The sequence below is a fragment of the Stegostoma tigrinum genome, chromosome 13 (assembly GCF_030684315.1).
Source record: "Stegostoma tigrinum isolate sSteTig4 chromosome 13, sSteTig4.hap1, whole genome shotgun sequence".
Classification (NCBI taxonomy): Eukaryota; Metazoa; Chordata; class Chondrichthyes; order Orectolobiformes; family Stegostomatidae; genus Stegostoma; species Stegostoma tigrinum.
This window is the reverse complement of record NC_081366.1, coordinates 77,152,553-77,213,500: the sequence shown is the minus strand read 5'-3', so window position 1 is coordinate 77,213,500 and position 60,948 is coordinate 77,152,553. Positions and strand designations below refer to the sequence as shown.

Here is a 60,948-nt window from a genome sequence, read left to right as displayed (position 1 = left end):
AGTATAGGTGGGGAGGTAGGGAGGGGATAGGTCAGTCCAGGGAAGACGGACAGGTCAAGGAGGTGGGATGAGGTTAGTAGGTAGGAGATGGAGGTGCGGCTTGGGGTGGGAGTAAGGGATGGGTGAGAGGAAGAACCGGTTAGGGAGGCAGAGACAGGTTGGACTGGTTTTGGGATGCAGTGGGTGGGGGGGAAGAGCTGGGCTGGTTGTGCGGTGCAGTGGGGGGAGGGTACGAACTGGGCTGGTTTAGGGATGCAGTAGGGGAAGGGGAGATTTTGAAACTGGTGAAGTCCACATTGATACCATTAGGCTGCAGGGTTCCCAGGTGGAATATGAGTTGCTGTTCCTGCAACCTTCGGGTGGCATCATTGTGGCACTGCAGGAGGCCCATGATGGACATGTCATCTAGAGAATGGGAGGGGGAGTGGAAATGGTTTGCGACTGGGAGGTGCAGTTGTTTGTTGCGAACTGAGCGGGTACAGTGGATGCAGTATACCACATTGGCAGATGTGGAGGTGAACCTCTGCTTAATGTGGAATGTCATCTTGGGGCCTGGGATAGGGGTGAGGGAGGAGGTGTGCGGAGGCTTGGGGACCGCTTTGCAGAACATCTGCCAATGTGGTATACTGCATCCACTGTACCCGGTGCGGCTTCCTCTACATTGGGGAAACCAAGCGGAGGCTTGGGGACCGCTTTGCAGAACACCTCCGCTCAGTTCGCAACAAACAACTGCACCTCCCAGTCGCAAACCATTTCCACTCCCCCTCCCATTCTCTTGATGACATGTCCATCATGGGCCTCCTGCAGTGCCACAATGATGCCACCCGAAGGTTGCAGGAACAGCAACTCATATTCCACCTGGGAACCCTGCAGCCCAATGGTATCAATGTGGACTTCACCAGTTTCAAAATCTCCACTTCCCCTACTGCATCCCTAAACCAGCCCAGTTCGTCCCCTCCCCCCACTGCACCACACAACCAGCCCAGCTCTTTCCCCCCACCCACTGCATCCCAAAACCAGTCCAACCTGTCTCTGCCTCCCTAACTTGTTCTTCCTCTCACCCATCCCTTCCTCCCACCCCCATCTACCTACTAACCTCATCCCACCTCCTTGACCTGTCCGTCTTCCCTGGACTAACCTATCCCCTCCCTACCTCCCCACCTATACTCTTCTCTCCACCTATCTTCTTTACTCTCCATCTTCGGTCCGCCTCCCCCTCTCTCCCTATTTATTCCAGTTCCCTCCCCCCATCCCCCTCTCTGATGAAGGGTCTAGGCCCGAAACGTCAGCTTTTGTGCTCCTGAGATGCTGCTTGGCCTGCTGTGTTCATCCAGCCTCACATTTTATTATCTTGGAATTCTCCAGCATCTGCAGTTCCCATTATCTCTGATCCGATAGTTTTGCATCAGTTCGAAGGATCCTCATGGTGAGGTAGTAGTGTTCCTACCTTTGAGCTAATGGGAGAGGCCTGAGTTTATGTTTCACCTGCTCCAGAGGTGCGAATTAACATTCTGAGCAGGTTGTTTAGAAATATATCTTCTCTCCTGTTAAATTTGAAAGGGCTCAGAAAAGATTTACAAGCATATTGCCAGGGTTGGAGAGTTTGAGCTATAGGGACAGGCCGAATAGGCTGGTCTATTTTCCCTGGAAGATCAGAGGCTGAGGATGACCTTGCAGAGGTTTACAAAATCATGAGGAGCATGGACAGAGTGAATTGACAAGCTCTTTTTCCCAGGGTACAGGAGTCCCAAACGAGAGGACGTAGGCTTAAGGTGACAGAGGAAAGATTTAAATGGGATCTGAGGGGCAATTTTTTTCAGGAAGAGGGTGGTGCATGTATAGAATGAGCTGCCAGAGGAAGTGGTGGAGGCTGGTACAATTACAACATTTAACAGGCATCTCGATGTGTATATGAATACGAGGGTTTAGAGGGATATGGGCCAAATGCTGGCAAACGGGACTAGATCAGTTTAGGATATCTAGTCAGCATGGACGGATTGGTCTGAAGGTTCTGTTTCCATGCTGTAGAACTCATAAAGTTAACTTCATCAGAATAATTAAAAACATTAGTAATGTTGTGGTGATTATAAACAATTATATTTTCAAAAATACCAGTAAATGTACGAGCTGGGTAACAAACTGTGAAGCTGGACGAACACAACAGGCCCAGCAGCATCTCAGGAGCACAAAAGCTGACGTTTCGGGCCTCGACCCTTCATCAGAGAGGGGGATGGGGGAGAGGGTTCTGGAATAAATAGGGAGAGAGGGGGAGGCGGACCAAAGATGGATAGAGGAGAAGATAGGTGGAGAGGAGAGTATAGATTGGGAGGTAGGGAGGGGATAGGTCAGTCCAGGGAAGACAGACAGGTCAAGGAGGCGGGATGAGGTTAGTAAGTAGGGAATGGAGGTGCAGCTTGAGGTGGGAGGAAGAACAGGTTAGGCAGGCGGGGACAGGCTGGGCTGGTTTTGGGACGCAGTCGGGGGAGGGGATGAACTGGGCTGGTTTTGGAATGCAGTGGAGGAAGGGGAGATTTTGAAGCTAGTGAAGTCCACATTGATACCATTGGGCTGCAGGGTTCCCAGGCGGAATATGAGTTGCTGTTCCTGCAACCTTCGGGTGGCATCATTGTGGCAGTGCAGGAGGCCCATGATGGACATGTCATCTAGAGAATGGGAGGGGGAGTGGAAATGGTTTGCGACTGGGAGGTGCAGTTGTTTATTGAAAACCGAGTGGAGGTGTTCTGCAAAGCGGTCCCCAAGCCTCCGCTTGGTTTCCCCAATGTAGAGGAAACCACACCGGGTACAGTGGATGCAGTATACCACATTGGCAGATGTGCAGGTGAACCTCTGCTTAATGTGGAATGTCATCTTGGGGCTTGGGATAGGGGTGAGGGAGGAGGTGTGGGGGCAAGTGTAGCATTTCCTGCGGTTGCAGGGGAAGGTGCCGGGGGTGGTGGGGTTGGAGGGCAGTGTGGAGCGAACAAGGGAGTCATGGAGAGAGTGGTCTCTCCGGAAAGCAGACAGGGGTGGGGATGGAAAAATGTCTTGGGTGCTGGGGTCGGATTGCAGATGGCGGAAGTGTAGGAGGATGATGCGTTGTATTCTTGGGTGAGTAATCCTGCTTTGAAACCTGCAAATTCCAAATGTGTCAAAAAAGGCCACAGTGACACGGATGACATCCAAACGCTGGAATGTTGGCGAGGGCCGGGAAGACGCATGCTCAGTTCGCTCGGTCTCGGCAGGCAGGTGAGAGCGCATGCGCATAGTCGTGAGCGCCGGGAGCCAAGCGCGCGGAGTGCGGTGACCTGTTGTTCTGGGCGGGGAGGGACGGAGGGGGCTGCGCGTGCGCAGTGTTGTGATCGTGCTTGGGAGAAGCAGCCTTGCGCGCGTGCGCAGTGTTGTGGTCTCTTGGCGATGGGGGAAGGGAGTGGAAGCGGTGTGAGCGTGCGCACTATGGTGGTTTCGGGCGTGTCGGAGGGGGCTGCGCCTGCGCACACCGTTTAGTCAGGAGGACGGGTTGCTCGAGGTAAGAAAGCGGGACGCGAATGGCGAAGTGAAATGGTGCAGAAAGCCTAGGGGAAACGGGCTGTTGGGCGTATCCGGCGGGCACGGGATGGAGGGAGGAAGGGGAGAGATGTTTCGGGTCGGCCCACTGCCATGGACTGGGGAGTCACCGTGTCCGTCTTCCTCTGGACCTGGGGTTTGGCGGGTTGGGGGCTTTGTCATTTTCTCACTGGTCGAGCCGGCGCCATTTTGTTTGTGTCGCTGGAAAGAAAGGAGGACAAAATGCCGCAAATGAAAACAAATACCGCCGTTAAACTAACCACTGAAACATAACACTGGGCTGTTAGCGAAATTTATGGGGAGCGGAGAAGATCAGGGATATCAGTAATCCCCGCCCCCGGGGGAAACTCGAAGAAAGTGGGTAGCCAGCGAAATGGACAGTGAAGGAATTAATGGTGGAAGGGAGAGACTGGACTTGGGGAAAACCTCAGGACTAGAATGATTACATCCTGAGCGAGACCCAGCGGCGGGAGGCAAAAACGTGATGACAACGTGTGTTTAAGAGGCAGCGCGATCTGGGGAAGGGATGGAAATTGAGAAATCAAAGTGAAAATCGGAAATGTTTTGGGGAGAGACGGCTGACTGAAACAGGAAAGAGGTCTTTCACCCCTAACCATATTGATTGAGATCTTGGCCAATCTTTTTTAACTCCATCCACTTGTTCATGATTTGATTGTTTGCTAGCGGAATAAAATACCTAACTATTTAGTGTAGAGTCTACTGTTTGTGGAAGAGAGTTCTATAGCACTTAACACTTGTATGCAACGGTCTTTTCCTCAGAGGTTAGGTTTTGATTTTAATTCTTTGTCCCTTTGCCTTGGACACTGTTTTACGACTTTTTGAAATGTCTTCCAAAAACTCAAATCAGCCTTAACCTCTCGAGACCGCATCAATCATCTAAAGATCTGAGGCATGCTTGCATCCCACAAGATCTGCATTCCTTTCAAGGCTATGTAAGATGGGATGTGCAGAACAGTTTGTTTTCTTATCAAATCATATTAATCCTGGATTTAATGCATTTCTTTTTCTTGCCACATGCCTTGCTGCAACTGATCCTTTCTATTCAGGGCAGTTAGGGGTTAGCACGAATACACTGGTGGCAGCATTCTTTCATATCTAAGTCTTGAAGTAGTTCTTGAACCTGAGCCTTCTGGTTCAGACACTGGGCAGCCAGCGATTTCCTGTCCCCTCTAATGACTCCAGATAAGGCTTGATCTCGAGCCTATCATTCCATTTACCTTTTTGATCACTTTTTAGTGGTCTGTACCCGTGAAACCCTTGATCTTTGGATGAATGCCGTATTGTATTGTCAAGTCATTAATAAATTTAGTCAATAGTTGAGATCCCAACGCCAATCCTTGTAAAACACCCCAAGCCACTTCCTCCAATTTGAGTACTCGCCTACTGTTTTGTCTTCTGCCTAAGTAGTCGTCTTTTCAGATCGTTAATTTGGGTTTGTGAGGTTAGGTGAAGGATGGGGTGGGGAATTTGATTGGGAGGTGGATAGGATGTAGAAAAGAGGAAAAAGGCAACAAAGTGCTCATTTTTTTTTGGAGAATAAAGGTACTTGGAGTACACCAAATGGAGAATGCGTTCATAGAATGCATTTAAAATAATATCTGGAAAATACATTCTGGGACCAAACAGGTGACAGACTGATAATATGTAACAAGACAAGATTAAATATGGCCTCATACTGAAGGATCCTTTTCGTGAAAAATGAACATAAAAATTTCACATTCAGTTTAAGGATGAGAAATTTGGTCCTAAAGCTACCATCCTAATGAAGACATACAAAGATATGAAAGGTGATCAGAGATAATGGGAACTGCAGATGCTGGAGAATCCAAGATAACAAAGTATGAAGCTGGATGAATGAGATGCTGCTTGGCCGGCTGTGTATGAAGTTACCTTTAGCTGAATTTGGGTGGAAAAAAGGGTAGAAAACTAGTGGCAGATATTTAAGCGCATGTTTCCTAACTGAACAAAGGTATCTAAATTGAGAAAGGAAGATGATGCAAGGAGGATGCGGATAACTGAGAAACTTAAAGGATAGTTTCAAACTAAAAGATCATGTTGACATTGCTGTAAAAATTGGTGTTGGTCAGAGGATTGGGATATTTTTTGACTAATGTAATAATAGAGTAATTAGAATGAGACAGTAATATGTTTCTATTGTAAATAAAAAGCAAACAAGTATTTTGTATCTGTCTTCACAGTGAAAGATACAAAAGGTATCCCAAGAACAGTCGAGGGCGGAAGTTGGGTGGGAGGGAACTTCATCACTGGAGGAAATAGTACTAGTGAAACAAATGAGACCAATGGCTGATAAATCCCCCTTTGACCTGATGGCCTGTATTCTAGGTTTTTAGAGAAAGTGATTGTAGAGATGACAGATATTAGTTGTAATTTTGCAAAATTTCATCCCACTGCATGTAACACATCCATTCATGAAAGAAGATAACAGGAAACTCTTATGCCATTAGGTGTAAATCTGTCGATGCTTAAATGCAAGAATTGACTCGTAAAGAAATAGGATAATTTTGCATAGGAATATAGGTTATTTGACGATATAATAAGCAGCTTGAATAAAGGGGAACCAGCAGATGTAATGTAGTTGGATATCCAGAACGCATTTGATGATGTTCTACATAAAAGTTTATATGTAACATAAGAGCTGATGGTGTTGGGATATTAGCCAACTGACAGGGAACAAGTTCAGGATGAATTGATTATTTTCAGTATGGCAAACAGTAACCAGTTGGGTGTTGCAGGGAACAGTGCTTGGGTCTGAACTATTTACAATCTACAATAATGACTTGGATGAACGACCAGACTGTTTTATAAGCCACATTTACTAATGGTACAAAGATAGGTAGGTAGACAGGTGAACAGCAGACAAAGAAACCGAAAAGGATCGAAACCAAGCGGAGACTCGGAGACCACTTTATATAGCACTTATGCTTGGTTTGTGACAAACAACACCACCACCCAGACGTGAACCACTTCAGTTCCTCACTCACTCCCTGAACGACATGTCCATCCTGGGCTGCCTCCAGTTTCATAACGACGCCACACGGAAACTGGAGGAGCAGCACCTCATATTCCGCATTGGAAGCCCACAATCCAATTGTCTCAATGTGGACTCTACTAGCTTCAAAATCTCCCCACCCCGGCCTCATCCCAAGACCAACCCTTCCTCTCATTCCCTGCCTCCTTGGCCTGCCCGTCTTCTCTCCCACCTATTCGCTCCTCCCACCCACTGACCAATCCCCACCACTACCTACCTGCTATCACCATTCCACCTATCTTCCACAGTCCAACGCCCTCCCCACTTTTTTTTTCTTTCAGAGCCCCTTCCCCTCCCCCATCTCTGAAGAAGGGGCCTGACTGGAAATGTCAGCTTTGCTGCACCTCTGATGCTGCCTGGCCTGCTGTGTTCCTCCAGCTCCATACTGTGTTATCTCAGACTCCAGCATCAGCAGTTCTTATTATCTCTGAAAAAGAATATAGATTAATTAAGTGAATGGACAAAGCAAAATGACGTGGAATTATAATGTGGCTCAGTGAGATTGCCAACTTTGGTAGGAAGACGAGAAACAACATTATTTAAATGGAAACTGTCTTTAAAATATTGTGGTCTGTAGGGAACTGAGTGTCCTTCTCCATGAAGAACAAGTTAGTGTGGGGTGCAGCACATAATTAAGTAGGCAGTTAGAATGCTGACCAACATTAGAAGGATGTGGAGCACATTGGGAAGTTTTGGTACAAATGTATCGTGTGTGGTGTGATCACTTGTAGTACTGTGTACAGAACTGATTTTGGTTTCTTTTGAGGATATACCTGTATTCAAAGCAGCTCAGAAAAGGTTTGTTAAGCTTCTTGGGATAATGGAGTTGTCATGTGAGGAAAGATTGAGCAGATTCAGTCGATACTCATCAAAGTTTTAAAGAATGAAAGGTGTTTTTATTGAAACGTTTGATATTCTTAGAGCCTTGACGAGATAGATATTAGTAGATTTTGCATCTAGAATTAGGGAGCATTGTATAAAAGTAAGGGGGCTCCCATTTAAAATTCTGGGTCAAGAAAAGATCTGTTCTTGAAGCTATCAGATTATGTGTTGACACACAACGTTCTTACAAGAATGATGCATCCATTGGATGAGGTGCTGAAGTGCATCTTGGGAACGAATCCAGGCAAGTTGGCACTGTCCAGAGTTGAGAGGAGAAATAGGCCAAGTTGAGGGAGAAAGATTCAGATGTTGTTCATGATTTCCAGATTTGTTTAGTTCTGCACTCTCCTCCATTCTCACTCATGCTTAACAATTTTGCCACATCAAAATGATGGGGTTATACTTTTATTATCACTCATAAATTTCCTGCTTCATTACATTGTGGTGTCCCTCAGACTGGTTTAACAAAAAGTCATTTGGATATAAATTCTGGTAACTAAGTGTAATCACATTTACGAATGAAAACTGCATTTTAGTAAAATTTGGATTTAAACACAATTATTTACCAATGTTGATAATTTGACTTTAGTGATCAGTAACTTTGATAAATGGCCTTTGGTGTATACAGGTGACTTCAATATTCTTACCTTGCATTCAGATGCTCCCCATAATAATGTTAGTTATCCAAACTGTATATTGTTCATGTGTAAAAACCCGAAAGAACTGCCGATGCTGTAAATCAGGAACAAAAACTAAGTTGCTGAAAAAGCTCAGCATGTCTGGCAGCATCTGTGAAGGAGAAAACAAAGTTAATGTTTTGGGTCCATGTCACTGGACCCGAAACATTAACTCTGGTTTCTGTTTCACAGATTGTTCATGTATATTTGGGAATATTTCAAATTAAACTAAAGAAGGCAATAAAGGTAAACCTAGTTAAAATAAAATCTAGGTAGGTGAAAAGTGTGAAACATTAAAGCATAGAGTTTTGAAAGTGATCAGCCTAACTTCATAGAATCAACTGGCACCAGAAGAGGCCATTGAGTCCCATGAACCTTTGGCTGAAAAAGTTAATCAATTAATCTAATTTCCCTGGTCTTTCTGTGTAATTTTGTGATTATTTCCCCTTATTTGTTCAATCCCGTTTTGGAATTTGCTTTCCCCACCATTTCAGGTAATGCATTCCATTTTGTAACTTGCTGCATATAGCACTTGTCAGCTCCTCTCTGGTCTTTTTACTAAATGCCGTAAATCAGTGCCGGCAAGTTTGCTGACTTGCACATCAGTGAATTACTTTTCCTTATCAAATTTGAACGCCTTTGTCAAATCTCATCTTAATTTTCTTTCTGAAATGACAGTCCCTTTAAAATTGCCCTAGATTTTTCATCTACCTGAAATCCCGCATTCAGCCTGACAATCTATTAAGTCACTTCTGGGCCTGAGCTGTTTTCCAGCAACATGATTAGGCCTTTTAGCTACTTGAACTTGTTCTGGCACTCCATACCTGATCCATACTATTCAGAATCAAACCTCCATCGACCTACCAGAATCTTACAAATTTCTACGTTTTTAATTGATCTAGCCTCAGGAACATCTTGACAAAGACCCCAGCCTATTTGAAGTGATATAAAAACAGAAAATTCTGGAGAATCTCATCAGATCTGGCAGCATCTACCGGTTGAAGTTCTCCAGTGAAGTTTCTGTTGTGGTCGCCAGCAACTGCAGTACTCTGCTTTTAATTTGTCTGAGGTAGTGTTTGTTATCGCCCCTGAATGGCCTAGCTGTAATTTTGAGTGTGATGGTTTATTGGTCAAGATCCCCCACTGAAGAAAATTGTTCTGTATGGGATCATTTTTAAAACTTCAATTAAACTACATTTTAATTATGTTTATTAAAAGCAACACAAACCGAGTTTTGTAATTCACTTGTTTTAATCCGGTATCATTCTGAATTTATGTTGCTCCCACTTTGTGACCTTCCATATGTTGCCTGGAATTGAGAAAAAAGTCATCAGAGGCAAAATCAATAATTTATTAAGAGTTTAGCGTGACTTGATTTCTGTACACTACCGTTTTTATAAAGGAATGGATCCAATATAATTTTTAACAGCCTAATTGATTTGTTCCTTTGCATATTAAACCTCAGGATCCAGAACCCCATTTAAAATGGTATCATTTAGTTTCTGTTGCCACCTGTCATTTGGTCAACATTATGGCATAAAAATGTGTAGTTTTTCGACAGCCTGTTAAAATAGTTAGTTCTGAATTGGGTGTTAAAAACAGTAAAATTTTGATTAAATAACCTTATGGGAATTGGATTTCTCTGCCTGAGTACCTCAGGTAAAGAGTTTGTAACCTTTGTGCCTTCCACGTTCAATCGTATGAAAGTGGAAACAACCAACTTTTCTTTGGTTGGCAAGGAAATTGGCATGTCTGAAAACAAATCTGTTTAAAACCTGGGAATTTTACTTTGCTTTACATATGTCACGTTGACCCAGTTATTCATAGTTGACCATGCACCTGAATATGTGAAACCATGTCAAATATTCTCACTACATATGAAATTGAAGAGAAATTCTGTATTCCAACTTCATAGAACTCTTACAGTGTGGAAGCAGGCCATTCAGCCCAAATTCATACCAACCCTCTGAAGAGCACTCTGTACCCTATCGCTGTAACCCTGCATTCCCATGGCCAGTCCACCTAACCTGCACATCTTTGGACTGTGGAAGAAAACTGGAGCTCCCGGTGAAAACCTGGACAGGCCCGGGGAGAATGTGTAAACCCCACACAGAGCATGGACAGAGGCTGGAATTGAAACCGGGTCCCTGGCACTATGAGGCAGCACTGCTAACCACCCTGCTGTCCCCAACTGGGAAACGTTATTCCAGTTTTACTCATTGCATCCTTTTATAATTCGACTTCCAGTATTCGGAGATTTTTGATTTTCTAAATTGTTTGCTTGCATTTGTCATTACAATTTTAAAACATTGTAGGTGTCTGTTGACTGGAAAGTGGTCTGGAACTGAATTTGTGTAATGTTAGCAAGCAACATTTCTGTTATGGTGAATGCTGGTTTCTCAGTGGGTAAAAAGAAATTGGCTTCTTGAAAAAGGAAAACAAATAACGTGTAGGTTTAGAATGATGTGACCAAAAGATCTCTGAATAAACATACAATTTAGTACCCAGATTTGTTTCTGTAGTTTCAACTGCTCTAATGGAGTGTTTGAAGATGATACAAGTGTAAGATGCTGTCTCAATTGATAGTTATGGGTTTCTCTGGATTTTTAAACTCCTTACCTCAATTTTTTTTTAGTAAAAGAGAATAGCAAATGCTGATGGAGACAGGAAACGCATGGGATTTTAAGCTTATAGTTAATGTAAGCTAGTTTAAAGAAGTGCAACAAATAATTGAATAAGAGGGGGAAAAAAAATCACATTCCAATTACAAGATATTTTCACCTTCACTCAGTGGTACCATTCTCAACTCTAATAAAAATGCAGGTGCAAGATCACCTACAATATGAAAGTGTCTCATGATGGGACCTGTCCAAATGTAAGTTTTCTTTCTGTTGATCTTTTTGGGCCCATATTATTTATCTTGCGTTTGCTCAAGAACACTGGATAAAATGTGAAGTCTGATTGATGTATTGCAGGTTTGAAGAATCATTGTAGCTATGTCTTTTTTTTTGGTGCTACTGGAGATTTAATATCCACTGCTGTGTCAGACAAGAGTTTGAAAAATTCCTATGCTGTCATTCCCAGCTTTCTGCATGGTGTTGAACAAAACAAGATTTTCAGATCAGTGATCAACCATTTGTGTGTAGGCAATGGAAAGCCTGCCCTTTTGTGTCAAACGATCTGCATGTTTAATAAATCCCATCCATTTTATCAATCATAGAAACCTGCTGGAGATCTTTACTGACTTGAAGATAGCAACTGTGCTAAAATGGGCAGTGCCTTTAAGAAGTAGGTACTTCGCTTGGTTTTGTATACTAGTAGTCTCTCCTAGTTACCAATCCCAGCTCCTGTAGTTGGAGACACTAGATAGATTCATCCTCAGATGAATTTCTTTGTAGATTTGCCTTCCAAAATAATGGACTGGTAGGGGTCGGGAATGGTTGAGCAGTTGAGAAATATTGCTGAAATTCCTCAAGTGCAGTTAACTGCACAATAGCTTGTTTTTATGTATTGATGAAGAATTGCATTAAAATGCTACCTTCCTCCCCCAAAAATGTTCTTAATGAAGAAAAAAGAAAAAGCTGCTTTGAATTGAGACATTGTTGCCCACAATAACTGAAATGTTTTCATTGATTGCATTCATCACATAATAAAGATAGTGTAGTCCTTATTCAGCAAGCGTATGAAATAAATTTAAATACAGTTGGGGTGCATGAGTAATTTTTTGCATTTTAGAAAAATACTTTAATAATAAGCCTAATTAGCTGTTAATTTTGGTGTGACTATTCCAGAACATTGTTGAATTTTCTAACTGAGGATTTCACACATTTTTATCAAACAAAATACTTGACATGGGAATTGCTCAATTTGTAGCTTGCTTATCTATCTGAATAAAATTTTGCTTTGAAAATATGTCTGTTAACTTAATGTTTTGAATTGAAATTACACAATTTTGATTTTTGTGCATCCAGTAGAATTCCCTGTATATACTTCGTCAAACTTCCACCACATTTAAAATGTGTTTTCCCGCTAGCTTGACTTTTTAAAAATCAGTCTGACTCTCTGTTGATCTTGTGACTGCTTGATAGGTGTTCCAGAGCTGATTTCAGTCACATGTTGATCTTGGTTAGAAAATGATCGAATCTCAGTTTTTCTTAATTATCTAGCAATAAAATGTGTTTTGCAGCAGGTAAGTCTTGTTGCAACAATCACAAAAGCTCTTTAAGTTGCATATGCTGGCCAACCTTGCTGTAACATGTTTGAAAAACAGAATGGAATTGATGCCATTATTGTGCCAAGTTGTAGAAAAAGCCATTGAACAGATTTGAAGTGTAGTGTTTGATGTGCAAAGAGTTTAATTTTATGAAAGTTCAAACTCTGAATTTTTCTTTTTTAAGAAAGCATTTTTCACGCCGCACAGTATGCCACTACAACCAAAGATTTCCACTTCAATTCACATATTTCCCCCATCATATCAAGGTGCCTTGCTCAGAAGAATAGTGCCACTAAAGCCATGCTGTTACTTTGTTTCGATGGTGTTTGGATTCATATCTTTTGATGTTTTGGCAGTAGTCCAAAAATATACAATGCTGGTAATTTCTCAATGCTTTATCTACCATCTTTTTAGTGCCTGTGCACTTGGTGCTTAAAAGCATGAATCAACAAGGTAGGACGTGTTGTTCAGTCTTGAAATTTTGGGTTGATTTTAAACCCATGCAGAGGTAAGGTTTTCATTTCAGACGACCTGTAGGATGAAAATGTTTATAATTACCTTTCCATGTATAACTTTCAACTTGTGCAAGAAATTCATGGAAAAACACTTCCTTGTAAGCAATTTGGTCATGAAGACAACATGTGCTGACCATCAGCAGTGTTGTAAATGTAATTATCCAACAAACAATTCTAATTTGGGTTGGATGCACAGTAGTTACATTTCAGCATTGCAGCTATTCCTTGCAAGTTAGTTGCTGTTTTAATGGTCCTTGTTGACTTTATTCCTTTATTGCAAATACCTTGAATTCTGTGCACACTTTTATTTACCAGTTAATTTAGATTGCAGGCTACTTATTGAACACCATGTTCAAGAGACATGTCCTTACAGAATGAGTTGTTAAATCATTGTTAGGTCCTTTTTTAAAACAAAATCATTTTATCGAGTCTGAAATGAGTGCTGTAATATGCACACAACCTCTTCTTTTTCAGTGGCTTACAACACATCCAATTCATGTGTTACTTCCCTTTCTAGGAATGGTTATAATATCTTGAAATTTACAAAGGTATTTTTCTAAAATGTTGCTATAAATTTATTTGTGATCTTCAAAATGCCTTAGATATCCTATAAGAGTGGGTTGGAAAATCTTGTTTACTTGAAACAGTTTGTTGGCCAGTTTACCATTTTTGATGTTGGCACTGGCCATGTTTTCCCACTGATATGCCTTTTGACATTCTTACCATTTCTTGTTAAGAGGTTGTATAAGAGTACAAAGAAATGATCCCACTGCATTGGATTTTGCATGCAACTATGAAATGTTGCATTCGATCTTGTTTAAACTGTCTTTCTGCAGACCAGTTTTGAACTTCTAACTTTGAAGATGGATCGAGATGCATGGTCCTTTTTGAGGCCTTGAGATCCCTGACCTAACATTTTTGTTTTAACTTTTCAGCCTGGCAAAGTTCTCTGAGGAATCTGTGCCATTACTCGCATCAGCCATCTATTAGACGAAGTTAGATAGTGAAACCGCTTTCTACAGAGCCAACAAAGGCTATCTACTAACCACTGAAGACTTACTTTATCCTGCTCTTGCCAGTTTTGAACTAGACTCTCTCTTGTGCCAGAATGTCATTGGGTAGAGCCCAACAGGATCATGGTCGTGGCATGAAGAAAGATGGTCATAATATTGGATTCTTTCCTGCAGCGCAGTCTGCAAATGTCCATGTGAATCTTGGGAGAATGAACCAGGGTGCACGAATGGGTGGCTATATGAATTTTGGACAGGGTCAGGCAGTGAACATGCAAGGTGTGGGACAAGGACATCAAAGTATGTCTTCAGGTGGAGGGCCCTCTCGCTTCAGCAGTGCTTTGCCTTCCTTGTTTGATGTAGGCAGTCGCAATCAAACATCAGTTGCCGTTCAAAAACAGATTGATGCAGACAGGGCCAGTAATATTTTAGCTACCTTTGGCCTTTCATCCAGGGACTTGGATGAACTGAGCCGCTATCCTGAAGACAAACTTACTCCTGAATCCTTGCCAGACATTCTTATGCAACTTAAAAGAAAAAGAAATGATGAAGGAACGTCTTTGAATTACGGCAGAGGTGACAGTTCTCCTCGGGATGATCGTTCTTTCAGAACCTCCCGCAATGAATGGGAGGAAGAGAGGCGCTTTCGAAGTAATTTTGAAGGTCGTGATCCTGACGCTGATCCAGTGGTCAATTATGACCATGGTTCTTCTCGAGAGTCGAGTTCTAGATATTATGACAGGAAGGACTATGATACTGAACGATTGAGAGGTGATGACTTCCGTAGAGATGATATGCGTATGTCTGAGTCAATATATGATTCCGATTATGGAAAAATGGGGCCCTCTCCTTCACGTGGGCAAGAAAGGCCTCTTTTTGAGAGAAAGCGAGGATCTCCTTCACTGAGCAACATAAACGATTACCATGGTTTCTTGCCAACAATGTTCCCTCATTTGTGTTCGCTGTGTGATGTAACTGTTCATTCTGTGAAGGTGAGTGACCTCTAATTTAAAAATTGCTTTTTAAAGTATAATTCTGACAAACACCAGCTCTTGTTGGACTTGTGGAAGAATCATTTGAGTCTTAATTTGTTCCAGATACTCATTGGAACATCTTAGCAACATGAAATACTGCACAGGATCTCTTTGTTATTGTCAGATTAATGACAAGTAACACCCGTTTAAAAGCAAGTTGTCATTTATAGTATGCATCTCAAATTCATTCACAGAGTGCTGGTGGAAACTTATTTTTGTTTGGACTTGGTGAAATCAAAGGAGTGTGCAGTACTTGTAACCCATTGGCATTACTTGTCAATTAAAAGAAGAGGGGAAGTGACTTTTCACCTTCAGAAATTATGTGCCCGCCTTGGCATTTAGAGCATATGTTATGAAGTTACCGGGCCTTGGGTCTCGATTGTTTTTCTATGTTAATATTTTGGTGCACCTTGGTGCATGCAGAATGCCTTTCTCCAAAGGACAGTGTTCAAGAGAGGATGGTGTGTAATGCACACCTGAATGCAAGACTGGTTTCCTTTCACCATTCAACACTTCGGCTTATATTTTCCTGTTTACCTTGTGACAATGTCCTCTCTTTTCCCACAGAAACAAAAGTTGGAACTTTCTGAAATGTTACCAGTGAAGCTATATTTGTATAAATGAAAGTTAAGTTGATGCTGTGTGAGGCCCAGCATCCAGTTTAGCTATATTATGATCTATTTCCAACATCTGTTTGGGATTCTTTCTTAACCAGGTGGTTGGAGTCCACTTTGGCTCTGATGCTTTTAGGTGATTTAAAACAAAACCTACAGTGTCGATTAATGTAGATGGAAATGTTCATTGACATAAGTGGTACAGTACTGTGCACACATTTGATTTTGTTTTTTGCAAAGTGTTGGCTGAAAATTTTAATTGTGATTTAAATTTCTTTGAAAGGGTTTGGAATTCTATTAATCAGGAAGGTTTACTATTTATTTTACAGATTATTAATTATATAAGTTTTTATAAGAAAACAATTCCATATTTTAAATGTTGTTTATGGATAATATTTGGAAACTGCTGCCTCAGAGTAACATTAGAAATACTCGCTTGATCCAGGCAAATGTATACAATCATTTTAATTCAAGCCAGAATTCATTATGGTCTAAATGTGCACCAAGGTATGACTCATTTACTCTTGTGATAATTTGGGGTTTTCCCCTCTGAAAACATGGCACATCTCATTAAGTGACTTTCCGTACTTGGGGCAGTTGTATACCAATGCCAATGTTGTTGCTTTTCAATTTGGTATCTGTTGGCTGGTCCTTTGGTGAGGTTTCTGTCCGAGTGAAAAATTTGGTGTATAATGTTTTGTAGTTTCTCAGTGCAGAGTCAAATGTCTTATAGTTCTTCCTTTCCACATTGCCCTGTGTTACAGACATGTTTCCTAGTCTTATTGGTCTAAATTGGTACCTTGCAAAAGTTCAAAGCACTTGTTTTTACTTCAAAAAACTACGTTTTGGATTTGATCATTTATACCAAATCTGGGAACATGCAGTTGATATTACATAGATTTGCCTTCTTTCACTTTCTCACTAGGAGCTGAAGCAAATCTTTTAAACAGTGTATGGTAGTGCAGTCATTTATTCTGTATGTAAAGGTAAGACTAAAGCATTAACTATAATGATTCATCTTTTTAATCAAACTCTTAACAAATAACCAGATTGTTAATATCAAGAAAGAGCTTGAAGTTGCTTTCGGTGGTGTTGCCTAATTGAAATATAGATAACGCCCGTATTGTGCTCAAAAGGCCCTGGAACCAAACCATTACTTGAGCAGAAAGCTGACAGACTTTTTGGTCCGAATTAGACAGGAATAAAATCAATAAAATCTGTTAGAATGGAACTTTTTTTGTGTTTTTCCCATAATAACTTGATTCAGATGTAGACACCTGCAACTAATGCAGGCAAAGTTTAGTACCACCAATAGGTGCTCACCACTCTTGTCTACATTGAAGATATTACCTCAGGTTGTGTGAATTTGTTTTCTCTCTCCCTTTTGCTGTTTTGCTGCTGCTCCTGCCCCTGCCCCGACACTTCGTCTGCCACACTTCTCTTGTGTACACCTTTCTCTGTGCCTTCTTCCCTTCTCCTTCTCAACCTATGTCTTCACTGATGTATGAAATTTGGGAATATCTCTTCTCAAATAATGAGAAGCCTGTATTTTTATGTTACTGCCCTCACTGTCAATTGTCTATCTGACTCCCCGTTATCCTTCTGCTTTAGCTGTAGCTTAGCTTGCTTTTATTGAACTTCCGTTACACGCATCTTCTGTGGTAGCAGATTTGTTTTGTAATGTGGACTTAAATTTGTTAAAACTTGTTTAATTTTTGGTTAACTTGTCATTCAACATAAACATGGAAAATATGAAAGATGAAACGTAATGAAATGCAAGTCTAGAGAGATAAATAACACAAGTAGATAAACATTTAAGGATAAAATTACCGAAGTGAAGAACGGTCATAACTGATTAACGTGCATGAGGAGAAGAACAGCAAAAGATAGGAATATTCCTCTAAATTGTGGTTACGATTTTGTTTCAAGAAAAAAACTATCAGTTCATGATGATGTATAGAACTGGCATTAAAAACTTAGAATCTAGTGGCTAAAGGTAGTCTTACCATTTTCCAATCTGATGGTTTTAAACAGAAGTGCTTGTATGTTGAGATGTAAACCTGTTGGACAATTTAAGCAGAATCTGTGTTTTTCTTCAAAATCAGTTTGTTTCTGCCCTGTCTGAATAAATAGGCATTCTTCCCACTTCTTTCCCAAGCTAGAAATGGTCCCGTTCTATGTATAATTCAGGCCTTGGAGAAGTTAGGTTTTTCACTCAAATTTTTTTTCTGTTGTGTGTTGAGTTCTCTATCCTCGTCATTTTCCTGCTTATCAATGTGGTCTTCACAAACCCAATCACTTGTCACTTACTGGCATACTACAATTTGAAAATAACAGACAAGTGACTTAGTAGTTCAAACTAAGGAAGACCTACCACTTCCTTAAATCTCAAATCTTTCAGTGCAAGGTTGTGGATGTGCATTAGAATACGTAAGAGAATACACTGAATTTCAATGGTCAAGTATCAAGTTTCCACAACCCTTATTTTCAACTGAGTTGATCTTAATATTAAGCAAATATCTTTTCAAGAATATTGAGCATGATCATCCTTCTTGTTCTCTTAAGGATCCCTAGTATGGTAGAGCTTTGTCTTTATTTTTTCAGGGGGTTTGGGAATTACTGACTAGGACAGTATTTATTTCCTGTTCCCAATTGCACTTGAATGGTTTTGAATCCCTGGCATGGGTAAAGAGGTGAGCGCACTCATTCTCTCCACTCCGTTTTGGGACTTACTATACCCGTGAACCATCGTGGAATATGTGAAAGGTAGAAAACTTGGAATTAGTATATTTTTCTCAATCTGCACAGTATTTCTTTTTCTTTTTTAACATGAATTGAACATTTTACTATCCCATTCCCTTCCCCAAAGATAGTGGTTCTGAGCATTTTTGTATATGCTTGAGTTATCGTCAGTCATTATATGGGAAAACAGTGGAAGAGTTTGCATTTGGGTGGTCTACAAACATGGAAGTCCCTTAATGAGATGCTGTGAATGGTAAAATAAATCTGTCATGTGCGATATCACATGGATAAACATTCACGAAGGGAAAGCTTAATTTGAAGAATGAATTTGACTATATTTGGGTGAGTAATAACTTTGCACGAGCTAACTTACAAACTTTATAAAATTACCCAACTTTATACCTAATTTGTTTTAAAAACAAATCTACTTGTATCAGAAAAGGCAATGCTTAGGATAGTGATTATTTCTTTTGTTATTATTTCACCAATTACAGAAAAATCTTGTTATTCACATAATATATACTGTGTATGTAATTTTCCTTTAGTACAGGGATTAAAATGTGACCAGGTTTTGTTTGAGGGGCAAATAAACTTTACATCAGAAGTAACTATGATGCTAAAATTTGTTGAAAAATGGCAGCTTGGTTGGTGAGGAATTGAGCATGGAAGCAGAATTAGAAAGCATTTCAGATACAAATAGAACAACGAGGATCATTCATTGAAACGTACATTGATTGGTTTCAGTTTTCAAAAAAAGGAAACAGCCTTTAGTTGCTTTTCCCCAGTTAGTTACATTTATTTTCCCAACTCTACAAGTTGACTTCTGAATAGCAGCTTCACTGGTACCAAAGGAGTACGTTGTATAGCAGCTTCCACAAAGCACACAATGATAAATTCATTCATGTTGAACAGTGGATTAGGGGTAAGTTCTATAAATCCCTCCAGTGTGGAAACAGGCTATTCAGCCCAACAAGCCCAACCCTTCTGAAGACCATCCTACCCAGATCCATTCCCCATACCCCTGTGTTTCCCTTGCTGAACTCACCTCATCTAAACATCCCTGGGCACTGTGAGCAATTTAGCATAGCCAGTCCGCCTATCCTGCACATCTTTGGCCTGTGGGAGGAAACCAGAGCCCCCAGAGGAAACCTACGCAGACATGGGGCAAATGTGCAAACTCCACGCAGTCAGTCGCCTGAGGCTGGAATTGAACCCGGGTTCCTGGCATTGAGAGGCAGCAGTGCTAACCACTGAGCCGCTGTGCCGCCCATGATTATGCAAAATGATACAAATGAGTTGGTAGTCATCAAACGCTGAACAATTTGCTCAGATGTGTTAGGAATTTGTTGTCCCCTTCCAGTGCTTGCTCCTTTCCTCCTTGCTACATACTTGTATTCACTTGGAAGGATAATATGGTTTCTTTTCCCCCTCTATCTGGAGCAAAAAGATCATCTTGTCCAGCTTGCATGTTGATCTTACTTCACTCAACATTTCATTCAACATTAATTCATTTCACTGAACAATTCAGGTCTTGTTGAAATTGTATGGCTGTTCTGTGCAAGATTATTCAGTTTTGATATCCGTACCCAGGAAGATCTAAACTGTGATTATAGAAGTAATCTTTCAATAAGTTCTAGACTTAATTGTCACCTAGTGTGGTACTGAGCCACATTGATCAAGGAAGTAGGTGTTTCATCTGCTATGCTAATAATAGATAGGGCTGCAGTAATATTGACTGGATTGGAATGTAGAAAAGATCAAGCAGCCTATTAACGTTCCATGAATAAGGTCAGGAACTATGGAAGAGCAAAGGTTGTCTTGGAGAACAGACAAATAAAAGCAACCATATAGGTGCAACAGGTAATTAAAGTTAAATGGAACTGTAATTTTTTTTCTGAAGAAATTGAACTTTACGTTCTGAACAAGGAAGCACAGCATACAGGTAGCTAAGCATTCAAATTACATGCATACACAGCATATGTTATTAAATAACAGGATATGGCTTAATCCTGTGATTTAAAATGGCATTTGTTAACAAAGATTTCCTCCAGCATTTTTGTTGGGCAGCTGTTTTGTATTTGTGTATTTACTGTTGGATCAGTTTTTTTTGCTTGTATCGGCTCCAGAAGATTAGTAAATTGTTTATATATTAACCATATATAGTCATAGTTTAAATTTCACTTTTGTGCTAAAACTATTGTGATTTTGTTTTCCTATTCAGGATTGGAACCAGCATAAGAACGAACCAGCACATAAACGGCGTTGCTTGCTGCTTTTGGAAATGTATGCAGTTCTTCTTTAGTATGAAAAGACTAACTTCCACTTTTTTAAACTGGAGCCCATTGCTTTTGTAGGGTACATGAGTTACATGTGCATTATTGGTCATATAAGATTATTTTACGTTTTGATTTTGTTTGGGAAGTCTAGTCTCAATTTATTTTAATAACAGATTACATGAATATAACAGCACTTCCACTATGTGGTGCATTGATTGGATAGATTGATGGAGAATTTGAGTTGTTGGTAGTGGATAACTGAAGAGGACTTGAAAACGTTTGTGATATTATTTTCAACATATTACACAGGTGTCAAGAGAAAGAATAATTGCCATATTATTTTGAAAGAGGAGAGTCCATTCCTGCCTTTTTAGCTGTCTCTCTCGTTGACTGCCTTGGCTAGACTTTTATTGGTGTTTTTTGGAAACAGTTTAGTTTTGAGTTGTATACATTCAATTCAGTTTACCGTTGAGCGCTCTCAGTATGAGATAATTTTGCCAGGAAGCCAAGTTTATTTAATTTAGCACCTGAAATCAACCCCTTAAGGAACATAGTGGAACTAGGCCATTCAGCTGCTCATGTCTGCTCTGCCATTCTACGTCATGGCTGATTATCTTCTTTAATGCCATATTTCTGTGCTATTCCCCATATCCCTTGATGTCATCAGTAACTAAAAAGCTATAAATCTCTGTCTTGAATATACTTAATGACGGAGGTTTAGTGACCTTTGAATTAGAGAATTCCATAGATTCACCACCAGCTGAGTGAAGACATTTTGATCTCACTCTTAAATCCTTTGCCATTTATTCTGAGTCTCTGGTCCATGGTTCTTCATCCCATAAGACATAGGAGTGGAAGTAAGGCCATTCAGCCCATCAAGTCCACTCTGCCATTTAAATCATGGCTGATGTGCATTTCAACTCCACTTCCCTGCACTCTCCCTGTAGCCCTTGATTCCTTGTGAGATAAGAATATATTGATCTCTGCCTTGAAGGCATTTAACGTCCCAGCCTCCACTGCATTCCATGGCAATGAATTCCACAGGCTCACCACTCTCTGGCTGAAGAAATGTCTCCTCATTTCCATTCTAAATTTACCCCCGCTAATTCTAAGGCTGTGCCCACAGGTCCTAGTCTCCCCGCCTAACGGAAACAACTTCCCAGCGTCCACCCTTTCCAAGCCATACATTATCTTGTAAGTTTCTATTAGATCTCCCCTCAACCTTCTAAACTCTAATGAATACGATCCTAGGATCCTTAGCCGTTCATCCTACGACAAACCTACCATTTCCAGGATAATCCGTGTGAATCTCTGCTGGACACGCTCCAGCGCCAGTATGTCCTTGCTCAGGTGAGGGGCCCAAAATTGGACACAGTATTCTAAATGGGGCCTAACTAGTGCTTTATAACGTCTGAAACGCACATCGCTGCTTTTATATTCCAACCCTCTTGAGATAAACGACAACATTACATTCGCTTTCTTAATCACAGACTCTACCTGCAAGTTAACTTTTAGAAAATCCTGGACCAACATTCCCAGATCCCTTTACTTTCTGCTTTACAAATTTTCTTACCGCTTAGAAAATAGTCCATGCCTGTATTCTTTTTTCCAAAGTTCAAAACCTCACTTTTGCTCACATTGAATTTCATTAGCCTTTTCCTGGACCACTCTACTAAACTGTCTAAATCTTTCTGCAGCTTCCCCACCTCAGTACTACCTGCCTGTCCACCTATCTTTGTATCATCGGCAAACTTGGCCAAACTGCCCCCGGTTCCGTCATCCAGTTCATTAGTATATAAAGTGAACAGCTGTGGCCCCAACACTGAACCCTGTGGAACACCACTTGTCATCGGCTGCCATTCTGAAGAAGAGCCTTTTATCCCAACTTTCTGCCTTCTGTCAGACAGCCAATCCTCAATCCAAGCCAGTAGCTCACCTCGAACACCATGGCCCCTCCCCTTGCTCAGCAGCCTCCCGTGAGGCACTGTATCAAAGGCCTTTTGGAAGCCTAGATAGATAACATCCACTGGGTTTCCCTGGTCTAACCTACTTGTTACCTCTTCAAAGAATTCTAACAGGTTTGTCAAGCACGACCTCCCCTTACTAAATCCATGCTGACTTGTTCTAACCTGACCCTGCACTTATAAGAATTTAGAAATCTCATCCTTAACAATGGATTCTAGAATTTTACCAACAACCAAGGTTAGGCTAATCGGCCTATAATTTTCCATCTTTTGCCTTGATCCTTTCTTAAACAAGGGGGTTACATCAGCAATTTTCCAATCATCTGGGACTTTCCCAGACCCCAGGGATCCCACAGTGAGGGCATTCATCTTTCTGTACCAACTCTGTCTATCGCATTAAGAATTCTAAATTCGGAGGCCACAGTCCCAATATAGTCAATATCTTCTCATAGGCCAGTCCCACTGACCTAGGAATCAGTCTGGTGGACTTCTGCTCTACTCCATCTCCAGCAAGTAGATCTGTCCTTAAGCAAGTGCACCAGTATTCGACACAAGACTCCCAAGTGCAGCCTCACCAGTGTTCTACATAATTGAAGCTTCGTTTGCCCAAATCCTCAGACAGTAAAGGCTAACATGACACTTGCTAACAAATTGCTTGCTGCACTTAAGTGCTAGCACCCAGTGACTTTGAGCAGGAGCACTTAGGTCCTTTTGGGCATTTGCAATTTTCAATCTCTCACCTGTTACGAAACGCCATGCTCAGTTGTTCTGCCATAATGGATAACCTTATGTTCATACAGTAGTCTGTTTGCCATGGTCTTGTCCATTCTCTCTATCTGATTCTCTTGAAACCTCTTTGCTGTTTGCTCACATTTTACCCACCTGTCAATTCATACCGTTTGCAAATGTGTCAATATTATAATTGACTCCCACATCCAAATCATTGATGTAGATAGGGAGCAGTTATTTCTGGCCATGGCCTGCTGTGGTGTTTTATGGAAGTCAAAATGTGAAACTGGTTGCTTCCTTGACATTTTCTCACCTATAAGTGTAATTGTATAATTTTTTATTCACTCATGGAATGTGGACTTTTCTGGCTGGTCAAACATTTATTGCATATCCCTCCTTGCCCTTGAGAAAATGGTGGTGAGCTGCCTTCTTGAACTAGCATAGCCCCATTAAGGAGGGATTTTGAAACTGAAGAAACGGCAATAGATTTCCAAGTCAGGATGGTATTTGTCTTGGAGGGGAACTTGCAGCTGGCGGTCTTCCTGTGTATTTGCTGCAATTCTTCTAGGTGGTAGTGATCATGGGTTTGGAGTGTGCTGCCTATAAAACTTTGAATTTCTGCAGTGCATCCTGTAGAAGGTGCACACGTTTGCTATTGAATGTCAGTGGTGGAGTAAGTCAGCGTTTATAGTTCTGGTGCCAGTCAAACGTGTTGTTTATTTTGGCTGGTGTCAAGTTTCTTGAATGCTGGAGCTGCACTCATCCAGGCATCTCCTGACTTGCACTTTTTAGATGACAGACAGGCTTTGGGGAGTCAGAAGGTGAGTTATTCACTGCAAGATTTCTAGCCTACCTTTATAGCCACATATACTTATGCTTAGCTGATTTATGTGACTAATCCAGGTCAACGCACTCCCCCAAGATGTTGGTAGTGGAAGTTCTAGTGACGGTTTTACAATTAAATGTCAAGGTGTGGTTTGATGTAGGCCGATGGATAATGTTTTCAGATTTTGCTCCAAGTACAATAACTTAACAGTTAAAGTAACATTCAGTTTCAAATTGATTATGTGTGTACAGTGCTATAATGCAGATCAATATGTCGGAAATTTGCTTATGGTCTGAGAATCTGCTGACACCAAAAAGCCCCTGCCCTGGTCTAGATCAATGAACATATATCTGTTTTAATTTGATGAGATAAAGTAGAAGCAGTTTTTAAAATTGGTGTAAAGCATATAATGGTCTGTTTTTATTCTAATCCATCTGGCTGCAGTTCTGACTGGCAATTCTAGTTGTAATACAAGTCGCATTGCTTGTATAAGCACTACACAGTGACTTCCTATTATGCCATGTGATACCTGTAGTTGGAAAAATCAGACTTCATAAGTGATTTCTAAAACAGAAATGGCTGGAAAAGGTCTACAGGTCTGGCATCATCTGTGGAGAAAAATTAGAGTTAACATTTTGGATCCAGTGACCCTTTTTCAGAACTCATAAAAGATTTTTCCTACTGTCTGCCAAAAGTTTTTTGAAATCCTGCAGAACCCATCAACACTTTTTATGTATGAAGGAAATCAGCTCCTTTCGTTCACCCTGATCATCTATATCTTCTCCGTAGTGCACACAAGGCACAAATCTGTTTCATATGCAAAATTTTATAATGCCTTTGCTTTAAAGTCTCTCACTCAATCTCGGGATCCAGACACTGCTAACAGCTGATGGCAGAAAGCACTTCCCATTTCTTGTACTGACTTGCATTGACTGTAGCACCCTCTGTTATATGAGCATTGCAGTGAATAACTGGAAGAAAACGTCTGCCATGTGATATGATCAGCAAGTGATTTTGATTATTCAGCTATAACGTAGTCTTGCTTCTTGGAATCCGATCTCCGTGTTGTATCGCTTTCACTGTTATTTCATTCAGTGATATGGTGGTTGGAATAGAGTAGCAGAAGGGAAGAAATGAGAAGTGATTGGTAATGTATGCTTAACAAATTCTTGTTTTCATTTCCAGCTACCCACAATGGGTTCCAGAAGATGTACCATCGACAAGGTAATTCAGACTGCTTTCTGTGATTATCAGTCTGATGTTTGAGGACCTCCTTCCATGAAGTATTACTAGAATGTAAAAGTGCCCGTTGTTTTTTCTGTGTCACAGAAGCATGTCTCATTCAAAAGTAGCAAAATTTAGAAGCTCTTCTCCAACGTCTGGAATGTGCATATGGAATGTACAGCACAGAAACAGCTAACTTGGCTTAACCAGCCCATGTCAGTACTTATACTCCACTTGAGCCTCCTCAAATATTACGATTCTGCTGCGCAGGTCGTTGGAGGGTCTTCATGTGCCGATAGCCTGCTTCCAGTTCTAGAAGTTGCTGTCATGTATGGACCTTGGAGATCTGCACAGTGGCAGGAAAACCTGGTGGGGATGTAGGCCTCCTCCTGTCTGTGCTGATTTAAATATTTTGGTGTCACACAGTCTTGTATTCTCCTGCAAACTTGGTTAGCCTGTCCTGTACTCCATCAACAGTATTTGCTTCAACCATTCCATAGGAGTGAGTTATACTTCCTCTTCACTTTTTCTTCTGAATTCACTGTTGGACCTTGTGAATGGCTATCTTCTATTAATGGTGTCTAACTATGCTCTTCCCTACAGGTAGTAATTTCCTATCTCCTCATGTTTAAAGTTCTGTATTATTAAGTTGCTCTTTGGTATAGAGCTTATATATTACTATTAAGAATCAAAAGAATGCTAAACTAAAATCTGCTTCTGCCATACGACTGCATCTCAGATCTTGTTGCTTTGGGCATTGTTATGCATTCATTCTTTTAAGTCTTAATTTGTATTACTTTCCCATTAATTTTCTTAAAAGTGTTGGCTGTATCTATTGATAGTTAATTTGCACCTACTTGAATTTTAATGCTGATCTTCCTATGGTTTAAATGTAGGAGCAATCCATCTGCACAGCAGACCAATATTGCACCGGATGCTGCTTCTGCACTCCTTGCAGCTATCAGACAGCTGGATGCAATGGACCCTCATGGAGGTTAGGATAAAATGATTTTGTTGCTGAGTAAATTAATAAGTAAGAATTTTTGTTTCTAGTTACCTTCTTGCTTACGGTTATATCACAGTTTTATCCACAAACTTAGATATCTGTCAGTAATAGGGAATAGTCTGCCATCATGTCCATAAAAATTGGTCTGGTGGTGACTGCTGTCACAATTAAGTTTGAATACCTACCTAGGCATTTTCTCTTTTTTTCCCACAAAATGGTTAAAAAAAGTTCATACATCATGAACTTGGATGAAATTGTAAGGTTTACTGTGAAATTTTTTTTTGCTCGTCTCATGTTAAATGTAAATGTATAAATGAAGATTCAATCGGCCAGAACAATATTCAGTAGAAATTAGGCTTCAAATTGGGTGACATTTTTAGTAGATTTCCACTTCGAGCAGCCATGTGATTTGTGCAGGAATCAAGAGTTACTGATAGTTGATTTTATGCCGACTTTTGGTAACATTGGATTTATAGCTTTTATTATGGACAGTAAATAATTGATATACTCGCATTTTTCACGCTGTTCACTTTGTAGGTCATATAATTTTATCAGCCTTTCTTTGTTCTTCTAAGTGCTGGAAGTTGAGTCACCTTATGAGAGATTGTTTTTCAACCAGTTCAGGCATGTTATGGAACAGGTGGGACTTGAACAGGGCCTTTGGGCCCCGAAGTAGTCATCATTACAAAAACATATTTAGACACATATGCAAGTCATGTGTAAATGTTATTGGAATGATCCTGCTGAACCATTGAACCTGACTAGAATGAGTATTATTAATTTCCTGATTGTAGGTCGTGTTATTGCATAAAGTTTTGCCCTTTTTAAAAGAAAAGTTGAAGAATCCTCTTCGATATATCATTTTTTTAATGGGTGTTTCCGGTATGATTATAAATGAATTGATTTCACACTTTAAATTTGGGACTCAGATTTGTGCGGTATCAGAATTTGATCATCACCAAGCTCCCGCCAAACAGGAAATCATGACTGTTTGAGGACTTAATTTAATAAGTTGTTGGCGATGGAGACTGTTTGAGGCAGTCATTCCTCCTTTATTATTATGCAGTTGCTGACCATAAATGCAACCTTGGTTGTAACTCGTTTAATAGCTGAATTGTTCTGTTTGCAGCTGTCATTGGCAGAGGTAATGTTTTGCCCTGTCGGTCTGTAAACAGTGTGTTTCAAATATTAATACACAATTTCAGTGATCCCTGGTTCATGGGCTATGGCCCAAGGAAGAACTGATTAGTTTTCGATGAAGGTCTGCATTTTTGTTTTTGAAAAAGTCTTTTAATATTTGAACATGAGGCATATCAACTTGTTTAAAATGTTGTGGATTGTCCAAGTTATTGTGGTTGAATTAGTCACAGCTGTCAAAATATAACCAGAGATTTTTCAGAACAGCTTGTTGAATGTGGATTCGCTTGAAGGCTCCTCATTGAGAAGAACATTCTTAATAAAAAGATTTCTCAACTCAATTCAAAGAAAATGAACCAGGTTTTTGGTGGGGAGGGGGAAGCCTCAAGAAAGAGCTGTCTGATTGTCATGAATAACAATAAAATTACTTTAAAAAATCCTGCAGTTCGGAGAAACTGAGAATGTTTCAGGTTGATGATTTTCATTTAGAAAGGAGCAATGAAGTGAGATTAAATAACAAAAGATCTAATAATGCAGCAACCAAAGAGAATGGAGATGGTAAAGAATAAAATATATCCGAATGAGGTATGAACTGCTACATTTTGGAAAATAAAGTAAATGCAACCTGAATAGATAAAGAAAGGTAACAAAGTGTGGGGCTGGATGAACACAGCAGGCCAAGCAGCATCTTCGGAGCACAAAAGCTGACTTTTTTTCTGATGAAGGGTCCAGGCCCGAAACGTCAGCTTTTGTGCTCCGAAGATGCTGCTTGGCCTGCTGTGTTCATCCAGCCCCACACTTTGTTATCTTAGATTCTCCAGCATCTGCAGTTCCCATTGTCTCTAGATAAAGAAAGAAACCACCACCAATAAAACATGGAAGAAAAATGCTAGAGCAAGTCGGAGGCAGAGGTTATGATCAAAAGTTATTGAATTCAGTGTTGAGTCCAGAAGGCTGTAGAGTGCCATTTTAAAGATACAGTCCTTTTCCTCAAGCTTCAATGAATACAGTATATGAAATTGAAAGAAGTATAAGTAAATTTTTCTTTCTTTTGGAAAGAGCATTTGGGCCTTGAACAATGGGAAAGGAGAGGCAAAAGGTGTTGCTGAGAGCTGTGTTAACATAACATGAAGTGGCAATGCCAGTGTTGGACTAAGGTGGACAAAATCAGAAGTCACACGACACCAGGTTATAGTCCAACAGGGTTATTTAAAATCACAGGCTTTTGTGATGCTGCTCAGTTCACTTGATGGAGAAATGCTCCGAAAGCTTGTGATTTTAAATAAACCTGGTATTGTGTGACTTGTGATTTTAACATAGCATAGTGGAGGATTGCACTCCACTAGCGCTGTTTTCGCTTATTGAGAATTGAATACCTGGTTTTAACATCTGAACTGCATTATACAGCATTGTTTGAAATTGGGAGATGCAAGCTAGTCCCACCAAAAAATAAAAGTTAATTATTACTATGCAAATAGAAGTAATTGAGTATTATTCCAAAATCATATGTTTTGGTTTGTTTTTCAGGAAACCGCAAAGGTGATATGCAGAACAAACGAAACTTGGTCAGTTTTTACTTTATTACAGTATGAATAATATCAGAGATATAAAAAAATTGCATCAGTTCGAGGTGATATAGGTTATTTCAATCAGATTGGGAGAAATTGTTCCTTTAGTTTTGGATCAGCTGATGCATTCAATGAAATTTAAATCAGCATTGAAAAGGGTATGAAACATTCTTAATGTTAAATGTGGAAGTAATAAGAGCAAGAATCATGACTTCAAATATATTGTATTGCATTGATCTTAGACGAGTGATGTTAACAGTTTTGTCATTCGTTTTGATAAGGTTGAAATCTCTTTGATCAGTACAGTCTTGTATGACTTCTCCTGCCATGTTTTAGCTAGAACCCGAGGAAGTTAACTGCATACCTTACAATTACATTTTACAGCAAACATTTTATTAACCAGCACCTATAGAACCAGGATAACAAAGTGTGGAGCTGGATGAATACAGCAGGCCAAGCAGCATCTTAGGAGCACAAAAGCTGATGTTTCGGGCCTAGACCCTTCCCGAAATGTCAGCTTTTGTGCTCCTAAGATGCTGCTTGGCCTGCTGTGTTCATCCAGCTCCACACTTTGTTATCTTGGATTCTCCAGCATCTGCAGTTCCCATTATCTCTGATCCCTATGGAACCAGGACTGTGCTAGTTGATAGAATATTCTGGTTGATCAAGAGGTCCATGTAATCAATGTAAAAACACACACTACGCAATAGAAACATAATGCGGGGTATACACATCACCGTTATACTTTATTTACAGCGTAAAGCACTTAATAATACAACTTTACCTTAAATAAGACTTACCGGCAGACAGCCTTCTCATTCGTGCCAGTAACTGATTACTTAGCCATTGAGGAGATCACAATAATGCAGTAAATTTGTGGTATTTTGATATATAATTTCTGCAGGTTTATTGAGAGTGCCAGTTTATAAGGTGCTAGTTATAATAGTTTGCTGTAATTCCATTTGTCCAGCAGTTCTATAGCAGTGTTAATGCTACAACAACCTCCCATCCACTCAATTTCATTTAACGCCATTAAAGCCACCTTCTGTTACTTTCTACATTATGTATTTATCAATCTGCTCCTTAAGTGCATCTATCTATGCAATGCGCCTTTCAGTAGTGAGTTTCAGTCTCTAGAGAGGGAAAAAAAATCTCCTAAATGCTCCAATGGAATTACCAGCAATTCTTTCATATTTATAGCCTCTAGTCTGGCCTCCCTGGAAGTGGAAAGTCCCAGTGTCTGTCTAATTGATCCATTCCATAATCTTAAATATCATAATCCCATGATCTCTAACGAATTTGCCTCAGTCTGTTTTCTAGAGAAAAGAATCCCAGTAATATTCAGTTATTTTGAATAAATAAACCCCCTTGGTCAAGATATCATTGTAATAAATCTCTTTTGAACTTCTTCAAATCTAGCTTGTCCTTTTTTTAATAATTTGGAGACCCAGATTGTATCTTAGAAAGTGCATTCTATGCTGGCTTCTGTGCAAATTTAATATGACTTCCATGGTTTTCAATTCTACCTCATGGGTAATTGCAGTGGTGTTTTCTTTTTAATGGCCTAGTTCATCTTTTATATTGGCAAAAGGAATAGGTATAGCCAGGTAACTAAGGTGCAGATTTGTAAGTTGGTGAAACCAAGGAAAATATTTAAACTTTATTTGGTAACATTTTATATAAACCTGTCCAACGGTGATCGACTTATTATTTTGTTCATGATCCATCTGAAAAGTCAAAGTTCAACAAGTTAATAGTACATTTACCAACTGAGGTAGTTCACATTCTTAAGCCTTAAAACTCTTGCATGGAGGAAGTGAATAATAGCTGCATTGAGGAAATTGGGCTGAACTTCCATCATGTGGCGAGTTTTATGCTGAGAAATGTAAAAATATCAGTGCAGAAGTACCCTCGTCTCTAATATTGAATTTACTCACCTATTTTGTGGGTGAAAGCCAAATTTCTCCCAGTTGAACTTCGTGATATTAGTAATTATTACCAAGTGCCAATATTTAAAATAAAACTGCATTTCATGACAACTTTTAACATTCATCATTCTTTCTAATAATCTCCGGGGAAATTCTTCTACTGCCAAATGAAGTTAAAGCAGCATTTTTTTCCCTTTTGTGTGATGTGAAGAATTGAGGGAACGGGAAGTATAGTTTTGAATATTACTTTCCAGTGGAATACTCTGTACTCGAATAAACAATTATGTTATTCCTTTGCAAAGCAAATGGATGAACCTGGTCGAGTGCTTCACATAACAGAATTACCAAAAGGAAAATGCAAAGTGAAAGATATCCTACAACTTGCGCAACCTTTTGGAATCATTACAAAATACTTGCTTTTAAATACTAAGAGCGAGGTGAGTAAAATAAATTTGTCTTCTGTAAAGAGAAATTAGCAAGCTACGTTCAGTCTAATAATGCTTAAAACTGAGGCATTGGTGACAAGATAATAAAATGTGAGGCTGGATGAACACAGCAGGCCAAGCAGCATCTCAGGTGACAAGTTTGCTTCTCAAAGGTGTATTGAAGCTGAACTTTTAATTTGCATATCAGATCTATTAGCTCATTGTCAATAAAATTGCGATATTCACAAAACAAAAATTATTGTCTTCTGTGGATTTTTTGTTAATTTCTGGTCACACTTGTAGAACATGACTGATCTGATAGTACATTTATTTTTATCGTAAGTATTACTTTGAATTTTGTCTTTCAAATCATAATTTAGGGATTTGTGGAAATGGCTACAAATGGCCAAGCACAAACAGCAGTTGCATTTTACAGTATGAAGCCAGCAATCCTTTATGGTAAAAGGGTTCGAGTGGGCATGTCTCACAAATACAAGGAAATAGATTTGAAGGTAATAAAACTCAATCATTGGTCTGTGAATATTTCAGAAATGTTTTGGCCACTGCATTTTTTTTCTTGCTATTATGTCAATACAGTAAAATTGTACGTTTAGTTCTGTCTTTCATGTTGCCTGTGTACTGATGCTGATTCTTCCCACTGTCATCTGAACAATGATTAAATGAAAAATGGGGGAAAAAAACTTTAATGCGTCACAAAATACACTGAAATTGAAGCCTTTACAAATTCTTTCAATTGCCTTTTAAATTGCGTTTGAAATTTGAGACTCCCTACGTTGTTTGACTTTGTTACATAGTTGCAGTCTTATCTGGGCTTGCCTAGAAAGTTGAAAGCTCTGTCCAGCTATATACAACAAAGACGAAGGAAATCCGGTTCTTGACCTGTTAGTGCACACCTATCAGATTGAATACTTCAGCTTTGATCTGTCATCAGGAGACTGTGATTGTAAGCAAGATGAAGGATTCTTAGTTCATGCACTTGTCCAATAAGGTGAACCGCTGCAGGCAAGATGAGCAAACTGATCACACGAATGTTATCTTTCAATATGGGTGACAAAAAGGTAATGTATTTACACTAGGTGGCACCATAGTTGAGGTGTGAGTTTGTTCACTGCAGGCTTTAAAGTGAGATTCCCAAATGCTGTTCATGTTCAGTGCAGTAGTTAAGGGCATTTATTTGAACCGGTGAGTGATTTAAAGTGGGAGGTTAAGTATCCAGTTGTGGTCCACATCAATACCAATGAGTTACAAAGCTGAGATTAAGAAAGAGGTCCTTTTGCAGGATTATAAGCAACTGAGACTGAAATATAAAGCAAAACCATTAAGCAAATTTTACATTATGACCTGAGCCATGAGCAAATTGGGATCGGGTGTAGAGAGTTGAATACGTGGCTGTAGGACAGATGAGGAAGAATTAGATTTCAATTCATGTGGCACTGGCACTCTTGAAAGTGGGAGCAATGTTGTTGGAGATAATGGGAACTGCAGATGCTGGAGAATTCCAAGATAATAAAATGTGAGGCTGGACGAACACAGCAGGCCAAGCAGCATCTCAGGAGCACAAAAGCTGACGTTTCGGGCCTAGACCCTTCATCAGAGAGGGGGATGGGGAGAGGGAACTGGAATAAATAGGGAGAGAGGGGGAGGCGGACCGAAGATGGAGAGTAAAGAAGATAGGTGGAGAGAGTATAGGTGGGGAGGTAGGGAGGGGATAGGTCAGTCCAGGGAAGACGGACAGGTCAAGGAGGTGGGATGAGGTTAGTAGGTAGATGGGGGTGCGGCTTGGGGTGGGAGTAAGGGATGGGTGAGAGGAAGAACCGGTTAGGGAGGCAGAGACAGGTTGGACTGGTTTTGGGATGCAGTGGGTGGGGGGTGGGGGGCGGGGTGGAGAGCTGGGCTGGTTGTGTGGTGCACTGGGGGGAGGGGACGAACTGGACGATCGAGGGGGCGGTAGGAGGTGGTGTCGTAGAGTTGGCGTCTAGTATGGCGCACTGACCTCTACATCGCCGAGGCCAGACGCCAACTCTCCGACACCACCTCCTACCGCCCCCTCGATCGTGACTCCACACCCGAGCACCAAACCATCATCTCCAACACCATTCACGACCTCATCACCTCAGGGGACCTCCCACCTACAGCCTCCAACCTCATTGTTTCCCAACCCCGCACGGCCCGTTTTCTATCTCCTTCCCAAAATCCACAAACCTGCCTGCCCTGGTCGACCCATCGTCTCAGCCTGCTCCTCCCCCACCGAACTCATCTCCACCTATCTGGATTCCATTTTATCCCCTTTGGTCCAGGAACTCCCCACCTACGTCCGTGACACCACCCACGCCCCCCACCTCCTCCAGGACTTCCAATTCCATGGCCCCCAACACCTCATATTCACCATGGACGTCCATTCCCTATACACCTGCATTCCGCATACAGATGGCATCAAGGCCCTCCGCTTCTTCCTGTCCCGCAGGCCCGACCAGTCCCCCTTCACCGACACTCTCATCCGCCTAGCTGAACTCGTCCTCACCCTCAACAACTTCTCTTTTGACTCCTCCCACTTCCTACAGACTAAGAGGGTGGCCATGGGCACCCGCATGGGCCCCAGCTATGCCTGCCTCTTTGTAGGTTACGTAGAACAGTCCCTCTTCCGCACCTACACAGGCCCCAAACCCCACCTCTTCCTCCGGTACATTGATGACTGTATCGGCGCCGCCTCTTGCTCCCCAGAGGAGCTCGAACAGTTCATCCACTTCACCAACACCTTCCACCCCAACCTTCAGTTCACCTGGGCCATCTCCAGCACATCCCTCACCTTCCTGGACCTCTCAGTCTCCATCTCAGGCAACCAGCTTGTAACTGATGTCCATTTCAAGCCCACCGACTCCCACAGCTACCTAGAATACACCTCCTCCCACCCACCCTCCTGCAAAAATTCCATCCCCTATTCCCAATTCCTCCGCCGCATCTGCTCCCACGATAAGACATTCCACTCCCGCACATCCCAGATGTCCAAGTTCCTTAAGGACCACAACTTTCCCCCCACAGTGATCGAGAACGCCCTTGACCGCGTCTCCCGTATTTCCCGCAACACATCCCTCACACCCCGCCCCCGCCACAACCGCCCTAAGAGGATCCCCCTCGTTCTCACACACCACCCTACCAACCTCCGGATACAACGCATCATCCTCCGACACTTCCGCCATTTACAATCCGACCCCACCACCCAAGACATTTTTCCATCCCCACCCCTGTCGGCTTTCCGGAGAGACCACTCTCTCCGTGACTCCCTTGTTCGCTCCACACTGCCCTCCAACCCCACCACACCCGGCACCTTCCCCTGCAACCGCAGGAAATGCTACACTTGCCCCCACACCTCCTCACTCACCCCTATCCCAGGCCCCAAGATGACATTCCACATTAAGCAGAGGTTCACCTCCACATCTGCCAATGTTGTATACTGCATCCACTGTACCTGGTGCGGCTTCCTCTACATTGGGGAAACCAAGCGGAGGCTTTGAGACCGCTTTGCAGAACACCTCCGCTCAGCTCGCAACAAACAACTGCACCTCCCAGTCGCAAACCAATTCCACTCCCCCTCCCATTCTTTAGATGACATGTCCATCATGGGCCTCCTGCAGTGCCACAATGATGCCACCCGAAGGTTGCAGGAACAGCAACTCATATTCCGCCTGGGAAACCTGCAGCCTAATGGTATCACTGTGGACTTCACCAGTTTCAAAATCTCCCCTTCCCCTACTGCATCCCTAAACCAGCCCAGTTTGTCCCCTCCCCCCACTGTACCACACAACCAGCCCAGCTCTCCCCCCCCCACCCACTGCATCCCAAAACCAGTCCAACCTGTCTCTGCCTCCCTAACCGGTTCTTCCTCTCACCCATCCCTTACTCCCACCCCAAGCTGCACCCCCATCTACCTACTAACCTCATCCCACCTCCTTGACCTGTCCGTCTTCCCTGGACTGACCTATCCCCTCCCTACCTCCCCACCTACACTCTCTCCACCTATCTTCTTTACTCTCCATCTTCGGTCCGCCTCCCCCTCTCTCCCTATTTATTCCAGTTCCCTCTCCCCATCCCCCTCTCTGATGAAGGGTCTAGGCCCGAAACGTCAGCTTTTGTGCTCCTGAGATGCTGCTTGGCCTGCTGTGTTCATCCAGCCTCACATTTTATTATCTTGCAATGTTGTTGGGATGGCTTTCACTTGCACTATGCTGGCACATGGTATAATTTAGGCTGTTGAGAGGGCTTTAAATTAAGTAGTTGGGGGTGAGTTTGTGTAAATGGAGATTTGGAAAGTTAAAGCATACCAACAATGCATTAATGCATGACAATAAGAGTCTGATGGGAAGAAATAGCGCATACAATCATAAGGAGGTGCCCTGAGGTGTGGAAGATATGGTAGATTGCATGAGCCACATTGGCAAAGGTAGCCTGAAAGGACGCTGGTCTTTGGGATTCCCCTCTCCAGTGAACAGTGAGGGGTTGACTATATTTAAGGCCGAGACAGGATAGACATTTGCTTGACAGTGGCAAGAATGTGGAGTTGGGCGTACAAGCTTGACAAGTCAAATGGCTTACTTCTCCCACTTGCAATCTTCTGACCTGACCTCTTGATTGCTTCAACTGAGAAATTCGGTCCATGTAATTAGAGTGCAAATGTTTGGCATCTGGGGATATTTTATGGTTAAGAACTTACATAAATATTTCTGAGGCACTGATAGTTTAGAGAGTACTTGACATTACCTTAAAAGAAAAATTGTATTTTTTGAACTGAAAATTCATAAGTTAATTGTAATGTGTTTGTAATGCATTTTTATTATCTCTACAGAAGCAAAAGCAAGAAAGGAGTGGTGGCAGGGTGGCACTCCTCCAGAACCTCCCTCCTTCTGGTTACTCGGATGCCGATATTGTGAAAATTGGTACTAGCTTTGGGAAAGTGCTTAATTACATTGTGATGAGACTCCGGAATCAGGTACTGTCAAAGTATTTCTTTTTTAAGGGAGATGGAGGGATCGATTATATATTGGGAATTTCTCAAAAGAAAATTTACTGTGTCACTCATAACTTGACTCAATGATTTAAGTGCATTGTGCATCATGGAAAAAACACGCTAGCAATGAAGAAAATGCCAGTGCGCCTATTGAATTCCTTCTGTTTGGAGTGCTATCCTTTCGTCCAGATTTCTTTTAGGAGCCTTTAAGTTTTTTTTTTACTTGTTTTGGTCCCCTGTGTACCTCTGGATTAATGTAGGTATGGTTTGGGAATTTAAGTTTAACTTTGCCATTGCCTTTCTATATATATATATTAAGAAAAACCTTGACAAATTGTGAAGGGGATTATCTGTAAACAGGACATTTAGATTATTAACTGAGTTTAGTTTCTCAGTGCTTTTGTAACCACTGCTCCTCAGGAGTTATCCAGTCTTGTACCAGTCATGGGTAGGAAAAATGTGGTGGAGAAGGTAATTCTTCACCTGGAAGGCTAAATATGACGAGGGCCAGGCACTGTTTACAAGCTTGTCTTTTATGTAGTTAGTTTATATGTTAAAGATATGACTGATTGTGGCCAATCTCGTGTAGAATGTCTCCTGACATATCAATATTGTAACTCAGGCATTTCTGGAAATGGAGTCAAAGAAATGTATGGTAGACATGGTTAAACATTACAAGAAAACACCTTTAATATTTCATGGCCGAAAAGTAACTGTGGATGCATCTCAGAAATATAAGACACTTGTATTAAAGGTAAGTAATGTTTTGCTTAAATTGTCTTTGAGCATAATATTATTTGAGTAGTACCAAATGACTTTGCTAAAATGTTAAAGTAGTGAAACTAAAGTGGTGGCCTTTTTAACAAAGCAGCTATCTGTTCAGTATGGCCACTTCTGTGGCGCTAAATACATTTTAATATAATTCGGTGGTGAATCTCCATGAGCTCCATGTGGTATAGTGCAGAAGAGGTGTGAGTCATTCAACTGACTATACCTGGCTCAGCTCTTTGAAACACTTATTTAATTAGTCTGGCTCCCTATCTCTTGCTTTGTAGCCCTCTTTTCTTTTGTAAACATAAAGAGTAAGAACAGGACCATGCCACTCAGCCCTTTGAGCCGATGTTTATAGTTGATCATCCAACTTAGAACCCAGTTCCTCCTTTAGCCTCATACTTTTGGATCCTTTTAGCCTTAAGAACGATATATAACTCCTTGAAAACATTGAATGTTTTGGCCTCGATCACCTTGCAGTGAGAGAGAATCGCACAGGCTGGCGGACAGTTCCCTAGGCAAGTGTGTATTCAGTTCCCTTGTAGTACTTACCACATAATGAGCTCCCATCATTCTTTCAAATTATGAACTGGCTCCTTAAATGTCTTAATAATTGCCTTGTGGTTCTTGGTCAATGATCTTTATTACTGATCCTGCTGTCAGTGCAAATTCTTTTTATTATTTACTCTACCAAACCTATACAATTGAACAGGTCTACCACATCTCACTGTAACATGTTTCTACTTTAAAGCAGTGATTCTTAAAATCTTGGTCTGATCCAAAAAGCAAGTTGCTGTGTGCAGTGTTAGGGTTGAGGCTGTATGAGAGAATAGGCCAGAATTCAGGTGGCACCATGCAGTAACCTAGTTTGAGTCATGGCATAAACAGTCACAAACAATAATAACTGTTGCTTTATCAGTAAGACTTCTGTTACCAATGCAACATATGCTTATGAGGTGGATTCTCAACACTTGTAGCTGAAAACAATGTACTAGCTGAGCACGGAGTCAGACGTGAGACTGAAGCTGTCCACCTTGAAATGAGTCATCACCTTGTTAAGGATTGCAGCAAATGCATTTCTGCCATTACTGTTAGTGTAATGGCGAGTGAAAACACTGGGGTATGACCAGTTTAATTCTCAAACATTTTTGACGGTGGATGATGAAATCAGAGGAAAAGGTCCCACAGACCCCGCACTGGTCTTTATGCACTTGCTTTTCGAAAATATTTGAGAGTCGCTGCTCGAAGGGAAATGAAAGAAGAAATTTAGTATATTAGTGTTCATACTTCAATACAAAAAGCTTTGACAATCTGTCTGTTTTCAGTAGTATGCCAGTTATGTACTACCAAATAAATGAAAATTTAAAAAATTACTCTGTCCAGAAATATTGCCATCTCAGCTTATTAATTGGTCACTCTCAGCCATTGTGTTTGAGGTATTTAATTCTTTACTGTCAGCAGGAATTGTTTGGTAACTCTTCATTTTTAACTGTAAATGGGCTGAATCTTGAGCATTGCAGTTACTCAGTCAACATTGAGATAAAAGTCTGAGATTTCAACGTGTCCCGGGGCAAACCGAATGAGAGTTAACAGTTTTTGAGTAATGTGATGTATTGTTCATTGTATGTTTGCTTATTGTTTCATAAAGCCATGTCTTCATTGAAATAGGTTAATTGAATTTTAGCTGTTTTACTGTATTTTCACTTGACGTGAAATGAAATACCTCCAACAGCTTTGTGTTTGACTTTCTGAATTTGGCTTGTATTATCTCATAATTTGATATTGGGATATGTAGCTCTGATATTTAAGGAATGTGGGTTCCATGTGAAGAACATAGGTGAACTTGAGCAGTTTTATATGGCTGGCCAAAATTTGTAATGATTTGTATTTAATCTATTGTTTCAGAAACCAAGCATCAAGGTTCAAGAACTGTTGAAAGAACAGGATGAAGCAGACAGGTAATTGTTTTTATAGTCGCTTTCAGATCATACATTTAGGACTGCTTGTTTTCACTTATCTAACTTCAGCTAGCTGCACCTTGCCTCAGTTCATCTAAAATACTCATCCGTGTCATTGTAACATTGTGATTCAATTATTTCAAGCTCTGAGACCCAAATCTCCCTTCCAAAAATTTGTGATCATCGAAAACACCAGCCATACCCTATATTGCATCAAGTACCATTCACGCATCAGACTTGTTGGCCTGTGTTGATTCCTGGTTAAACACAAACACAACACCTTGCTTTTTAAAGTCTGAAATAGAAGCAATCTATTGCAGAAGGTGGAAACAAACAAAAACTGAAAATACTGGAGAAACTCAGCAGGTCTGGCATCTGGTAATCACCTCAGGTGAAGCAGTGATTTACTTCTACTTCTTTAATCCAATCTACCATATTCGCTGCACAGTTGGCTCCTCAACATTGGCAAGACCCAATAAAGACTGCACCTCTGCTCTATGCCTGAAAATGCTTAACCTTTTACTTCTCTGCCATATGTTGCTCTTATGCTTACATTTCTGTCTTAGGCCTGTTACAATATTCAGTGAAGTCCAGTGTTCACTGGTGGGATGCACTTTATTTTCTGCTTAGACACTTGACAGCCTGCATGGGTTAACGTTGAGTTCAGCAACGTCTGACCATGAATTCTGTCTTCCGTTTTTATTAGCCCACTGTGCCCCCATTGACTTATTTGCATGGTTTGTATTCAGCAGATCTGACCTATTTTCTGCTGCTAAGACCCACCATTAATACTACTATTCACACATATCTCTTCTTAACCACCATCCTTTTCCATCTGTACCACTCGCTGCTCTTTTTTTCTACAGCATAAAACACATTTTTTCTACCCCTTTCAGTTCCAAAGAAGAATCATATTGGGCACACAATGTTAAGTCTTTTTCTCTCTTCAGTGATGCTGATAGAGCACTGGAGAAACTCAGTAGGTCTATCTTCTTGATTTCACATCTCCTCCCTGTCTATAATACCCTGTGGCCAGACAGTCTTCAGAAATCTGGACTTGATTCGGCCTTGGGCACATTTCCAGTCATCAGCTTTTGACCAATGGTAGCTGTTGTCCAGAGCCCAAGCTCTGTATCTCCTCTCTAAATATTTATGTCTTACTTTTGCCCTTTTAAGAGCACCTAGAGAAAGAAAGATTCTAGTTGCCGTTTTAGCTAGTTTAATCTTTTGTTGGAACTGTGTTGATTTTAAATTTACAGTATCTTCAGTACTGGCTCTGGATTGAGCATGATGTTCACCATCCTGGCTGTGTACAGTGCTTTTAAATAAAATTGGCAAATAAATTTCACTGGGTTTTTTGGCTGTTGAAAATCAGTAAAAGTAATTTCTGTCTGACCTAAAACATTTATCTTTCATGTGAAAGGTCATGTGCTGTTCTAACAATTGATATTTTACAGCACACCCATTCATGACTTAGTGTTAAAATGATTTTGACAATGTCAGGCCTGGAAATGGTATTTGTCATTGGCAAGAATTGTAGGCTGTCATTTAGGTTGCTTATTTGTGGTTTCATTGTTCAATTATTATTTGAATGAACCTCCAAATTTGCCTTCAGTTTCCATTTGTAAATACCGGTACTGAAAATGGAAAACTTCTAACATTTAACCACAAATTCAAAAATTTTGAATCAGGAAAACAAAAATACTTAAATAATTTGTGCGAACTGTCAGAACATCCTATTTCTGATGTAAGGATAGAATTGGATAGAAACAAAGAAATGCAAAGTCGATCTTTAGAGTGCTCTTTTATAGCTGGTTGCAGATTTGTAATTGATACTCAAGATTCAAGAAGTGAGGAGGCGTGTTAAGAAAAAGTATGAGAGCTGGGTCGAACGTTGTGTTCCCAACTTTGACATGCTTCAGTTGAGTCTTTTTCTGTGAACTTTCACTTTGAATGTTGGACCAGACTTGGCTCCACAATTACCATAACTTCAGTAGAGTACTTACTTAGAATGAACAGCCAAGCTAATTCTGTCCTCCTCCAGTATCAGTGTATTCATCATCAGTCGTGTCAGCTGCTAAGTTTCATGTATTGACCAAACTAAATCTAATTTCATAGTATAAACTTGTTCTTATATTTTGTTTCTCTCTTCAAAGAAGACGGCAGCGTTCCCGGAGCCCTTCCTCTAAGAAAAAGTTACCTAGCAAATCCAAGAACCCTCCAAAATCTGATGGAGAAAAGGGAGAGCAAAGAGCCTCTGAAAGTTCTCCTTCAAAAGAAGTTGGGAAAGAGAATTCCAAGGGAGAAAACAAACCAGAAATAAAATCTGAAGAGAAAGACGAAGTTTTAGAAGAAGCTGTCGCAGCTATTGAGAGTGAATCAGAGCTTATTGAAGAAGGTTTGGTTGAGGATTTGGGAAGTGGAGAGTCAGACAATGAAGAAGCTGACCAAGAGGATTTACTGAAGGAAACGGAGCAAGAAGTGGAAGGAGCAGACTCTATGCAACCAGATACCAAAACAGAGAAGGAGACAAATGTACAAAACACAGCAGAAACAACTAAGGTGGTAAAAATGGTTTCTTGTAGTACAAACTTAAACATTGTTAAAAAGAAATTTGGAGTTGAATGTTTCCATCTTGCCATAGAGATTAAGATGGTGGAGCAGACTTTGGAAGGGAATACTGATTTATACTGCCTGAGAAGGAGGTGCTGATTGTTTAGACAGTAGTTGACATGGGGATGGCATTGGATCTGTTAGCCAGTAATCTCAACTAGCTGTTCAGCCTTAGACCAGGCAGGTAGACTCTGGTTAGTCAGGGCTTTGCAATGGGGTGTGCACTCTTCATAAAAATTTTTCAATAAAAAGGTGCAGTGTATATGGAAACATCCTTTTGCCTACATCGAACAGGAAGCTTTGTGTGAAATATGTTGTTTATGTAAATGAAATGCATTGAGAGTCCAACTGAAGGTCTTTAAGATGGTTTCTAATGTAATTCTAATCATTGGTTAGGTTGTTTAGTTGACCAGTAGCAGAATTACATCGAGTGATGGACATGTTTGAGTTTTACAAACATGATTGCTTGGGTACAGTTGATATGCTCTCTGCAGACAGTCAGAGGTATGTTTTGTTTTTTATGTGGTATACCAGTTGTTTAGTTATTTGACCTACATACCAGCAACACACCAGTACTGAAACTCATACGTCACGTTGCTCTTTCATGTAATTAACAGAACACCTATTTTGGCTTGAAATCAACATTCTAATACTGGAGAACACCACTAGTGTATTTACTAAAAAGTAGCAGCATGAGACCACCTTTCCTGTTCAACTTTTTAGAAAGGTTTTTAAACATTTTTGATATTTCCTAAGCTTACAATAGATAGAAGTAAATAACCCCGTGGTGGATTTGTTGACTGACGCATTGAGGAATGGCACTGCTGCCTCACAGCAACATCAACCTGGGTTCATTTCGACCCTGGGGTAGCTGTCTGTGTGGAGTTTGCATGTTCTCCCTGTCTCTCCATGGTTTACCTCCCACAGTCCAAAGATGTTCAAGTTAGGTGAATTGGTCATGCTAACTTGCCCATAGTATTCAGGGATGTGTAGGTGAGGTGCATTAGCCATGGGAAATGTAGGGTTACAAGAATAAGTTTGGGTGGGATGCTCTTCAGAGGATTGGTGTGGACTTATTGGGTCAAGTGGCCTGTTTCCCCATTATGGATTCTGATGCTGTAGTTCTACCTGTTTGATTGTTCTGTCTCAATGATGGATTTGAGCACAGATAGGGTTTATTAAGTGTGTAAAGGGATTTAAGTATTGCAAACATACCATCTAAGTATTAGAAGTATGCAAGAGTTAGGACACTGCTGGTCATTCCATCAAAGACTTGTTCTCCTGGTAACCAGTGAAGATTTCAGCAAGGATTGTGACTCGAGGTGATACCACGGCAAGCAGTCTGTTAGATTATGAAGGATATTGTTCAAACCAAACAAAACTGCACAAGTTGCTAAGTTTAAATTCTGTGAAAATAGACTCAGACACCAGTGGCACATCTAGATTACCATGATATAATGATTTTACGTAAATATCAATGACTTTCTTCACTTGGTAAACAACCTAGCAGTACTGAAGGAGTGTTGCACATAGTATATGGAAAATACACACAAGATCACTTGCAGCAGCTTATTTACCATTTGGCCAATTTGTGTTGCGCAGTGCCAGTTGTAGGCAAAACAGAGTGTAAAAGTGTATTGATTTTGTGTGTCATTCTCATTGCCTTAAAAATTGGGTGTTCCCCATCAAAGATTTTTTTATTCTTACACCCTGTTCCTGATGAATGTGAAACTAAAAAGCTTTGACTTTGGTGCCTTAGTTCCATGTGGTCAAAGTATAACTATAGTTGATTCTCTTGATTGACAAAAGTGTGGTCTACAACAATGTATAAGGATAATGTTTACTAAGTTGAAACTTTTTTAAACAGGCACCAATTATTCGAAGGAGTAAAAGACACCAACAAGCAGCATCCCAGGTATGAACTTAAGCTTAATAGCCGTTTATTTTAAGTTTTTTTTTTCCACACAAACCGATGGCTTTTAGCTACATATCTGACAATCCTGACCTTTTCCCCATAAAATATATTGCCCTGCCATTCAAAAGGACCAGAAGTCTAACTTTCATAATGGGCTGATATCGGAACCAAGTTTTATATTTCTTGGCAAGAAAATACATAAAAGGAAGTGTTCTCTTGCATCCCACTAACTGCACCTTACAACCGATGAAAATTGTCTTAATAGCTTCCTGTACATAACATCAAGGAATGCTTTGGTATTGCACTGTCACGGTTTGTGGCATGTAGATGTGGATTCAAATTATTGACTTCTGGCAAATTAAGTGTTTCACACGTCATTTAGTGGTAAAATTAACTTTTCATTTGAAAAATTGAGCCACCCAGTAAATGTTAATCGAAAAGTTGTAATTTTAAAGTGTAACCTGTAATTTGAATTTAAAAATAAGTTGAGGGTAAAATGCTCATTTTGTACAAGAAAGGGACTAGTTCTGTACAATGTTTAGAAGAACTTGATGGAACAGACTGCAAAACTATCTAAAGACTAACCTTCAAAATAAGAAGAATGCAACTTTGCCCTCAAGTCATCTGTTGGTCTGGTAAACCATTATATTTCTTCGCAGGAAGATGTGACATGCAGCATTTGTGTGTTTTATTTCGCTGATGGTTAATATAAGCTTCTGTTACTTGCATAGACAATTGGGGAAGCATGCGTCTGCTACAGGGTACATTTGTGTAGCCTTATTTCATCAAGATGCGATAAAAGCACCAAAGCACTTCTTTTAAGAATTCACAGAAATGTCCAGCATTTAGCTGGGCACACTTGTCATTTGACAGTGCAAACCAATTGGAGTAGAATTGGGTTACAAGAAATAGCAGGTGAGTTGTTAATCATTGAGATCAGTCAGTGAAAGGGTGTTCAAACTCTGCAAACATGGCTAAACCTTTGAGAAGGCTAAAAGTGCTGTTGCTTTGAAACAGCGTGAAGTTGAAAGAGCAAGGGGAAAACTACTGGTGCAAGTTAAAAAGCAGGCATCGTTAAGGAGTGGGACATTCAACCGTTACTTTTTCAAACCGTTTCAAGCACAGTGTGTGAATACTTGGAATAGTTCTACAAGCTGGCATCCTTACTTTGACAAAACTCATTCCTAGGTCAACCAGAATTTCATTATGAATTTGGCCAGAAGTCCATATTCAACTTATAGTGATGTTAGTACTAATGTCTGCGACACACCCTAGTATATTCCTGTTCAGTCTGAATGATGACCATCAATCACTAGTCCCTACTTCGTCTTATAGTGAGTTTAGTGTGCATGCTGTCATTGTCAGTTTTAATCTTGTGTACATTTTTACATGGATGTGGTTGTCACACACTCGACCAACTAATGTCCATCTGTAATAGACCTAGAGAAGATGATAAGAGTTAACACATGCAGTTTTTGGGTTATAGAGCATCCGGTTTACTATGCAATGGAGGATCCTGACCCAGCCACATTGAAGCAATGGCGATATGGTTCAAAGTCAGGATGATGTGGTTCTTGGAAGGGAGCTTGCAAGTGACAGTGTTTTCATGCATTTGTTGCCCTGTCCTTCTGGATGGTAGAGGTTGCAGGTTCAAAGGAGCTTTGTCGAGTTACTCCAGTGCATTTTATACATGGTACACACTGCTGCTACTGCATTGGAAGGTAGTGAATGTTAAAATGTTAAAGATGGTAGGTGAGTTCTAATCAAATGGACTGTGTTTGTCCTCTATGATATTGAGCATTTTCAGTGTCTTTGGAGCTGCCAGGTAAGTGGAGAATGTTTGAACGCACTCCTGATTGGTGCCTTGTAGATGGTGGACCGGCTTTGGGGAAACCAAGAGTGAGTCAGTTAGTTACTTGCTGCAGAATTTGTGACCTCTGACCTGTTACTTGAGGCACAGTATTTGCATGGCTTTTCCAAGTCATTTTCTTGTTAATGAAACTCCCAGGTTGTTAGCGAGGGATCAGCAATTACAATACCATTGAATGTCTAGGGTGATGTTGAAGATTTTTTTTGTTGTTGGAGGTGGCCATTGCCTGGCACTTGTGGGATGCAAATGTTACTTTTCATTTATCAGCTCACACCTGGACGTTATTCAGGTCTTCCTGCATTTGATCATGCACAACTTCTGTATCTGAGGTGTTGCGAATGGTGCTGGACATTGTGCAGTTATCAGTGAATATCCTCACTTATAAGAAAGGTTGTTGATGGAGCAGCTGAAACTGGTTGGGTGTAGGACACTACCCTGAGGAACCCATGCAGCGATATCTTGGGGCTAAGCTGACTGACCTTCCAACAGCCATGATCGTTTTTCTTTGTGTTAGGTACAACAAGTGAAGAATTTTGTATCTGTTTCCAATTCAGTCCGGTTTTGCTCGGGCTCCTTGATGCAGTACTCAATCAGAAGCTGCATTGATATCAAGGCACTGTCATTTTAGTTCTGTAGTTCACTTACTTTGTCCATGTTTGGATCAAGGCTGTAACAAGTAGCCATGATGGAGCCCAGACTGAGCAGCGGTGGAAAAATACATCTGGAGCAAGTAGATTGGCAAGGCCAAGGCTGAGTAGATGTTTCCCTGTAGTTGGTTCCCTTGCCGTGGACCTAGACTAGCTGTTTTGTCCTTTTGGACTTTATCACTTCAGTCAGTCTGATCGAGCTGTGCAGTGATTGCCCCCACCCAGAGTATATTCTGTTCTCTTGGCACCCCCACTACTTTTTGCATGTGGTGTTCAACACGAAGCAGTATTGATTAATCAGCCAAATTGGTGCAGAAGGTGACAATCAGCAAGAGGTTTCCTTGTCAGTGTTTTACTTGGTACGATCAGATTTCTTGGGGTCTGGAGTCAACATTAAGGACTCCCTGGGAATTCCTTCTCAATTGTATGTCACTTTGGTGGGTCTGTCCTGCTGGTGGGACACAACATACTCAGGATAGCCTGTGCTCATATCTGGGACATTGTCCATGAGGGATGATTCTGAAAGTATGAATATGTCAGGCTGCTGCTCGATTAGTCTGAGACTGCTCTCCCAATTTTGGAACAAGCCCCCAGACATTAGTCAGGAGGCTTTGTAAGGTTAGCTGGGCTGTGTTTGCTGTTGTTGTTTCTGGACCTTAGGTCAGTGTCAGGTGATCCATCTGGCATCATTTCTTTCTTTCAACTTTGTGTCAGATTGATCCAGCTGAGAGGCTTGGTAGGCCATTTAAAAGGGTAGTCGACAGTGAATCATGTTGTGATTGGTCTGGCATCACATGAAGGTAATGTTGATTTTGTTCCCTGAGGACTGTAGTGAACTGGGATTTTTTCCTGTGACCATCAGTAGTTATTACGTGGTTATCATTAGGCTAATTTTTAATTATAGGCTTAATTGAATTTAAATTTTATTGTAAGCCTTGGTGGTATTTGAATTCATTGTCCCGTAGACCATTAGCCTGAGTTTCTGAATTACTGTTGAGATTAGCAAAATTAGGGAAAGCAGTGGCTCATGAACCTATTGTATAGTGTTGTCAGATGTGTTTTGAAGGTTTATAGACATATCAACTACCACATGGCCCTCATTGACCCCTTCTGTTATTTTATTAAAGGATTCATTCAGATTAGCCAACTATGACTTTAACCCGTGATGATTTTCTTTTATTGGCTTCTACTTTAACTGTCAAATTATTATTGTTACCGAATGGTTGTCATTGAATGTTTCCCAGCCATTCACTGCCATGTATGTGGTTGCTGGTTTATCTCCTTTTTAATAGATATATAACATCTGCAATTCTTAAGTGCTGTGGTACCAACCCCATATCCAAACAATATTGGAAGATGGTGGGTGGAGGCTCAGCAATTTATCTAGTAGACATTCAATCTGATTTTGAAGATTGTGAACAATTTGAGCATTACTTTTCATCTAATTCAATGTGTTTTTTTTCTTGGTCCTTTTTTACACCTGTAATTAGCATTATATCGGTCATTAATTTGATCCAAAACAGTTAGTTAACATCTCAGCCATGTCTGCTTCCTTTTTGAAAGGATGCTTAATTTTTGGCCTCTTACTGGCTTTACACTTAGACAGAGTTCCTTGTGTTCACTGCTCGTTGTGTAGATATGCTTCTTTTCCTATTGTTCACTTCTTTAAAAAGGTTTCCTCTATACCTTTCTCAACTAAAATTGCAACTGGACTATGGAATTATCATAGGCTTCCTTTTTTAGTTTTATTTTAACTGTATCTTAATCATCCAAGGAGCTCAAGCTTTAGATGCCCTCACTTTCCCTTCTGTACTGAACTAGCTCATCCCTCAAAGCCTCCAGTTGTTCAATTACTGTTGATTCCTGTCAACTTGTGCCAGATCCTTTTTTTTAACCTTGCTGATGTTAGGCCTGTTGAATTGTGTTTTTTTATGCTTGATAATTATTTACATATTGAATAAATTGAGGAAAGATGATGTACGGTCAAATAGGTGACACTTTTATGTTGAAGGAAAGAAGTCAAACAAAAGGCAACGACTAGATAAAATCTTGTGATCCCGATCTTGTGCGTTGGAAGAATTTTTAAAAATGTATTTATTTTTACTCAATTTGATACTGAAATAAGAGGTTCCAGTTTAAATTTGGAATATGTTTTGGATTCCCATAGGAGTTGAAAGAAGAGTGCTTTCCTGAAAACATTGATGAGTTTGTGACTGTTGATGAAGTTGGTGATGTAGAAGCTGGAAATCTGGATCTTGAAGATCTGATGTCTTGTGAAGACAACAGTAATAAATTGGAAACTGATGATGCTGATACAAGCATCCAAACAGAGAAATCAGAGGACACCGGTGAACAAAAAGATGAGGATGTGAACAAAGCTAAAAGAAAACGTGGTCGTAAGAGGGGAAAGAATGTTAAAACTAAAAAGGCAGAACAAGGTGACAAAAAAGATAGTGGTGAAGAAACAGAAATGAAGCAAGTTGGAGATGAAACAACTGAAAATAAGCTTGATGGTGATGAAAGGAATGACGTGCAGGAAGAGACAGCATCATCTTGTGTGGAGCCAGAAAGCAAGCGTGCTCGATCACGATCCCCTACACCAGATGAGTACAGGCTTGGACCATATCAGCCCAACAATCCTGTAGGTAGGCAAAGATTAGTTGTGATAATTTTTTTTTACAGGATTTTTCATCTTCAGAAAACCTGGTTTTCAGCATGTAAATTTTCTTGCGTACAATGTATTTTTGTATTCACTGTTTTCTATAATGCATCTACTTGAATATTGTTGAAAAAACACATTTTGTAAAAGCTTTTCATCATGCAGTCATCAGGATGTTTCGTAAGAATGCCAATTCCAAAGGAATACCAACGTTTACACCGCTATGAGGGGAATGCTGGTTGTTTGTACAGTGGGCACGGATTAGTTGAGGCATTGCTATGGAGAACGTACTGGTACTTGATTTAAATTTTCACCAGGCGGGTTGACACTGATTATTTAGGACATTGCACTGCAAAATGAGTGAGTAAATGACTATTACCTATTTTGTTGAGTTGTACATATCCTTTCTGTCTGTAAAGGAATATGCTGTTGTATACAATATATCAGTCTTTGGAACATACTGAGGTTGAGTTTCTGATTACCATGGAAGGGCAAGTTTAAGATTTTTGAGCAACAGATGAAGTGAGTTGTTTTGGGCTATTAGTTTACAGTAATATGTGTACATCAGGATGCTGTGGTCAAACCAAAGTCATTCTGTCTGTTGCACAAATGAGTAGTGTGTGCAGAATTTCAGTGCTGGTGTGATACCGGTATCTAGGGCCTATAGTCCCAAACGCTGGCAGGTCATATCCAACAGCATGTCCCCTTACATGTTTGTACTGACTGTATTAATCTGCCTATGCCTGCAAAACTTTGAACAGAGAAGATTCTGCAGTCACACGTTTGCTACATTATCCTGTGTGTGAAGAATGACACTGACAACTAATTTGAGACATGCAGTGTGGTGCACTTACATGTACTGGAAGCCACATATATTAATGTACAGGAACTTGTGTTTGCAGACACTACACTGGTTCCGACTCAACTGAATCGGTGGTACCCATTAATTTGTTCACTTCCCAGGGTGATGTCCTAACTAATCCAAGTCAGCTTGTAATTGTCAATCACCATTCATGGGTGCATTCTCCATGGCAATGCCTGCAGCAATCTGAGTTAATTTGCCAACTTGGCACTCTCTTGTGCAGCATAAATATTACCTTTTTCCCTTGAATTAGCATCCTTCTGAAATGAATGCAGGAATGAAAATGTTTGACAAAATGTGTTTCTTCTTGACCTATATGGTACCCAAGTTCTGTACTACCAAATGATGGTGGTGTTAGGCATTAGTAATTGCTCTTTTGAAGTCTTAAACTGTATGTATTGTGTTGTAATGGTCTGAATGTAGTGTGTAAATAATGCTGCTGGGAAAGCTCTTGATGTTTAGCTGTTACCAGAACTTGTTTGGACCAGCCGCGTCAATATGGTTGCTGCTTAAGTGGGTCAGCGACTGGGTATCTTGTAGTGAATGACTCCTCATCTCCTGGTTCAACCGTTCCTCTTGTGTGTCACTTAGAAGGCACGAGTCAATAACATAATGGAATACTGCCCACTTGCTGGGTGTGTACACAAATATCAGGCATTAGTTTTCGACTTTCAATACTTGGCAGAGAAGAGCAACTCATCCACCTCTGGTGGCTCCATCTTTCTACCTGCATATAAAGAATGCACTAAAAACACATCATTTAGCAGCACCTTCCCAAACTGCAACCTTTACCAACACAGGAACACCATCACCAAGTTACAATCTGAAACAAACACCCTTTGATTTGCGTATTTGTCACCATGCATTTATGGTCATAATCAGAATCCTAGACCTCCCGAAATCTGATTTGAGAGGTGCTCTCGGCTCATGGACGGGCAGCAACTCAAATCACAACTTTGAAAGTGACTAAGGAACTTGACTGGGAGGATGCTGAAAAGATGTTTGCCTTTTTGGGAGAGAATGGAACAAGGGGACAAGTTTTAAAACTGGGGTTCTAAAAATAAGGGGTCTTCTGTTTAGGATGGAGATCGGAGGAATTTCTTCTAGTGTTTGAGTGTCTCTGGAGCAATTCTTCTGAGAGTGATGGAGGCGTGTGCACTTACCACTTTTGAGGTGGGTAGATAGTTTCCTGACTAATCAGAAGTTGCAAGTTACCATGGGCAGGAAAAGTAGAGTTGATACCATGGATCAACCATGATCTTGCTGAATGGCAGAACAAACTCGAGCAGGATGAGCAATAGATACTGCTTAACGTGCTTTGTTAACAGTAAAAGGAATCAAAAAAGTCACATTTTATATGAAGCCAATGCATTGTGCTATCTTTGTGCCCCAGTGGGTCCTGAAGTTGGTGTGGGAAATCAGGTGCTTTATTTGAAAAATTCAAAAAAGACCATTTTTGAAATTTCAAAACTGGCGAAGATTTGTTTTGAAAAGAAGAGTCCTATTTGAAATTAGGTATTAATTCAGAGCCAATATGCAGGTATGAAAGGCTTTTGTTTATTTATCACTGAAATGGTTGTTGCTGAAGTGGTATTGACCTATTATTTTGTTCATGTCTTCACTTTATTCAAGGGCTAGATTATGTGGTTCCAAAGACTGGCTATTACTGCACTCTCTGCTGTCTGTTTTACACAAAGGAAGAAGTGGCAAAGAAAACACATTGCAGCAGCCTGCCTCATTATCAGAAACTAAAGGTAAGGTTGTGATGTTCTTTTGTCCTGAAATTTATGTAGAGTACGAGTTTGTACATTAAGAACATAAGAATTAGGAGCAGGAGTAGGCCATCTGGCCCCTCGAGCCTGCCCCGCCATTTAATAAGATCATGGCTGATCTTTTTGAGACTCAGCTCCACTAACCCACCCACTCACTCTAACCCTTAATTCCTTTACTGTTCAAAAATTTATCTGGCCTTGTCTTAAAAACATTCAGCGTGGTAGCTTCAACCGCTTCACTGGGCAGGAAATTCCACAGATTCACAACCCTTTGGGTGAAGAAGTTCCTCCTGACCTTGGTCCTGCATCTGCTTCCCTTTATTTTAAGGCTATGCCCCCTAGTCCTTGTTTTACCTGCTAGCCTGCCTCCACCTTATCTATTCCCTTCATAATCTTATATGTTTCTATAAGATCTCCCCTCATTCTTCTGAATTCCAATGAGTATAATCCCAGTTTACTCAGTCTCTCCTCATAATCCAGCCCTCTCAACTCTGGAATCAACCGATGAATCTCCTCTGCACCTCCTCCAGTGCGCACACATCCTTTTCAATTAAGGAGACCAAAACTGCACACAGTACTCCAGGTGTGGCCTCACCAGGACCCTATTAGCTGCAGCATAGCCTCCTTGTTTTTAAACTCCATTCCTCTAGCAATGACAAGACAAAATTCCATTTGCCTTTTTAATTATGTTCCACCTGCAATCCTATTTTTAGCAATTCATGCACAAGGACACCCAAGTTCCTCTGCACAGCAGCATGCTGCAATTTTTTTACCATTTAAAACAATCAATTTTGCTGTTATTCCCACCAAAATGGATGACCTCACACTCATCAACATTGTACCCCATCTGCCAGACCCTTGCCCACTCACTTAGACTATCTACTCAGTGTCTTCTGCGCAGTTTGCTCTACTATTCACCTTAGTGTCATCTGCAAGTTTTGACACCACATTTAGTCCCCAACTCCTATTCAACTCTGTAAATTGTAAACAATTGTGGCCCAACACTAATCCCTGAGGCACACCACTAGCCATTGGCCACCATCCAGAAAAACACCCATTTACCCCTACTCTTTGCTTTCTATTAGTCAACATATTCTCTCTCCATGCCAATACATTCGCTGTATTACCGTGCAACTTTATCTTATGTAGCAGCCTTTGGGGTGGCACCTTGTCAAATGCCTTCTGGAAATCCAGAAACACCACACCCATCGGTTCCCCACTGTCCACCATGCAAGTAATGTCCTCAAAGAATTCCACCAAATTAGTTAAACATGACCTACCCTTCATGAACCCGTGCTGGGTGTTCCCGGTGAGACACTTTGTACCCAGATGTCTTGCTATTGCTTCCTTAACGATAGATTCAAGCATTTTCCCCACTACTGAAGTTAAGCTAACTGGCCTATAGTTACCCGCTTTTTGTCTCCTTCCTTTTTTAAACTGTGGCATCACAGTGGAAAACAGCCAATCTGCAGGAACTACCCCAGTGTCCGGTGAATTTTGGTAAATAATTACAAGTGCATTTGCTATTTCCCCCATCACCTCTTTTAGTACCCTGGGATGCATCTCATTAGGGCCAGGAGATTTGTCTACCTTTAGTCCCATTAGTTTGACCAGCACTGCCTCCTTAGTGATAATAGTTTCAAGGTCCTCGTCTGCTATAACCTTTTTTGCTTTCAGCTTTCGGCATGTTATTTGTGTCTTCCACTGTGAAGATCAACACAAAATAACTGTTTAATGTCTTGGCTATTTCCTCATTCCCAGTTATTAAATTGGCCTTCACATCCTGTAAAGGACCAATGTTTACCTTCGCCACTCTTTTTATGGTTTACATATTTATAGAAACTTTTGCTGCCCGTTTTTACATTCTGACCTAGTTTACTGTCATAATCTGTCTTTTCTTTATAATTTTTTTGTGGCTTTCTGTTGGTCTTTAAAGATTTCCCAGTCTGCTAGTTTCCCACTACTCTCTGCTTTTTTGTATGTCCTTTTTTCAATCTGTTACCTTCCTTTTATTTCCTTAGACATCCATGGCTGACTATCTCTTTTCCTACAGTTCTTCCTTATCACTGGAATGTACTTCTGCTGACCACTGTGAAAAATCATTTTGAAATTCCTCCGCTGTTCCTCAATTGACCCACAATCAAGTTTTTGCTCCCATTCTACCTTAGTTAACTTGTCCCTCATCCCATCGTAGCCTCCTTTGTTTAAGCACAGGACATTGGTACTGTATTTAACCTTCTCTCACTCCATCTGTATCTTAAATTCAATCATACTGTGATCACTCCTTCCGAGAGGATCCCTAACTGTGAAATCATTAATTATTCCTGTGTCGTTACACAGGACTAGAACTAGGATGGTTTGCTTTGTCTATAATCAATGGCTGAGCATTGGGTAGAGATCTACAGATACACAATACATGAAAAAGTTTTCTTCATTGGAGTCTTAAATAGCTGACTTTTATTATTCTGAAACTGACTATAATTTTGGATTCTTCATTTTCTGTTGGATATTGCATTTTTTTAATATAATGTGATATCGACTATATCCTCCAAACAACTGGTGTGAACACAAACTGCCTTTACTGGGATAATGCTTTATCTAGCGAGTTTTGAGAAGATTTGTAGCTCAGGTTGAGGTTCTGGATGTGAGTTTGCTCGCTGAGCAAACGAAGCTGCATTAGAACATTATTCCAACGAGCCACCACACACTGCAGCACAGAGGAACTACGCAGAGCAGAGGAAAATAACCTATACAGCGTATTCAAAAAGAATGGGGACCCTATGAACACAGTCCGCCGATTCCTCAGCAATAAACCCAAACAAACAGACAAAATGTGCTCAGAAACCATAACCACTCTCCCCTACATCAAAGACATTTCCGAAATGACTGCCAGACTACTCGGACCTCTTGGCATCAGGGTAGCCCACAAACCCACCAACACACTAAAACAGCAGGTAATGAACTTAAAAGACCCTATACAGACAACAAGCAAAACGAATGTCATCTACAAAATACCTTGCAAGAACTGTAACAAACACTACATTGGACAAACTGGCAGAAAGCTAGCCACCAGGATACATGAACATCAACTAGCCACAAAACGACATGAACCACTATCACTAGTATCCTTACACACAGATGAGGAAGGACACCACTTTGATTGGGACAACACATCCATCCTAGGACAAGCCAAACAGAGACACGCACGAGAATTCCTAGAAGCATGGCATTCCAACTGGAACTCCATCAACAAACACATTGATTTGGAGCCAATCTACCATCCCCTGAGAAAAAGAACAGGAAATGACATCACCAACGCAGGAAATGACATCACCAACCCAAGGAAACCCAACCAGATAAGTAGAAAGTGGGACGTAACACCAGCGCTTTGTCGGAGGCTCACTGATGATGTTACCTGGAATGGTGACGAAACATCTGAAAACTAACCTTCCAGCTCAGCGAGCAAACTCACATCCAGAATGCTTTATCTTATTGATTATAAAGTTCAGTGATGAAAAGACTGTTATTGACTACAGTATTCATGATCATAATTTTCATGTATGTCTCAGAACTTGACATTGGCAAATTACCTTCCATTATCAGTGAGACTTGCAGGAATCTTGAGTCTAGGTTGAGCCATAATTTTTTTGCAATATTTTTGACATTATTATGTACTACTATAGAAAGGTTAAATAGGTCTATAAACATACGAGATTAGTGTATTTCCTTCTTTATTCCATATCTTGGTCTAGTGAAGGGCTTTTATAGCATGTGGGAATACGCTCCAATATGGTTTATAGATTTTGGACTTTTCGCTAACTTATATTAGGTTTGTATATTTTTGATCAGTTAGACCTGGAACGTTTGCGCTCTGACAGTGACTGTGAGCTAATGTCTGTTCTTGAAGACTCACTGGGCATATTTCCAGAAAATGAAATGGGGCAAGTAGAGAGCATATTTTTGTTGAGGCAACATTTGGGGGACATGGACAGGTTTCCAATAGTTATTGAAAAAGACAAGGAACATAATAGGTGATAAAACTCAACTGGAGGAAAGCTAATTTCAGTACATTGAAAATTATCTTGCGAAATGAATTTGAATATACAACTGGTAGGTAAAACAGTGTTTGAACGATAATGGAGGAAATGGTTTGTATACTATTTAGGCACCTTTCCATAAAAGTAAAGGTGGTATTTGGTACTTATGTCCCCGATTGAACAAAAGATGACATTGGAAAAAATATGAGCTCTAAGATAATGGACAAGTTCACGTTACAATGGAGAGCCTACGTGAATTCAAGAATTAGAGGAGATCTACAAAGTGAAATGTGAGGGGTAAAGATAGAACGGTATCAGAATAGATTATTGTATATCATCAGAGAGAAACAGACATCTTCTATGAATATAATAATAAAAGAAAATAATGAAAGCAAGGAGCCTCGTTTAAAAAGATCATGTAAAGACAAATTATGGTTGAGTTTCTAAGTGAATGCATTGTGTATGTCCTCATTAGATCAGAGGAGTCTATTATATAATTGTGAAGTGCGATATACCTGAATTAAAGTTAACTTTTAAAAAACACTTGCGTATTTACTTGTGTTAAGCTTCTTGCAGGCTATTAAACACAGTCGATTAAATCTTTAAAATAGGACAGTTTGATGTTGCTGCACTAATTTTTTTTTAACTTTAAAGAAAATGTTGGCTAAGCAAGCCGAAGAGAACCGAAAAGTTAAAACCGAAGAAAGTTCTGAAGTTCAGGCTTAAGAGCAACGTGACCAGTGAAGATTCCAGTGTTCATTACTTCGTCTAACCAGCTAGCTGATGATCCTTAAATTTACTAATATCTTCGGTGTCATTTTTCTTTTGTCATTCTGACAGTGTTTGGGGATGTCTTTGTATTGCTGTGTACAAGCATGCGTGAATAGAAGGCCAACAGTAATCTCATTTTTGGTTGCAGTCATTATAATTGTTAAATGGAAAATTGTTTCTTGGGGAAATTGGGCAAGTCATTGTATTTCTAGGAACATTGAAGTGTGGATTGATAGCTTCTGTGCTAATGCCATAAATATCGGGTGTTGGGGTTCTTGGAGAAAAAAGAATCGTTGGTCCAAACATGCCTTTTTTTTGTTGCAAAGATATTTTGCAGTGTGGGGCTATTTTCGAAATCTGTGGAACTTTAATTATTTTTGTTGAAGGTAAAGTAAAAGGTTAAAACAATTTGGTAGATGTTCAATATTTATTATAGATTTGATATTGTTTCTTTAAGGACGAATTATTCTATATAACTTGCAAGTTACTCGAACAAATGTCGACAGTATTCACTTGTTCAGTATTGGAGTTTGGTATTGCCCTTAGTGAACCTTGCACCTCCATACGATAGAAGGTCGAGGGCGTGGTTATAGAATTGATGTGAGAACTTGAAAGATCCATAACAATAGTAGGCAATCTGTTTGATAACACTCTGGAGTTGTAGGGTTTGTTTCAGCTAAATTAACCATTGGTTTTTGAAATAATGCTCCTCAGTATCAGCAACCCAACTAGTAAAAGTGAAGGGCCAAAATATATTTTCAATTTGTTTTCTTGAATTGATTCTTTTTTCAAAACTGTATGGAGAGGGGTTAATTTGATTAGCCATAGTTACATTCAGCAAATATTGAATTTTTTTTAATAGACTGTGTACCACAGTTCTGCATACAAGTAGACCGACTACTTTATAACACATGTTCAAAAAAGTGGTAGAAATTGTGCTAAAGACATTTAAACATTTTTGCTTAAGTCCTTTCCTGCACTGACGAATTACATGTTGGCCAACTTGTCCTCAACCTTTTCTCTCAAACATTTCCAGCAAAATACAAGTTAACCTGACAAAAGTGATGAAGCAATTTTTGAATATTTCTGAATATTTTTGAACATTCACACATTCTGAATTTCTAAATTATTAGTAGTCAGGCTGGATTGAACTTTTCTTGGTTTTTATGGGGAAATCTGTCAGCGTTGTGACTTAGAAGAAGGCTGCATTGTTGAGAAAATAGGAAAGTGATGTAAGACTTTTACATTAATATAGCATTTAAAATTTCTGCAACATAGATGCATCTCTTCATTCAGTACTACAGTTTAATGTTTTTATTTGTTTAGAATTTATCCCTATCGACATTACATAAGAAGAAATATTATTGCAGAAAATAAATTGTGTTTTGAAATAGTCTGTCAGTTTGTCTGGAGTAATCTGACTTTTTGCATTCCTGCATAGTTATTCTATCCAGCTTTACCAATCAGCCAGAGGCAGTTACCAACCCCACACACACAAACCTGCATGCGCACGCCTTCAGAAACTGCTGGCAGATGGTGCGTAACTAGATTTTATTGGCTGTCCGTTTTAGTACTAACTATCTGAAGTTTTTTTTAAAAACATCAAGTGATCCACTTGCGTTGAACTCACAGGTTTCCCCAAAAATTCCATATCATGGCCCAGTTGGTTCTTAAATTACTGTTACCTTTTGTCATGCACAAGTGATTGTGAGCAACTCTTTGACCCAGCTTACTGCATATAAACAAATTCTGATGTAAATAGTTTTTAATAAACCATTGTTGTGACTGAAGATTACTGTCGGACCAGGATTCTGTTGGTATAATGTGTTGATAATTCTGTCACTGGAATGAGTACACTGCTCATCGTCTTATTTTTATCATAATTTTTAAGTTTTCTTTTCCCCAAGTAGTAGCTTTTAATGTTGGTATCTATTTTAGATGTGGATGAACTGCAATGTGGATAAATGTTTTGGTTAGTTACCTTACACGTGACCTGCTGGGAGTTGTGCTTTCTTGGCAAGTATTTCCTGCATGGGTGTGGAGTAATAATAAATGCTTCCATGCGATTAAGTTTGCTAATGAAAGTGTTTTGTCTAAACAGAATACAGTATATGCAGCCAACTGTGTATAACAAAGGAATTGTGTGAAACACTGCAGCTTTAATCACGAGGCAGCAATGTATGAAAACTGCTGTTATGTAATGTTTTGGTTTGAGTAGAAATAAGTTTTGTAACAGTTTATGTTCAAATAAAGCTCCAGGTTTCTAAGATCACTTGAATTTTGCTTTTGAGGAAAACTTTAGGTGCAAATTGTTTACTTTATCGAAGAAAAATTATTCCTTGTGATGTAGGTTTTTTAGAACTAGATCATTCAGTTTCGATTTGTTAATTTTTGTTGTGAATGAGTTCAATTCACAAATTCTCAGCTGCAGGTGGCCACTATTCAATTTTCCATTAGTTTATTGACGTTACGAGAGCTTGAACAATCCTTTCGCTCAAACAGACCAAATTCAAATCGACTGCACCCTGCTTTCTGGGGAAAAAGAAGACTTTTTTTTTAAGACAAATGTACTTTGACGTTTCAGACGGGGGGCATGAGCCTATCTTGTTTTCTGATCTTGATTTCATATTCGTTGCCTTTGATATTTGATGACTTGTAAAGTGTATTTGCTATAGCAGAGGTTTGTAATCCAAAGGATTGCGTACTCTGTTAGTGACAGAGAGCACTGAACAAAGCTTCCATTTGTGAAACTGGGGGAACAGACTGATCTCGTAAATCCTGTTGCCATGCCTGGCCTTTGTCTGTTAGAAATGGGAGATTGAGCCAAGGTTTATTAAGAGTGGCTTGACCATATGGGCATCACATGAATGTAAAATACGAAATAAGAAAATACCATTCTTCACAGAATTTTTGACTGTCAGTTATGGCCAATTTATTTTTTCTAGACAAAACATTTTACCAAGCTTCTTCCAAATTTGGGTATTACATCAGACCAAATCATTTGTGGTTATTTTACATTTTCACAAAGCTTTATTTCTATACAATCATCGAATTCCGTGTGTGTATGTCTATACCATATGAACTGTAGTAGTTTGAGGCGAGTTATCACCGCCACCTTGAGATAAGTTAGAAATGGGTAGCTAATGCTTTCATCCTGTGATTTCTCTTTTAAAAAAATTATTGGATTGAATGAAAAATTGCAGCACAGGGCCATGGTGCACATGCAGTAGATTGAAATAAATGGAAAGTGATCAGCAATGGTAAGCCATTAGTATCTGGGATTAAGAAAGTGAGTCATCATAGGAGAAAACATGCACTTATTAATGAACGGCTGTGCAAAGGGTTGTCATTAAAACTCTCCTGAAGACTAAGGCCTGGATTCCAGACCTCCTCAAACATGTTGTCTGTTGATGGTAACCTGGACTAGTGACAAACTCACCTTCCAACCTGACTCCCTCAGATTTAATCTCTGCCATAACATCATTCTGGTTGTGTTGAGTTTGCTGTTCAGTCAACCTATGGTAATCACACTTGTCTGTTATATACAGGGGACAAATCAAGGGTGTGATGGAGTATTCACCACCTACCTGGACGGGTGCAGTTCCAACAACATACAAGAAACTTAGTGCCACCCAGGACAAAGCCACAAACTTAATCAGTGCCTTATCCACCTTCAACGTTCATTTGTTCCACCAGCAATACACAGTGAGAAAATAATAGCTAAACTTGTTGCTCTCTATCCCACCAAAGTTATCCATAGTGGTCCTTAATATTTCATGACAGGTCCTGAAGCTGAAGATCATCTTCATTTTGGCGTGAATGCTCCAGTGAATACTACACCTGTGCTCTAAATATTTGCTTTGTTTAGTGCAACCCATTTTTGAATGTGCAATTGCTGATGGAGATTCCTTCGTGTCTTGGTAGAATTTTTGTTCGTTGCCCGAAACACATCCCAGATTTTACATAACGTTAAATTCAATTATCAATTTTTATACAGAAATTATATTCTTGTTTTGTTAGATTCTACACTTCAGATCTGGTTGCGAGTGTCCATGAATAACATCATTGACCCACTACCGACTATAGCCCTTAAGTGGTCAGTGAAATGCCACTTGAAGGCTTCAGCAAGGTGCCTGTCTTTACTGGCAGGTGAGAAAAGTAGGAAACCAAAGCAGCCTGCCTTCCATTTCCCCAAATTTTTGGGGGCAAAAGCATGGCTTCTGTAGACTACCCTCCAGTTTGACTTCAACTTCTATTTCCCTGCAGCCCTCAATCCAGGATCTTGGAAAATAATCCACTTGCTTGCTTGTTGTCTCAGCCCCTCATGGCTTCAAAATCTGAACCTCCAGTGAAGACCTCAAAGTCCCAGCTGTTACTGGTCAACAACCTCAGACTCTTGGATGCATCATTTATTGGCTTGAATACAACCAATTCCAAGAGCCATGGTTCTTTTTGTTATCAACATCTGAACTGTAGTAATATCAACAATCACCAGAAAATGTGCGCAGATTCATTAAGAATGAGAGATTAATTTAATCTTTCCTTGTGTTAATGTTTGCATAGGTGACTGGCAGAAAGGACAGCATCATTGTTGCTCTGGATTCAAATGTACCACTTTTTTTTGTTGTGTGCTTATAGTACATGAG

At 40.3% G+C, this 60,948-nt stretch overlaps 1 protein-coding gene across 5 annotated transcripts; it reads left to right on the top strand.

Moving 5' to 3' along the window:
- The first annotated feature begins 3,418 nt into the window (after positions 1-3,418).
- Positions 3,419-58,571, top strand: LOC125458380 (matrin-3-like). 5 transcript variants are annotated; one of them, XM_059650795.1, is made up of 17 exons: positions 3,419-3,526; positions 9,096-9,262; positions 13,857-14,923; positions 20,543-20,604; positions 25,302-25,340; positions 26,237-26,334; positions 29,011-29,048; positions 31,282-31,416; positions 31,785-31,916; positions 36,266-36,409; positions 37,050-37,181; positions 39,104-39,156; positions 41,313-41,718; positions 43,637-43,684; positions 48,369-48,846; positions 51,355-51,476; positions 56,186-58,571. In XM_059650795.1, exons 3-17 carry the CDS (start codon positions 14,030-14,032, stop codon positions 56,255-56,257), a joined length of 2,853 nt encoding a protein of 950 aa, XP_059506778.1. In that variant the 5' UTR covers positions 3,419-3,526; positions 9,096-9,262; positions 13,857-14,029; the 3' UTR covers positions 56,258-58,571. The 5 variants fall into 5 exon arrangements, with proteins under 5 accessions (XP_059506778.1, XP_048399578.1, XP_048399580.1 ...); XM_048543623.2 differs by lacking the exon at positions 9,096-9,262 and adding an exon at positions 11,414-11,481 and having other exon boundaries at positions 3,506-3,526; XM_048543621.2 differs by lacking the exon at positions 9,096-9,262 and having other exon boundaries at positions 3,428-3,526.
- The last annotated feature ends 2,377 nt before the right edge of the window (positions 58,572-60,948 follow it).

Excerpts from the sequence above, each read along its gene's own strand:
- LOC125458380 (XM_059650795.1), top strand. The coding sequence starts at position 14,030 with ATGTCATTGGGTAGAGCCCAACAGGATCATGGTCGTGGCATGAAGAAA. Across the intron at positions 36,410-37,049 it reads TGATGAGACTCCGGAATCAG|GCATTTCTGGAAATGGAGTC; the intron begins GTACTGTCAAAG and ends ATTGTAACTCAG. Across the intron at positions 41,719-43,636 it reads ACACAGCAGAAACAACTAAG|GCACCAATTATTCGAAGGAG; the intron begins GTGGTAAAAATG and ends TTTTTTAAACAG.